Source organism: Rhinopithecus roxellana, chromosome 4 (assembly GCF_007565055.1).
Source record: "Rhinopithecus roxellana isolate Shanxi Qingling chromosome 4, ASM756505v1, whole genome shotgun sequence".
Classification (NCBI taxonomy): Eukaryota; Metazoa; Chordata; class Mammalia; order Primates; family Cercopithecidae; genus Rhinopithecus; species Rhinopithecus roxellana.
In genome coordinates this window covers 133,437,793-133,509,881 of record NC_044552.1, presented here as the reverse complement: position 1 = coordinate 133,509,881, position 72,089 = coordinate 133,437,793, and the positions used below count along the sequence as shown (strand labels likewise).

Below are 72,089 nucleotides of genomic sequence, written 5' to 3'. Positions count from 1 at the left end.
TTTTTTAAATCAGTAACTGTTCTTTAGTCATTCTTCATCCATCTATGACCTTGAAAATTTTAAAGACTACGGGACAGTTATTTTGTAGAATTTCCCCCTATTTATATGTGTCTGATGCTTCATTTTGGTTAATTTGAGGTTGTGCAAGTGATTTTGCTTTGTTCCATAACTAGAAATAACTCTTATTATTTGATCAAGTGAAGTCAGCAGATTTCTGCAGGGTAAAGTTCCCTTGTATTAATGAATATTTGGGGAGATATATTTTGAAATAACACAAATACCCTCTCCCTTCTTACCCACTAATTTACCCCCATTTATTGTCTGTATCAGAATCAATTATTCTGACAATGTTTTTCAAATGGTGATTTTCAAATTCCATCATTCCTTTTGCATTTAGTAATTGGCATTATACTGTATATAAAGAACTTTTCCTTGTGCCCTAAGCCCTTGTATACTTAGTAACTGACATCACTAGGGACACATAGATTTCATTTTCATTCAATGAGTTATAATCCATTGTCTTGATCCTTTTGGGATTGTCTAGACTGGGTAGCATATAAACAACAGAAATGTATTTCCTACAGTTCTGGAGGCTAGAAAGTCCAAGATCAAGGTGCCAGCAAATTTGAGGTCTAGAGGGCACCCACTTTCTAGTTCATAGATGACACCTTCTTCCTGTATCCTCACATGTTGCAAGAGGTGAGATCTCTAGATCCTCTATTATAGCACATTAATGCCATTCATTACCTAATCATTTTCCAAAAGCCCAACACTTAATACCATCCCCTTGGGGTATTTCAAGGTAAATTTGGGTGGTACGCAAACACTCAAATCATAGCATCCATTAATTTCATTACCTATTTTAAGGCTTACATTGTCTAAGATCTGCCCTGTAGAAGCACCTTCAGCCTGGTTCCTTTGTCTTTTGCTCCTGCCCTATCTTCCTTGAACATTTATTTTTTGATAAAAGAAGGTATTTACTTATTTGAAATACACATGTATTTTTTTATTTGAAATACAATTTGCTTAATTTGTTTATATTATATTTTAGGCTCTTATGCCCCCAATTTTTAATTTTTACTTATTTTTGTCTATGTCAAATATTAAAGTGGCTCCAAAAGTAAACCTGTACAAAACAGGTATATTCAGAGAATCATATTGCTCCCTAATTCCTTCCAGCATCTTCCTATTCCAAATCTCATGAGTTTATAACTTCTCTTTCCTATGTTTTTTCTTTCAAAAGTAGTTGATTCTTTTACATGTTTTCTCTTTTTTCTTATATAGAAATAACAGGTTGCCAATATTATTTACACTTAGCTTTTTTTCACTAAAAATTCTAAGAAATCATTTTACATTTTATATTAGTCAAAGAGCTCTTTTTAAAAAGCTATCCAATATTTCATTGTGTATGTACCACAGTTAACCAGTATCCTGCATATTTGCATTTACATATGTACCACAGTTAACCAGTATCCTGCTTATTTGCATTTATAATGTTTGCAATATTTTGCAATTAAAAAACTGTGCAATGAATAATCTGGTGCAGAAGTCTTTTCATACTTCATATTTTCATACTTTACTCATCAGAGTAAATTTCTAGTAGTGGAATTGTTGAGTCAAAGATAAAACATAAATGCAAATTTGCTAGATATTTCTGATTTCTACTTCACAAGACCTGTTCGTATTCCCATTTGCATTCCAATTTGTAAAATATGCCTGATTCTCCACAGCTTTTACCAACAGAATGTTTTGTCAAGCTTTTTAACTTTCGCCAAGTTGATATGTAGTTGTGTGTGTGTTGTGTTTTGTTTGTATGTTTGCTTTTTAGACAGGGTCTCACTCTATCACTCAGATTGGAGTGCAGTGGTACAATTATAGCTCCCTATAGCCTGGACCTCTGAGGGTCCTGCCTCAGTATCCCTGTTTACACTAATCATTTGTCTACACTAATTTGTATGGTGTTACCTAACTAAAGTATTTCATTCTTTGAGTTAGTTTTACCATTGATTGTTTATTCTCCAGTAGCTGGGACTACAGTGAGGTGCCATGCACCCAGATGATTCTTTAGTTTTCAAACTTTTTTTTTTTAGAGACCTGGTCTCACCATGTTGCCAAGGCTGGTCTCAAATTCCTGAGATCAAGTGATTCTCCCACCTCAGCCTCCCAAAGTGTTGGGATTGCAGGAGTGAGCCACTGCCCCCAAGCACACAGTAATTTTAATTTGTATTTCTCTCATATGAGTAGAGCTAATATCTCTTCTGGCATTGGAGAATCACTTTTATACTGATTTTCTTACAAATTGTCTATTAATTTCTTTCTGTCAGGTGTTTATACTTTTTACCCTAAAATTCTCCAATTTTTAGAACTTTATCTCTGCAATATTTTCTTCTTGTCATCAGTTGATTTTTATTGTTTATTTGCTAATTTTTTGGCTATGGAAAAGTTTTTATTTGAATTTATCAATATTTTCTTTCATTATATCTAGATTGTGTGTCTAATTTGAATGGAAGTTATCCTCTTAATAGTTCCTAAGTATATTTTAGAATTTGGGGTGCTATTTGGAGAGTTTTAGGTAATATTTCACTTCAATATCCAAGAGATGCCTAAATCTGTGCCTTATTACAAGTCACAAGCAAATGCCTCCCAATGTGTCTGAAAGATGGCTGAAAAAATATAGATATATACATATATATATATATGACAAAAGAGATAAATATTAAGATTTTTCTTAGCAAGGTTTAAGCCTAAGTTCCAAAGCTGAGGACTCTAGAAAATTGCATTAAACAAGAACAAGCGGGGCCAGGCACGGTGGCTTATGCCTGTAATCCTAGCACTTTAGGAGGCCAAGGTGGCCGGATCATGAGGTCAGGAGATCAAGACCATCCTGGCTAACACGGTGAAACTCCGTCTCTACCAAATACAAAAAAAAAAAAAAAAAAAAAAAGCCAGGCGTGGTGGCAGTCACCTGTAGTCCCAGCTACTTGGGAGGCTGAGGCAGGAGAATGGCTTGAACCTGGGAGGCGGGGCTTGCAGTGAGCCGAGATTGCGCCACTGCACTCCAGCCTGGGCGACAGAGCAAGACTCTGTATCAGAAAAAAAAAAAAAAGAAGAAAGAAAAGAAAGAAAGAAAGAAAGAAAGAAAGAAAGAAAGAAAGAAAGAAAGAAAGAAAGAAAGAAAGAAAGAAAGAAAGAAAGAAAGAAAGAAAGAAAGGAAGGAAGGAAGGAAGGAAGGAAGAAAGAAAGAAAGAAGAAAAAGCATCATCTATTTATCTCAAGCTAGTTATCTCAAAAGAGGTTCCATAAGAATCTATTTGTCATTCTATTCCCACCACCTCCACACCACCTCCATTCCTCATGAGAGGTGACAATGTGCTAGCAGCCCTCAATCTCAGCACCTCCTCGGCCTTGGCGTCCACCCCGGCAGCGCTTGAGGAGCCCTTCAGCCCGCCAAGGCTGGCTGGGAGCCCCTCTCTGGGGTGGCTGAGGCCGAAGCTGCCTCCCTCTGCTTGTAGGGAAGTGTGGAGAGAGAGGCGCGGGACAGAACCAGGGCTGCACATGGCGCTCGTGAACCTGTGCGAGTTCGGGCGCTGCGGGTGCGGGCGCAGACTCGCGGGCCCCGCACACAGAGCTGCTGGCAGGCACCGTAGGCCCAGGGCAGTGAGGGGCTTAGCACACCCAGTCCATCAGTTGCCGATGTTGCGCAGGGTCCCCAGCAATGCCGGCCAACCAGGGCTGCACTCACATTCTCACTGGGTTTAGCTGCCTCCTGGCGGGGCAGGGCTAGGGACCTGCAGCCTGCCATGTCTGAGCTCCTCCCACTGTGGTGGGCTCCCGTGCGGAATGAGCCTCCCCGACGAGTGCCACCCCCTGCTCTGTGGTGCCTGGTCCCATCCACAGCCCAAGGACTGAGGAGAGCAGTGCCACTCGGGACTGGCAGGCAGCTCCACCTGCAGTCCCGGTGCAGTATCCACTGGGTGAAGCCAGCTGGGCTCCTGAACCTGATGGGGACTTGGAGAACTTTTATATCTAGCCAGAGGATTGCATGTGCATCAATCAGCACTCTGTGTCCAGGTCAGGGTTTGTGAATACACCAGTTGGTACTCTGTATCTAGCTAACCTAGTGAAGACTTAGAGGAATAGCACTCTGTGACTCTGTGTCTAGCTCAAGGATTGTAAATGCACCAATCAGCACTCTGTGTCTAGCTCAGGATTTGTAAATACACCAATCAGCACTTTGTGTCTAGCTCAAGGTTTGTAAATACACCAGTTGGTACTCTGTATCTAGCCAACTCTGTATCTAGCTAACTAGCTCTCTGTGACTCTGTGTCTAGCTCAAGGATTGTAAACGCACCAATCAGCTCTCTGTAAAATGGACCAATCAGCAGAATGTGGGTGGGGCCAGATAAGGGAATAAAAGCAGGCTGCCTGAGCCAGGCGCAACCCCCTGGGGTCCCTTCCAGACTGTGAAAGCTTTGTTGTTTTGCTGTTTGCAATAAATCTTGCTGCTGCTGCTCACTCTTTGGGTCCATGCTGCCTTTATGAGCTGTAACACTTACCTCCAAGGTCTGCAGCTTCACTCCTGAAGCCAGTGAAACCATGAACCCACTGGAAAGAAGGAACAACTCCGTGCTGCCTTTAAAAGCTGTAACACGCACCACAAAGGTCTGCAGCTTCTCTCCTGACAGCAAGACCACGAACCCACAAGAAGGAAGAAGCTCCAGACACATCCAAATAAACAAATAAATTAATCTAAGACACCAGGAAATACAAAATTCAATTCAGGAATGAGAATGAGAGAGAGCATTACCAGCAATCTTACCATTGTTATCCTGCGTAGAGCAATGTCCTCCACTTGGTTACTACAAAGGGTGGAGAGAGATAGGCTTCTCTCACTTGCTATTGGGCTGTGTCCTCCACCAAATATAGGGTAAAGATAAATCATTAAGAAACTTGCTTTCACACAAACTAACCTCTTAACCCATATAGTGACTTTACACTCATATAGCTCAGGAAGGATCTTTGAATCTTTCAGATTACTTTAGATATTGACCACCTGTGTTACTTTGAGCAAATTACTTCAGTTTCCTATGCTTTGGTTCCACCATTTGAGAAGCCCATTACGTCCCTTGCATTCACATTAGGTATAATATTTATGTCTATCTCATAGTAAATTATGAGACTTGAATATTTTATAACACTGAAAGTTGCATTTGTCAAAAAGAAACGTTGTATCTGTGAGACGAAATTTTTTAAAATTAATTTACATATTATAATGCTATTCCAGAGTTTGAATGTTGGATTTACTTTTAATGAGGCTTATATTTAAAAAGAAAGGGAAGAGAACTATATGTAATGTTATCAGGAAGACTATGTAAATGATTTTTTCAAAAACAAAGTTTGACAATTTTCACATCCCATTTGACATTTTTTCTGTTATGATTTAAAAGCTTAAAAATGCATTCTCAAGCAGGACTTCCAACTCTTATTTTAAAATATAGACTGTCAATTGAAAATTGTATAAATTTTGTGTCTCTCCTGTATTCTTTTTGTATTTTTAATAGAAATTTGAATGACTGTCTTAAAAATACAGAATGTCTTTTACCTCTATCAGTGAAAAAATCCTCAATGGCAATGTTCACGTAGAGCAAATATCTTGAGGAAAATTACAACATTAGAATTTTTCTGACTCTAAAGCAAATATATCTAGATACTATTGAGGATCTTCTTCATTTCTTGTTTAAAAATGATGACATCTTATTTTTAAATTTTTCATTTTAAAGAGGAGAGAATAATATTAGCATAGCTTTATTTTAGCAAAAACAGGGGAAAGTTTAAAGCATTCCCCTTGAGAAGTGGAACAAGACAGGGATCTCCACTTTTTCAATTCTATTCAACATAGTATTGGAAGTCCTAGCCAGAGCAATCAGACAAGAAAGCATCCGAATCAGTGAAGAGGAAGTCAAACTGTCGCTGTTTGCTGATGATATAATCCAATTTTCTAGTGTCCACAGCTTTGGAACTTAGGCTCAAACTTTGCTAACCCTAAAAAATCCTAAAGACTCGTCCAAAAAGCTCCTAGAACTGGTAAATGTATTCAGCAATGTTTCAGGAGACAAAATTAAGGTACACAAGTCAGTAGCTCTGCTATACACCAACAGCAGCCAAGCTGAGAATCAAATCAAGAACGCAACCCCTTTCACAATAGCTGCAAAAAATAAAAATAAAGTAAAATACTTACAGATTAGAAAAACCTCTGCAAGGAAAACTAAAAAACACTGCTGAAAAAAAAAATCATAGATGACTTAAAAAATAAAAACACATCCCATGCTTATGGATGGGTAGAATCAATATTGTGAAAATTACCGTACTGCCAAAAGCAACCTACAAATTCAATGCAATTACCATGAAAATACCACCATCATTCTTTACAAAACTGGAAAAAACAATCCTAAAATTCATGTGGAACCAAAAAGAGCCCACATAGCCAAAGCAATACTAAGCAAAAGGAACAAATCTGGAGCCATCAAGTACCTTGACTGCAAACTATACTATAAGGTCATATTCACCAAAACAACATGGTACTGGTATAAAAATAGGCACATAGTCCAATGGAACAGAATAGAGAACCTAGAAATAAAGCCAAATACAGCCAACTGATCGTCAACAAAGCCAACAAAAATATAAAGTGAGGAAGGGACACGCTATTCAACAAATAGTTCTGGGACAATTGGCAAGCCACATGTAGAAGAGTGAATTTGGATTCTCATCTCTCACATTATAGAAAAATCAACTCAAGATGGTTTAAAGACCTAAATCTAAGACCTGAAACCATAAAGATTCCAGAAGATAATATCAGAAAAATCCTTCTAGACATTGTCTTAAGCAAAGACTTCATGATCAAAAACCCAAAAGCAAATGCAACGAAACAAAGATAAGTAGATGGGACTTAACAAAACTAAAAAGCTTCTGTGCAGCGAAAGAAATAATCAGCAGAGTTAACAGACAACCCAGAGAGTAGGAGAAAATCTTCACAATCTGTATATCTGACAAAGGACTAAGATCCGGAATCTACAAAGAATTCAAACAAATCAGCAAGGAAACAACATGCAATCCCATCGAAAAGTGGGCTAAGTGGGTGTGGTGGCATGCACCTCTAGTCCCAGCTACTAAGGAGACTAAAGCAGGAGAATGGCTTGAACCCTGGAGCAGAGGTTGCAGTAAGCTGAGATTGTGCCACTGCACTCCACCTTGGGTGGCAGAGCAAGGCTCTATTACGAAAAAAAAAGGGGGGGGAGGGGGAAGGGCTAAGGACATGCATAGACAATTCTCCAAAGAAGATAAACAAGTGGCCAATGAGCACATGGAAAAGTGTTCAATATCACCAATTATCAGGGAAATGCAAATTGAAACCGCAATGCGATACCATCTCACTCCTGCAAGAATGGCCGTAATCAAAAAATAATAGATGTTGGCGTGAATGTGGTGAAAAGGGAATGCTTTTACACTGTTGATGGGAATATAAACTAGCACAGCCACTATGGTAAACATTGTAGAGATTCCTTAAAGAACTAAAAGTGTATCTACAGTTTGATCCAGCAATCCTGCTACTAGGTATCTACTCAGAGGAAAAGAAGTCATTATACAAAAAAGATACTTGCATACGCATGTTTACAGCAGCACAATTTGCAATTCCAAAAATACGGAACCAGCCCAAATGTCCATCAATCAATGAGTGGGTAAGAAAATGTGTTTATTTATACATACATATATATATATATATATATATATATATATATATATATATATGTATGTATGTATGTATATACATCATGGAATACTACTCAGCTATAAAAAGGAACAAAATAATGACATTCGCAGCAACCTGGATGGAATTGGAGACTATTAGTCTAAATGAAGTAGCTCAGGAACAGAAAATCAAACATCGTATGTTCTTGCTCATATGTGGGAGCTAAGCTATGAGGTTGCAAAGGCATAAGAGTGATACACTGGACTTTGCGGACTCAAGGGAAAGGATGGGGGATGGCGAGAGATAAAAGGCTGCACATTGGGTACAGTGTACACTGCTCAGGTGATGGGTGCACAAAAATCTCAGAAATCGCCACCAAAGAACTTATGCATGTAACCAAACACCACCTGTTCCCCCAAAACCTACTGAAATAAAAAAATTAAAAATTTTAAAAGCATAGAAAAAATTCTAATGTTTTAGTTTTAGAAAATCCTTGGGTCAAAAAATAATAATAAAATTCTCATTGAAGCTTCATGTCTTGTCCAAGTGTTTTTAACTAAAATGAATATTTTTGAAAGAAGCAAGTGCATTATGTTTTTCATGTTTTTCCCAGTAGTAGATACACCTATGATTTTCAGAAATGAGGAAATAATTTACCATAATCTGAAATGACAGAGAAAAAGAGAAAACAGCTCATTTAAATCTGTGTCCATTGAGCCACTTGATAAATAAAACACAATGCTAAAACTGGAAGATCAGGCAAAGGTGTCAGAAGAGGAAGAAATAAGTGGTCACTTCATTTATAGGCTAACCCAGCTTCATGTGATTATATACTTTGTGCATGTGAATATGCACATGCATGTATGTAACATCCTTAATCTTTATATCATCTCTTCAACTGTATTATCTGTTCATTGTAAATAAGGTCTTATTTTTGGCAAGGTCAGCAATGGCCTCTAGTTTCTAAATCACATTCAATATTTATTAGCTTTTATCATACTTGATTTGGTCACTCTATGGTCCTTAAAACTTCCTCCTTTCATGATTTAGTCTCAATTTGTTTTCCCTCTAACCAGCTGGCCTGTCTTTTTCAATCTGTTTTATGGACTCTGTCTGTCCTTTAGATAATTAGTTTTCATCATATCCTTCTATTCATTTTTCATGACTTTTTTACTCTAACAGTGTTTCCTGGAATAGTTCATCTATTATCATGGCTTCTATCATCTGTATTTAGATAAATTTCAAATCTATATTTCTAATGCTGACTTTTACAAAGAACCTTAGACACTATAAATTTAATCGTCTACCAAACAACTCAACTTATAATTTTCTTAGCACCCTAATTTTAGACTAATAAAAACTAAACTTATCATCTTTACATCACAATATATTCTTTCCGTATTCTATATTTTCACAAATGGAACTCTTTTTATTTAACCAAATAAGTATGGAAAAACTTTTCATCAAGACTTTTAATCTTTATACTCAATTGCTCATGAAATACAGTTGTGCCTGTCTCACTGAAATACACCTTCTTCTCTCCATATTTGTTACCACTGCCTAAAATAATGTCAATCTCCTATGTGATCCACAACAATATTTATATTACCTGTATTCTAGGATGACTCACTGTCATACAACAATACCCATTTTCCTTAAAGGAAGACTTGATCATGTACTTCTCTGGTTGAATTGTTTCAATGCTTGCAGTGCCTTCTCCTTAACATATATAAAGCCCTCTACGATCTAGGACTTTGATTTCAGCTTCAGCTTCATTGATCACTACTCACCTCTCTACAGTGTATATGTCCATATCTAATTACTTTCTATTATCTTTAAGAAACCTACTTGTGACTTTGCCTTTGCTCATGTTGTTCTCTCTTAGTGAATCTCCTACCCAAGCCCACTCTTACCCTCCATAACTTACCTTAGATAGTCCCACCTTCTGATAGTATTCCTTTCATCATTCCATCTTTCAGAATGAGTTAGGTGTCTTCCATTATCATCACATGACTTCTAGTCCTAATTGTCTATAATTTAATTGTCAGCTTCTCTATCAGTCTCTTCCACTGAGATTCTTTAGGGCACTAATTCTATGTATTATCCATGTCTCTTTATAAGCAAGTCCATTGTCTGAAAAATCTTTGGTGTTTAGCAACTATAAATGAAATGAATAACTGATGTGTTGACTGAATCTGTGAATAAATGCCTGTGATATGTAGAATAATGGCCCTCTGAGATTGCTACACCCTGATTTCCGAAGCCAGTTAGTATGTTACCTTATACAGCAAAGAGACTTTGAAGATGTGATTAAGAGTTTTGAAATGGGAAAATTATCCTGGATTAGCCAGGTAGGCCTGATGTAATCACGGGGTCCCTCTATGAGAAAGGCAGGGACATTAGAGTCAGAGAAAGATTTGAAGACATCACCCAACCACATTTGATGATGAAGGGAGCAGTCATGAGTCAAGGGATGCAGGTAGCAACTAAAAGCCAAAAAAGGCAAGGGAATAGATTTTCCCCTGGAACCTCCGGAAGAAACTAAATTCTTCAGAATTCTTGATTTTAGCCCATTGAAATCCATTTCAAACTTCTGATTTCTGGAAGTGTAAGATAATAACGTGTGTTGCCTCAAGTCACTAAATTTGTGGTACAGTTGTCCCTTGGTATCCATGGGGGATTGATTCCAGGATCCCTGTGGATGCCAAAATCAATAAATGCTTATGTCTTTATGTAAAATGCTTAGTAGTTGTATATAACCTACTCACATTCTCTGGTATACTTTAAATCTTCTCTAGATTACTGGTAATATCTAATGCCATGTCAATGCTGTGTAAATAGTTGTTATACTGTATTACTTTTTCAATTGTAGTAGTTTTATTTTTGAATTGTTCTTTTTTTTTTTCCAAATATTTTTGATCCGTAGTTGGTTGGATCTGTGGATAGGAAACCTTCAGATACACAGGGCCCACTGTACTTTGTTATTACAGAAATGGAAAAAGAACACAATGGCTTATGTTATCAGTTCCATAGCATATAACAGAAAAAAATGTACAATAATTTTTTATTGTCGGATTTAAACAATTTGAGATGAGGCAACCAGCTTATGTTTTTCTGCCGTCTTTGAGGCCAAATGGAACAAAATATCTTTTGGGTGGATTTACTATAATTAAAAAATACTATTTTAAAATCAATAAAATATAAAAATGTTTTAAATTAACCTATTTTATTTTATTAATAAGAAAGATGGGTCTCAGAGAAGTTTATTGATTTGTCTAAGGATGCACAATAAATGATATGGTGGCATCAGAACTCATGATTCACCTCCCAGTATTCATTCTTCTGTATCTGCAGCAAACTAGGCTTCATTTTTGACATTGTCCCCACAAAGAAATTTTCTTGTTTGTTTTATTTTTATCTTCTCCAGTTGAGGAATTGTTAATAATCAGCTCATAATTAAGAAAATATGGCGAGTTAAGTAATCTAGAAACATATAAAATCCCAAAAATAAATGACTGATGCTAAATAATTAAGGAATAATGATGTTTCTCTTTAATTCTACGTGATGTTAACACTAAAAATTAGATAACCAACTTGAAAAAGGAAACATACTCTTTTTATTCTGGGTAAGGTTCCCAGATAAAGTATGGGGCACTAAATTAAATATGAATTTCAGATACAAAGTTGGTATATGTATGTCAAAATTTTTGCATGAAACACACTTATACTAAAAATTATTTGTACCTGAAATTCAAATGTAACTGAGTGATCTGTATTTATATTTGATAAATGTCAGCCCTAAATCTGAAGAACATAAGATGTAGCATGTCATTAATATGCAAGAACACAAAATTTCATCCCAGGGCTTCAAACACGCAAAGCTTTAGATAGGAGCTTGAATTTAACACAGGCAAACCAAGCCATTTCCTAAATTGATGTATTATCTAGAGTGTCTAAAATAGACCCATAAATCTGATTTGCTTAGGTATATGAGGAATGTTCGTTAATCGATATATTTTTGTAGAACCCTCTATCCTTTGGATATTTAGGATAAGGATATGATCCGGGTTTCATAACACCCCTCTCTGAATACTATGGAAATGATCCAATTATCTTGGCCTAATGACAGGGTAATTATGATATCTTGTCAGGAAAATATTTTAGACCTGTTTTAAAAAATTATAAGTGCATTATGAATAATTTCTAATGCTAACTGTACTTGATTATAACTATGGCTAAATTAAAGGATCAGTTAACTTCTAGCACATGCATTGAAGCATGCACAAAATGTCCCCACCTTGAGCAGAATGCTTTTAGTTACATTTTTGGCCTTCCTTCTCTTGTAAAATATACAGAATGAAAGGATCTTTCTGACATTTGTTCTTTAACAAACAAATGACATGTTTACTAAGATCTCTCCTCACTTACAGGCGATTAATTTAGAATACAGTACGACAATTCTGCCCATACTAGATGTCTTATTCTGCAGCATTCAGAAGCATTTGTTGCTTCCCAACCAGAACAGAGGCAGTTAATGATGTCCATAATGCTCCATCAACATGACTTAAATTCAAAGATGTTTGCATGTGTAATATTCACACTGGAAAAAAAAAGTGATAATTAAGAGTCTGAAGTACAAAAGGGTAATGCACTGTCCTCTTCCTCAGTAGGGAAGTTCATTAGCAGTGGAATCATGTCATTTGCCCATCTGTTCATAATTGCATTCACCCCAGGAACTAAGTGAAGGAAGTGACATCACATGGTCCTTATATACACAAGTTTGTAAATCACATGTATGTTCATATCTGCATGGATGACTGGAGGGAAAAAAAAGCAAAACAGTGACAACAAAACCCCACCAGCAACAATAACAACTAATTGAGCCCTTTTCAAGCTTAACATAGGCAGATGACCTCATTAGTTTTGTACTCTTGACAAGATATTCTATCTCTAGGAAATGTTGCAGAAAAATAAGACGGCGCTGCTACTTGTGTGTGCTATCAAGGCCATATTGTGGGGGTAATTATCTTTCAACTAGTTGGAGACACACCTCTTGTTTGTATGTCCTAAACATCGGGTGCTTAGCAGCTGCTGCAATATCAATGGGGGAATGAAACAGGCCCTCATTAGATTAGCACTGAGCTTATTGCTGGTGCCAGTCTCATTATTATTGGTGACTAAACTGGCAGATTGTCAGGATGCCTCATGGCGAGATGAGCTTTTGCAGCTCTTTGTTTGTAGTTATTATAAACAATGAAATGAAAGCAATCCCTTGGGCATAGTCATGTCTCAGAGGTTTTTTTTTGTGAGCAGCAATCAGCTTGCAGAGGCAGCATTGGTAAACAACCCCTTATTTTAAGAAATGATATGAATTAAAGCATGGTGTGCGGTTTGGAAAGAGAACTTGTTAATTATTTAATGTCACCTGCTCTGATCAGGCCCACCAGTTGAAAGTTATATACATAAATATATAAATATATACATACATATTTTTGTGTGTACATATATATACTTTTTCCTCAAATGTGCTTTGCTTGTCATGAATACCACTGAAAATACAAGCTTCCAAGTGGTGAAAACCTGTTTTTCATTTTAAATAATCTGCAAATGTGAGACATTACATCACAGTCTTAAACGCAAAGCAGATTTTCTTACTTCCCCTGAAAAATGGTATTGAATCTAAAGCCTGTACTCTGCTACACTGCAAAATAGTTAGAATTGCTTAGGTCACCAGAATAAAATTATCATGTATCTAGAATGTGATTCAAAATCATTTGGCACGTATTGCCATTGTATGTTTAAAACATAAAAACTGGAATTGAGATTATAATGTTCACTTGAGTAAATGAAAAATTTGTCTAATTAAATGAACTGAAGCTTAAAACAATATCTATAACCTTTTTAAATGATTATATAAGCAATGCTTCACCTTACTTTACCAGTGTTAATGTGTGCACAAAGGTAGAAGACAAATCCTAAGAACTGAAATTATATCTTGCACATTTAAGTGTTCTTATGCCTTCTGGATAACAATGACCATGGTATATGAATATTTACCCCAAATTTTAATATCTGCATAGCAAAAGTGGTTTCTGACGCCTCAACAATCGAATTGGTTTATTGTTGTTACCATTTTCTAAACGTAAGTTAATTCAAGAAGGCGGAATATTTTCTCTAGGAAAATAACTATAATTTTTGCCAGGGCCAAATATGATCTTCTTATGTGTGTGAGGACATTATGTGAGTTACTGTCGTCTAGTAAGACATAACTTTTCCAGGAGAATATCTCTGTGACAAAAGGAAGCCATTCAAAATAGAAGGCTGGGATTTCAACCATTTCCCTAGAGGACAGTAATGAATATGGATTATAATTTGCACAATTTGGCTTTGCTCTTAAATAAAAGAGATAATTGGCCGTTCAAATCATGAATCCATAGAGCTTTGATGACGTTGGAACTTTCCTTGATTTTCTCTGTATTCTCACCGTAGTCAGCGAATACCATATCTAAACTCATTAGTATTCATGTTAGAATTATCTTCACAAACTCCCAGAAGCTCATCTACCACAAGCCAATTCTTCCAGACTAGCTATTTCTTCTTAAGTAATGAAACTCTACGTCTTTCAGGAACATTCATAGTGCATGGGGGATTTGTTTGAGAGACAAAACAAAATCTTTTTTTCTTTTTTGTTGGGTGACACAAAATTTACTTTACTTGGAATATCAACATAGGAATTCAACCTCTACTTAATTTTTTACTAAAATTATTTTAAATTATCAAAATATCTTCAACCACTGTTTAAGTTCATTTTTATATTTTGTCTCAGTAAAAATAATCATTTTTAAAAATGCACTTTAGGCCTTACTTTAGTATCAATTTTTAAAATAATTACAGAGATACTTCAGTATATTTTTAAGAGTCTGTGTTGTTTGGGGAGGTTGAAAAAATACGTTAAACTTTCCATGACTCAGTTCCATGACAGACAATAAATATTTGTTTTAAAGGACTGAGACTAAAAATAATTTTTTAAATCTATAAAAATGTGACATTTTTACAAGAAAATTATAAAAGCTTGTAGACAAGCAAGAAATATTCTCTTCATGTAGGAAACTTTTGGTGTCTTTTGAACATACTGATTTTTGGTTACATTTTGGTTGAGTTTTTAGATAGATAAACATATCTATTCATGTATAATATTTATGATTTTCTTAAGCAATCTTTCACTAATTAGCAAAAGCTACCATTGGGAATATTTGAACACAAATGACTTTTTCTAAATACCACTAATGATGGAGATGTATAGATATTCAAATATTAGTATGATTCTATTTTTTCCTCCAATGTTGGAAAATTTGTATTCTTCAAACCTAATGGAGGAAATCATTTGTACAGAATATTCACACATGTTCTTTCAAAGGATGTATTAAGTGTTATGAATAATTTTCTCAGGTTTAGAGTATTTTCCATAAAAATATAGTAAGTACAGTAATGTCAATTTACTTATCACATAAACTCAACATAATTTATATTCATGAGCTAATGTTATTCTCACTTGAACTCACTATTAAAATATGTATTAGTTTGTCACTTCTTTGTGTATGTGTATGCAAGTGTGTATATGTGTGTCTGTGTGTATGTTTTAGAGGGAGAGTTTCCTGAATACTTTGAAATTGCATATTTTGTTAAACGTGTAAGTTATAATTGGTGTATTTACCTCTCTACCTTAATTCCACCAAATTAGAAGTAAAAAGGATTTTAGTCTCTTGACTATATCCCTTTCAATTGCTAAACAAATGAAAATTAAGTCTAGAAATATGGTTTGGCCCCGGTCTCTGACCAGAGATGATCTAGAAGAGGAGTCAACAGTTTTCTTCTGGAAAAGGCCACAAAGCAAATATTCGTAGTTTTGTGGGCCATCAGGTTTCTCAAAACTACTCAACACAGTGATTGTAGCAGGAAAACAGCCATACACAGTGGATAAACAAATTAAGTGTGACTGTGTTCCAATAAAATGTTATTTGTGGACACTGAAATTTGAATGCAATATAATTTTCCTGTCATAAAGTAATATTCTTTTTTATTACAAAAAAAACTATTTTAAATATTGGCCAGGTGCCTGACTCATGCCTGTAATTCCAGTACCTTGGGAGGTCAAAGATGGAGTATCACTTGAGCCCAGGAGTTCGAGACCAGCCAAGGCAATATCATGATCATGAAACCCCGTTTTTACAAAAAAAAAAAAAAAAAAAAAAAAAAAAATTAGCCAGGCATGCTGGTATGTGCCTGTAATTTCAGCTACTTGGGAGGCTGAGGTGGGAGGATTGCCTGAGCCAGGATGGTTGAGACTGCAGTAAGCCATGATCACGCCACTGCACTGTAGCCTGGTTGACGGAGTGTAATAGTTTATTTTCGCACTGCTATAAAGGACTACCTGGGATTGGGTAATTTATGAAGAAAAAAGATTTAATTGACTCACAGATCTGCATGGTTGGGGAAGCCTCAGGAAACTTAGAATAATGGTGGAAGGTGAAAGGGAAGTAAGACCTTTTTTACATTGCATCAGGAGAGAGAGAGAGCACCCGCAAGCGGGGAGGTGCCACACTTTAAAACCATCAGCTTTTGTGAGAACTCACTATCACAAGAACAGCAAGAGAGAAATCCACCACCATGATCCACTCATTTCCCACCAGGACTTCCCTCTGACAATTGTAATTGTGGGGATTACAATTTGAGATTAGATTTGGGTGGAGACACACATCCAAACCATATCACAGAGTCTCAGAAAAAAAAAAAAAAAAATAAGAAAACAAATTTAAAAATAGCCTTAACTCATGAGCCATCCAAAAACAGGTGTTGAGTGAGATTTGGTCCATGGATCATAGTTTATTATCTAGAGTACCTAAAGGATCTGTATGTAGGGTTGAGCATAGAGGGTGATTTTGAGCTGAGGGGTCCTACAAGTCTGCAACCTGCAAGTCCCTAAGTCTCAGTCAGGTATTTCCAAAATGAGAATTTACTCTGCATGACTTCCAGGCTAGCACTTGTCAGCCTACATAGCTTGGCAAGATGTTCAGGGGCCAGTAGATCCCAATCTGCCTGCTGAGTTTCTACTTTACTCGGACAGGTTCACCTTATTGGAACTAAGACATGGGCCTAGAAAATAACTACTAGCTAGTATCCATTGCTGTTTTACCTGATGTACATTCTCTGCACTTTGGAAGAGCCTGGATTTACTCCTACACAGTGTTGATCTCAACACAGATTAGAAAAGCCACTTATAGTTGCTTGCCTACCAGCAAGTTGATGACAGACATAGATGTTAATTTCTCATTATAATATATATTTGTCCTAATTTAAGTATATAAATACACACTTCATTGGCCTGTTGATACAGAAGCATAAAATTGTTAGAATTGTTAGGAAGGATATTAATGATTTTGGGAAATCTTCACCCATAAGTGTCTCATATTATATTGATCTTTTGGTCTCCTAATGGTCTTATATGAAAATGGGTCCTAGACTTAGGCACTTTTGGATCAAATATTACTAAATGTTACTTCTCCTACTTATTGGCTATATGACCATGGATGTAATATTTTATTTAAAAATTCTTTCTCCTCCACAGTAAAGTGTAGATATTAAATGTGTCTATGTTGTAGGAGTATTCAGTGTGATAACATATGTTGTTAGCTATACATGTTTGTATTCATTTTCTATGTTTGAATTTTTAAGCATATTTAATGGCTTAACACAATGCACATTTATCATGTCACAGTTTTTGCCATTCAAAAGTCAGGCATAGGTTATCTGGGCTTAACTACCCTCTGTTTTAGAATGTCACTAAGGTGCAATCTAGGTGTCAGCAGAAGCCTCATTAGATGTTGATGGGGTAAAGATCCACTTCCAAGCCCCATCAGTTTGTTGGTAGAATCCATTTACTGGTGGCTGCAGAACTGAAGGTTTTAGTTTCTTAAGTAGAGGCTACTCAGCTCTGAGAACTTGCTTATAGTCCCTTGCCATGTGGCTTCTCCAACATGACCACTTACATAACAGTTTACTTCTTCAAAGAAGTTTCTGACTTCAAGGAGCGTCAGTACCTTAAGGGGCTTTTACCAGATTATTTGCTGTAAGTTTTTGGGTACGTAATAATTCCTCCATGTCGTTTTAAAACTGCAGACTTGTGTTCTGCTCTGACTTATTCTAATTCAGTCAGTCTAGGACAGGAGCGAGAAGTGTCCATTTTTAACAAACCCTTTAGGTTTTCTGATGAAAGTTGTCCAAAAGTCATATTTTATAAAACCAGGAATCTGTCAAGTAAAATAAGACTCCTTGAATTATATCCAGGAGTTTGGTCATTTTTGTTATCAAGAAGAATGCGTAACATGAAGTTTGTGTCCATAAATATGTATAGCATAATGAATTCATGATAATCAGAAGATATAGAAATATGTAACTACTGTTAATATTTCTTAATCATAAACAATCTATGTCAATTTATTAAAAAAATTATTATACAATCTGTCTGAAAAGATTAAGAGAAATGACACATGGGAAAAGGGGTAAAGAACATTGAAAAAGGGAAACTGGGATGCCTCCAATAGAATATAATTAAAAATGTATTTCTTGTGCTGTGCAAACTATTAATAAATTGCCTACAGTCTTGCTATAAAGAAGCTTAATATTTAATCAAAGGAAATTAGAGTGTATTTAAAACCACTACTAAGAAACCAAGCAAAGAACTGTGTAATAAGGAAACTATTAGCACTAAATTAAAGATTCATAAACATATTAACTAAATATAGGAGTACATTCTACATCTAATTATTCAGAGACATATTCATAGTTATTATTATATGCTCTGCGATCTGAGTTATATAAATGGCTATGATCCAGTTAGAGTCAATTTTATAATTAAGCAAGCAGTCTGATATATTTTAAAGCAGTCAAACTTTAGAAAGACATAAATGCATTTTAAAATTGAACTGTATTTTTTGTTACCCATGTGATGAGATACTTAATATCTTCTTCAGGATACTCATATGTAATATGGTGGTAATGAGCACTGTGGCTTTTGTGAGAAACAGGTGCGATAACTGTGTTTTTATGGCTCATAAAAAGCATGTAATAAATATTGGACTCTTCACCAATTTTTCTCTTCCTTGAGCATTCCTTAGGAAAAAAAAGGAGTCCTGCCATACTCTCAGATATGATTTTCTTACCTAGAGTAGAAATATTCTAGCTTTGCTTCTGTCTTTTTCTTTTTATTATTTAGTTATTTTGTAAAATGTAGAGATTTTTCATGGATATTTCTATTCATGTGAACAATGCAATTCTTTCATATGTGACATTCTAGTAATTTCAAATATGGCACTGAGTATCTCAGTTGATAGAGCAGATTTTATACAAGATCAGAACCCTAGATCTGTATAGAGTTTCATTAATTCAACCTCAATCTGCAAATAATTGAGCATAGGGATACCAGAGATATGTTTTATCTTGGTTAGGACTATGCACATAATGGACAGATTAAACCCTAGTCTCTGCAGTATTTATGCTTCAAGATTGTCACAATTAATTTTTTCTTAAAAATTTAGAAATTTATTGGACCTGACTCCGAAGGATTGTCTCTCTTTTTAGCCAGAGAATATATGAGTTGGGGTCACTTAATCAACAGTGTATCAGTTGACTGCTAGCCCCACTTAGATCTTGAGTCCCCAAGTCTTTTGTCCTTGCCTTATTCCAAAATATTCTTGAAACTGAGTTTCTACCACATAACTTCGATTCATTGAAATGTCATCCATATATCCTGTGACACTTCTCCACTTTCTGGATCTTTTGTTGTGCATCCTCTTGTTCTCAGTGCCAGAGTTTCTGACTTCACTCCCATTCTCCAAACGGCCTCTCATTACTTCAGTCCAGTATCTAAGCCCTATTGTCAGATTTCTCTAATGTTCACCTTTCTTCCACTTTGATATCCAAGGATTGCTAATCCCTCATATTCTTAGATAGAAAGTCTGATCCTGGCCGGGCGCGGTGGCTCAAGCCTGTAATCCCAGCACTTTGGGAGGCCGAGACGGGCGGTAAACGAGGTCAGGAGATGGAGACCATCCTGGCTAACATGGTGAAACCCCGTCTCTACTAAAAAAATACAAAAAACTAGCCGGGCGAGGTAGCGGGCGCCTGTAGTCCCAGCTACTCGGGAGGCTGAGGCAGGAGAATGGCGGGAACCCGGAAGGCGGAGCTTGCAGTGAGCTGAGATCCGGCCACTGCACTCCAGCCCGGGCGACGGAGCGAGACTCCGTCTCAAAAAAAAAAAAAAAAAAAAAAAGAAAGTCTGATCCTTGGTTTGGAACACTTGCTTATGATACTTGATTTTAACAAAGCTTAATCTTAAGGAAATAATTCTGTTTTGTGCCTTTCTTTATATCCTTTTATCCATATCACATCCTTAGTTGTGACTAAAAGGTCTCTAGGGTTCTCTTCTTGACTTTTCTAAACAGGCTTGACCAATTTTACCCTAATGTGATGAAAGCTATCATTCTAAAAGGCAAATACACTATTCCAGATAGACAGCCATAACTCCATTTTGTGTACTTCCCAGGGAATAAAGTATCTGCAAACAATGTATAACAAAAAGTATAAGAATAAACTGTAAAACCAAACAAGACTCAGTGTGTGCATTCACACTTTTGTTATTCTTCCAATAATTGCATAATATTTCACACTTCTAAATAGGAAATCTATCTGAAATGTAACATATTGGTAGGAGAAATATATATGTGAAACACATCTATTATGGTCACATTAATATCTACAGCCTGAAATCACTAGAAATGTTTATATACAAATATGCAAAGTCTTAGTTTCTTCTAAGACTGCCTTTTGGCTTTGTTCATCTACTCTAACATAGTGACAATGTAAACTTCTTTTTATCATTTTTCTTTTATTCACCCTGAATATGTCATTATTGTTGAGCCTAAATGATGGTACTTCATGATATATTTATTTCGTACAGTTTCTTGCACTTTAAAATTTAATTTAAACCATAATGCTGACATATTTTGCATTCTATATTTAATAACTGGAATCTTGGGAGCTGTGAAAAATTAATCTGTCTCAGAAGTTAAGAATAACCATGGTTGAAATGATGTCCTTCTGTTCACAGCAGTATCATGACCTGACTAAACATTTCACATTATAAGTTACTTTTGATAATTTCTTTTCACTGATTCAATGAAGATAAATAGTAAAGGATGTTTCTTGAAGTTAAACAGACATGATTTTGAATCACTATTCATTCTTTATTAATTGAATAGTTTTGGTTAACCTATAGATGAAGAATTAACCTGTTACATATGTGACACTCAATTCCTCATCTATAAATTACAGGTATAAAAATAAAGAAACAGGCCCGTTGTGGTGGCTCACACCTGTAATCCCAGCACTTTGGGAGGCCGAGGTGGGTGGATAGCCTGAGGTCAGGAGCTCGAGAACAGCCTGGCCAACATGGTGAAACCCCGTCTCTACTAAAAATACAAAAATTAGTCGGGCGTGGGGGCAGGTGCCTGTAACCCGGGAGGTGGAGGTTGCAGTGAGCCAAGATCGCGTCATAGCACTCCAGCGCGGGCTACAACAGCGAGACTCCATCTCAAAATAATAATAATAATAATAAAATAAATAAATAAACAAAAAACCCTCATAGGGTAATTGTGTAAAACACTTATCCATAGAAACTTTATTCATAAAAGCTCCAAACTGGAGACAACACAAAATGACTATGAATTTAAGACAAAACCAAATCGAATTGTAGTATATCCTCATATTTAGGACACTACTCAGCAACAGAATTAAGTAACTGTTAATACAGGCTACAACATGGATGAATATCAGAATAATGATCCAGAATTGAAGTTAGATCCCCAAAAGAGTACCTACTGCATAATTCTATTGACTTAGATCCCATGAAATACAAACAAATCTGTATTGACAGAAAATAGATCAATGTTTGCAGAAGATCTAGGAACGAGATGCAAGGAAGAATTGCAAAATAACAGCAAAAACTTGTGGTGAGATGAATTTGCTCAATATCTTGATTATAGTGACTGTTTCAGGGTATAAACAAATGTCACAATTTATTAAATTGTTTGATTTAAATTGCTGTGGTTTATTGCATGTCACTTCAATAATGTTGTTAAAAATGATACGAGGGAAATTCTCTTTTTCTGTTCTCTGAAGTATCTTGTGTACAATTCAGAAGAAATATCTTAAAGGTCTAGTAATGCTAACCTGAAACATATCTATATTGTTCAGAAATCTTTGAGGTAAGGAGAGGAAGGAAGTGAGCATTTGGATTAGTAATTCCTTTATTTTCAGGGATGTTGATTTATTATTCTATTTCAGCATTGGTTCAATTTTGCATGCAGCATTTTTATAGATAATTACTAATTTCCTATGTGTTGAAATTATTGCCTTAAATTTTTCAAACAGATGGTCTAATATTTTAAGTAACATATTTTTGAAAAAATTACTTATATAATATTACTTAGAAGACAGCTTTAACTCTGAGTCATTATTTTGTGGAAAGCATGGGACATCTTCCTTTCTTTTGGAGTTATGCGTCAAAAGGAAATAAAATATACAGAATTCAGTTAACTGGTCTGTAAATGTAAAGAAAAAAATGCTTTTCCTTGGTTTGAAGGAGAATTAAGCCTACAGCAATTCAGATCTTAGTCTTAATAAGGACTCTCGTGGGTGGAGGAGCTATTATAAGAAAGCTGTAGCGGAACAGCTCAAATTAATATATATGTATACTCTAAGGAGAAGAAATTTCTAGGGTTATGATTTTTATGTTGTACAAGTATTCTAGAAAATTTCAAGAGCTGAATTGAGTTATAACTGATTTTACTCTGTTTACTACATTCCTTCTTTCTCCAGTTAAAAGCTTAATGAATACAATCCATGATACAAAAAAAGACAGGAAAAAAAAAAACAAAAAAAAAAACTTGTGATCAAAATGTCATTCCAGCTAATGGAGAGATAAAACATCCTACTTTAAATAGATGTACTTCTGAACTTGAAAATAAGATAAATCTGGTATATAACATGTTAGGACATACCAAATAATAAGACTTGACATATACACTACAAAAATATATAGAGAGTACATTTCTCTTCAGTGAACATTTGAGCAATGTAAATTTTGATTAACATGCTTAAAATAAATTTATTTACTTTATCTACTGGTACTTAGATAAACGTTATACAATGAATCACCTTGACATTAAAGCTGCTCCACAGTATGATCCCACCCTACAATTTTAACTTTGTTTCCTACTCCTTTCCAACCAATGCTCCATCCAAAATGTAAATATTTCACAAATGTATTGTGTCTTCCTACTTCTGAATTTTTTCTTATCATATTCTTTACTTCGTTGTCTTTTCTCACATTAACACTCTGAAATATTTCTTTCTTTCAACATTCAGATACCATAGCATCTCCTTTATTCATCACTTTAAAAAATTTTATCATTTTTTATTGCATTTATCATTTTCTTCCTAATATTTATGATCACTATAGACTGTTTGTCTTTTAATTAGAAAGTAAGCTGGTTGGGATAAGGACTATTAATGCTATTTCTGTTCCTTATTTCCTGTCACAATGCCTTCTTTTGATAAAAATACATAGATTAAATATGTGTGGAACTAGAATTAGTACCCAGGAACTTGTGTAAGATAATGTATGTAAGCTGTAAAATGCCTCTTATGAATTAGAGTGGATATAATCAGCAATGTAATTGTATGTCATATAGTAAGATTAAAATTATATACTTATATATGTGTGTATATATATTTATATCAAATATATACTGTAATCCTTCAATTTTTTTTGAGGATTGATGCAAGTCCCATGCAAGTCCAAACTCCAGTGGCAAGTCCAAAATCCCATGGGGCAGTCAAATCTTAAAGCTCCAAAATGATCTCCTTTGACTCCATGTCTCACATCCATATCACAGTGATGTAAGAAGTGGTTTCTTAAGGTCTTGGGCAGCTCTGCCCCTGTGACTTTACAGGGTACAGCCTCCTTCCTGTTGCTTTCATAGGCTAATGTTGAGTGTCTATAGTTCTACCAGAGACACAGTTTGAGCTTTTGGTGGATTTACAGTTCTGGGGTGTGGAAGACAGTGGACCTCTTCTCACAGTTCCACTAAGCAGTGCCCCACTGGGGACTCTGTGTTAGAGCTCTGACCCCACATATCCCTTCTGCTCTGCCCTAGCAGAAGTATTCCATGAGGGCTCTGCCCCAGCAGCAAAATTTTGCCTGGACATCCAGACATTTCCATACAACTTCTGAAATTTAGGCTGAGCTTTCCAAACCTTGATTGTTGACTTCTGTTCACCCACAGGCCCAACATTATGTGTAAGTCACCAAGGCTTGGGGCCTGCACTTTCTGAACCAATGTTTAGATAAAAAAGAAAACAAAAATATTTTTATTATAAATAGTTTTTCATAATTTGAAAAAAGTCAATTATGATGTTGATTCAATCAAGACTTTTTACATAGCTTTTCTCCTGACAGTGGTGTAAAAACCTAAAGTGTAAAATGCACTTGCACTTAAAGTACATAAAATTGGAGGGCTTGGCACCGTGGCTTATGCTTGCAATCCTAGCACTTTGGGAGGCCGAGGGAGAAGGATCACTTGAGCCCAGGAATTCAAAACAAGTCAGGGCAACACAGTGAGATCCCATATGTACAAAAAATTAAAAATTAGCTGAGCCTGGTGGTGCACAACTGTAGTACCAAATTCTTGGGAGGGTGAGGTAGCAGGATCACTTGAGCCCAGGAGGTCGAGGCTGCAGTGAGCCATTATTGTTCCACTCGCACCCTAGCCTGGGCAACATAGAGAGACTCTGTCTCAAAGTATAAAATAAAATAAAATAAAATAAAATAAAATAAAATAAAATAAAATAAAATAAATAAAATTGGAAATATTTTACTAAAAATATAAGCAATATAAAAATTAAAAATCACCATAGCTTATAACATAGTGTTTTTCTAATATGTTTTAAGTTATTAATTTATTTAGAAAAACAAAATTTCTTCATCCTGCCTTTTCCATACACTGACCAATTATTCTGTAGTATCTTACAAGAAAAATTCCAGGGTCTTGTCTATACTTAACTATATCCTGTTCATCCTCCTTTGTCTATGCTCTCATAACTTTTCTCTATTGTGGTTTTCAAATCTACCCTACAACTGAAACTGTTTTTTTCAAAGTCACCTTTGAGTTCCATGTAGCTCAATACAGTGGCTCTTCCTTGGTCTATATATTATTCACTATGTTGATGACATTTGAAATGTTGACCCCATCTCACTCTTGATTTATTTTTCTCTTGGCTTCCAGGACACCCTACTATCTTATTTTGCTGTAAGCTTTTTGATGTTTCTTTTGGTGGAAAAACAAGTTTTAAATTATACTGCTAACTCAAGATGTGGAAATATTTTATACATTAATATAATTCATTTCTTAATTATATTTTATTTCAACATATGAACAACTCTTTCATAATGTTTTAAACACACATAAGAAATCTGTACAAAATTTTTTAAAAGGTTCATTAAAATAATTAGGAATAATTGTTCGCACTTTTATCTTAATACATATAAAATTAGTAAACTGAATTGATAATACTTATATTATGCATACTCATTAATGTTTATTTACTGAGAACTTGTAATATCTTAATTTAAATTGTGCAAAATGGATTTATATCACAGGTATTTAAAATGGTTTAAACACACTAATGAGATTATTTTATTTTTCAGGATTTTAGGAAATGCATCATAGCTTGTTTACCATGAATGATGCCAGGTAATATTTTCTCCATACTTTGCTAATCGGTTGATTAGAATTGATTGCATAAAACAACTTCCTTTACCATAAAAACTTTAGCATTTTATTGGAAAAGGAAAATTTCATTTGCGTGTTTAAGACTCTCCTATGAGACATGTAACTACTCATAGATGAAAAGGCATATATTCTGAAATAAGATGATTCTGGATTCAAACATGTGTTCCACCACTGATTAATTGAGGGTCTTTGACAGATTTCTAAATTTTACAAAACTTTCTTTTATCTGAAGGAAAGAGGGCTGTAACACCTGTTATACAATATTGAGCACCAAACCTAGCAGAATGAAAAGAGCACAGTACGTGACTTGTAGTGATCAACTGCGTGAAGAAAGACATGGAAACACACAATACACAGTGCAATTCCCTACTTCAATATACGTAGATAGGACTGAAGGATCTAAAATATTCAACAGATGATTTAACTTATCCAGTATTTTCTTTAAACCTCATCTAGAATAAAATGAGAAAGGATATGAAAAGAAAATTGTCTTAATCCATGATCTATGAATTATAGATTTCAGTTTAACACCTATTTTTTCCATGTATGTGTAAGGTTTTTTCAACACAATTCTGAAGAAAAATAGAATACAAATGGAGTGGATTATGTGTTGCATGTGTTTGTGAGGAGCAGAAAGAGCTAGATAAACAAACACATATCTTTGGAAATTCAGGAGGTATATACATTTTAGCCACATGTATTCTAAAATAGAACGATTTTGTCAATAGATTTAATATTTAGTTCTTCTAGATTCTCATTTCCCATTATTTTCAAATATCTTTTAACTAAAATATTTTCTTCTATCTGATATTCTTTGATTATAATATCTGTAAGTACTACTGATGGTATTGATATGGATTTATATCATTATAAGGCCTCTAGACATTAACCTCATAACTTGCTGAGTAAAATTAACTTATGGTTGTCTTTCTTTCCTTTTTATCTGTAACTGAGTTTCTTTATAAGAAATTTTTTATGGCAAATATTTCTGTTCTCATTTGTAGAAACAGAATCAATACAGAGTCATGGTGAAAAACTGTGTACCTTGGGTACCACAATCTGAAGAACAAGTTAATTTTTCTGGCTTTATTAAGTAATTGAGCATTTCACATAGTTTAAGTATCCACATCGTTGAAATGTGACCGTCTTTTGAAAAAATATAAATGTGTAACAGCTTATATTTGTTTTGCTGCTATGACAGATTACCAGACATTTAGTGACTAAGACAATCTATATTTATTTTTCTCATAGCTCTGTAGGTCAGAAGTTGAGGTGCATTCAGCTAGTTTTTCTGTTTTGGGTCTCACAAGTCCAAAATGAATGTCAGCTGTGCAGGGCTCTTATCTGAAGGCTCTGGGAGAGTCTGTTTCCAAGCTCCTTAGGTTGTTGGCAGAATTCATTTTTCTTGGAGTTGCAGGGTTGAGGTCCCACTGTCCAGCAGTAGCCTCTGTCAGCAAATTAATGCCACTTGCGTTCTTCATCATGCTGTCCCTGCATCTTCAAACCAGCACGTCTTTCTCATAGTTTGAATCTCTCTGAATTCTACTGCCATTCCTCTCTTATAACAGCCAGGGAATGTTCTCTCCTTTTTAGGACTTATGTGGTTATATGGTGTCCACAGAACAATCCAGGATAATCTCCCTATTTAAGGTTCATAAACTTAATTATATTTGCACATCCCATTTGTTATGTAACCTAATATATTCACAGATTCAAGGAATCATGGTGCGGAGAGTTTGGGGAAGGCATTCAGCTTACCACATGATTTGTTAAACTTCCTTCAAAATTAAGAGATGAATCCATATATTCCTGATATTTTAAATAATATCCCATAAAACACACATATATTTAATGACAAAATGTATTTTAATGAAAGTGAATAAATTATATAGTGAATGAGCCTAGATCATTCTCCAGCGTCATTCTTTCTGTCAAGTTTTGTTCTTTCTTCATGATCTTTAAATGCCAAAACAAAAGTAAAAAGCATTGAACATGAAACATATAGGAATCTTTCTTAGTTCCTATCATGAGAGACATAAGAACTGAATGCAAGTCAAAAACCACATCCCTGTATACTTAGATTATCATAGAACATTTGACTCAAAAAATACATGGTTCTGAAGAATTAGAAGACTATGTAAGTTATTTAATTCAAATTTGGAGACTTATATGTCATTTTCCTTGAAAATGTCAAATTTTTCTAAAATTTTCTACGTGACGAGTTAGAGTTATTAAGGTAATTTATTTCTGCTTGATTACAAGGTAAGATGTTAATGTGTGCTACTGCAGAGTGTGAAATTATTTCCTTAAATTTTAAATTACAAATGTTGCTGTGCATTTGTAATTCTGTATCAGTGCGTTTTCTTTGTTCTCATCCTTCATGTCTGTTTTTCAGTTATGGCTCTTCATTGCTGGCTGTTGTTAGAATGCATGCTTCTAGCAAAAAGCCAGCTACCTCTACTTTTCTAAGTTGTTTCATCTGCTGTAATTATAAACTCAATACTGAAAAAGAAAAAGAGTATGAGGTTGATGTTTTAAATGTAAGTCAGTGAAATTCATAAACTAAGGATTCTTCTAAAAGTCAAGATCTTTGTGCCAGCCATTTCAGTTCTGAGTTCATTGGTGTGTTAAAAACTGAGGCTTCTAGAATATTTGTAATATGGAGAATTCTTTCAGTATAATTTTCACTAAAACGTCAGCAGAGAAAGCTTATGATAACTCATTTTCATTTTATATTTCTGTTATTTCAGAAACTGAATACCAACATTACTACATGATAAAAAATATTGTCTATTTTCCATAATTTTTAGCATTATTCAAAAATACCGATAGGTTCTATGCGCCAAATACTCTGTTTTCTGTTAATATTTTGGCAGCAGTACCAAGTTTGACACTAGAACATTTTAACTTGGAATCATAATTGTGTTTATGTATTCATGGGCTTAAAATTATGCGGAATACTTTAGATAAACCATATCTTTAGCACAATTTCATTAAATTTTGTTCTAAAAGCATAATTCACATGATTTTCTCTAAATTACTAGCAGGAACCACTTTCCCTGTCTACTCTTTTTTTACATATAAACTTCTTCATGAACCTGTACTCAATTACTTCTTAAATCTTTGCCGAATGTAAATTATATAAAGTGCATGAAAACATGTGTCTTTTTTTCCAAAAAGCTGCAGGCAGTGTCTGAAACAGACTGAATTCACTGAGTTTAATAAAAGACATGAAAAAAATAGTGCAACAATTCTATCCGTGATGCCAACTTACTGTTTCTGACAAGTTTTTTTTGTAACGTTATATGAATATCGAGTGGGTCTTGCTTTATTTAAATAAAATTAGGAGAAGACAAATGAATATGTAACACCTTTGAAAAAAAATAAAATATTTATTAGAAGACCAAATAGAAGACCATGATTCAGCAAAATAAACATAATTCTAAGTACCCACACATAATTCTAGGTGCACTATACTCAAGTGTGCAAGAAGTGATAAATTTTCTCTTTCTTTCTGTCTCTCTCTCTCTTTATTTCTTTCGAGACAGAGTCTCACTCTATCCCCAGGAATGAGCAGCTCACTTTAACCTCAAGCTCCTGGGTTCAAGGGATCCTCCTGTCTCAGTCTCTCAAGTAGCTGGGACTATAACTTGTGCTAGCATGCTTGGCTCATTTTAAAATTTTTTATAGAGACAGGGTCTTTCTTTGTTGTCCAGGCTGATTTCAACCCCTGGCCTCAAGTGATCCTCCCCACTCTGCCTCCCAAAGTGTTGAGATTACAAGAGTAAGCCACTGTACCTGGGCCATTATATTTCAAAAATAGTATTCAACTTGAATTAAATACTCTATTTTCCTATTAGTTTGGCAGGATTGTCGATTTTACTCCCACACTGCCCAAGAGTTTGATGTAAAGAGTGGGCAAGTTTCCAAATCAAAGGAGGGTATTCTGGGAGGCCCAGGTGGGTAACTGCAATAGGCATGTTAACTTAACTCAGCTTGGCCCAGGAAGGAAGGAAAAGCTTAGCCTTTGTAATCTTTTCCCTGATTGGAAGTCTTGGTGCCCAAGAGCCTGTCTTCCTATTTGATAGTGTTATCTAATCATTCTTGTCCGAAATCTTGTCTCCAATTCCAGTGATCAGGCAGAGGATGGAGCATGGATCACAGTCTTTATTTAATTTGAAACCAAAACTTCCTTGCTGGTTTTGTGGAAATCTCAAATACTGCTAAAACCCCAATACCAATGTCACTAATCTACCTGTATGTCTTTTTCTTAGCCAACTCTGCCCCATAATTCTCATGTATCTAAAACCAAAGCCAGAAGGGGGGTTGTCCTCTGGAAACTTCTACTTTCAACTAACTTAATGGGGAGGGGGGTGGTTAAATATTAAGAAAACAAAACACAAATTAATTGCTTGGAATATTATCATGACACAATTTTTTGATTTGGCTCTTTATATGCAGCCTGTATAAGTTTAGTTTCTATGATTTATGTACTTATATTTCCCTGTCTTCTGAAAGGAATTATGAAAGCATACATTGTTTCTAAAAGATATTCTTACACTAAAACATAGTTTGGAAAGCTTTCACATTTTCAAATGTGCAAACTAATAAAGAAGCACACAGGAGAATTTAAATTTATGAGAGTAAAATTGCATCTAAAATTTGAACACCAATCATAATTTTTGTTACATTACCTTATTCTTTTACTAAAATAGAAACAATAATTTGAGTAAAAGCTTTACCAAATGAAATAGAAATGTAATACAGGGGATAAAGAGATAAAGACTACTATGAGGGAGCAAAAAGCATTGTGTTTCCGTCTGGCTTTTACATAACGCAGAATCAAAAGAAAAGTTCACAAACAAGAAGCTTATGAATAAACATTTTTCATAATCTAATTCAAATTGTATTACTCACTTTTTAGATATCTCTGATTAGAGATAAGATTTCTCGGTGTCAGACTCAGCTTTCCTTGGTGTCAAATTGTAACCTCATCTTGGAAAATGAGTATTCCCGTCTCACACTCCTAGAACTTGAGATAACTAGTTGTCCCTTTCTCTGTGGTAGTAATAAATGATCATACTAAACATGTTTATTCTGTTAGAAATGATAGCTAAAATGATGTGCAGCTTTCATTCAAAATATCATTTCCACTGTAGTATATAGAAAAAAATATAAAATCACAAATGTTATTATGGAGTCCAAATTGTAACTTCAATTTTACTCCCCAAAATCCCTGGTTACTTCCTTATAAGCTTTTTACGCTTTGTAACAAAACAACTTGCTTCATTCTTAAAAAAAAGTTTTGTTCTAAAATATTTAATACCATACATAATACTCATGTATTCTTCTAATAATCATAATCATTTTCATCATCATTATACATCAGTGGAACTACCAGTGAGCTTGTGAAATGTAATTTCGAAGACTTGTGTGTCCGTTTCTTCAGGGGTAGCCATCTGCCTTGCTCTGATGAGTAACAACTATCTCAGGTGTTGTGTTTGTAATCCCTTTGCATTATCTTTCTTGTATTAATTGTGAAGCATAAAACATACATATAACAATATAAAGACAAATGCAAATTTTATCGATGTTAGAAAAGAAGCATCCATGTGCCCCAATTAGACTCCAGCGTGCTCTTGCCTGATAGCATTCTCCTCCCCAACTCCCATAGATAGCCACTATAAAGTCAGTTTGGGGACTACACCATGTAAGGGTGTGCAGTAGGAGCAAACCTCCAACCAACATATGGTTCAGATTTTGAGACTGATGATCCCACATGGCAGGCAAAAAGAGGGGTTTATTACTCATATAATGAGGCTTTCCTGGGAGAGAAGAGGAGGCTCTCAAATAGGTCTGTAAAGTTAGAGAGAGAAAGGACAAGTGACTGCTTTGTCTTTTATTGTAGGTAGGTTCTAGGGCTAGGATGAGGGTCCTCACACTGTACAGAGTTTCAGCCTTGTATGGTTGGAACTTCCCTGGCACTAAGAGAGTGAGCATGTGGACTTTATTATTGCCTTGCTCAGATACAGGGCAAGATGGAAAGACAGAGAGGTGGGAGTTTCAATGCTCTCAGTAATCAAACCTGAAAAATTGAATCAGGTTTTATTACAAAGGTTTGGGTTATCATTACTTTCTTGTATTTCTTTATAGTTTTATTAAATGATTATCCTTTCTTAAAAATACAATGTGCACATTTTTGTAGATTGGCTTATTTTGTTCAATATTATCATTGAAAAATATATCAGACATCTTTGCCTGTTCTTTCATTTGGTGACTGTATGATCATCTATATGTGAATATGCCATGATTTTTTTCACTTTTTTCAGTTTTGACTCTCAAACAATGCAACCATTTAAAAATATTGTAAATTTTATCCTCTATACAATATATGATTTTTTCCTGTGTGTATGTACATACATACAAGGTAGACACACATATGTATCCTGTGTGTATATACATATTCACAGAGTAGACACTACGTACATAGCTTTCTTTTTGTGTGTTGTTTAATAAATCCTTACTATGTGTTCATTAGCGTTTGTCTTATTTTAATGTGTATACTGTATTAGGGTTCTTTAGAGGGGCAAAACTAATAGGGTAGATGCATATATGAAAGGGAGTTTATTAAGGAGTATTGATTCACATGATTACAAAGTGAAGTCCCACAATAAGCTGTCTGCAAGTTGTGGAGCAAGAAAGCCACTTCGAGTCACAAAACCTCAAAAGTAAGGAAGCTGACAGTGCAGTCTTCAGCCTGTGGTTGAAGGCCCGAGAGCCCTGGCAAATCACTGGTGTAAGTCCAAGAGTCCAGAAGCTGAAGAACTTGGAGTTCCATATTCAATGGCAGGAAGTATCCAGCACAAGAGAAAGATGATGATCGGAAGACTCAGCAAGTCAGCTTTAACCCAGCCGCACTGGCAGTTGATTCGAGGGTGCCCAGCCACACTGAGGGTGGGTCTGCCTGCCCCAGTCCACCGACCCAAATGTTTATCTCCTTTGGCAACACCCTCATAGACACACCCAGGAACAACACTTTGCATCGTTCAATCCAATCAGGTTGACACTTAATATTAACCATCACATACACCATTGATTGCTTTGCCTTTTACATTTGAATCTGTACTTCATATGTGATTTTGTGTGTGATGCATGGTAAAGGACTTGGTCTTTTTTTTTTTCCCAATATGTAGCCATTTTTTCCCACATTAGTAGCCATTTTCTTCCCAGCAACATTTATTGAAAGCAGTGTCTTTCTCTCCATGCATATTCAGTCTCATTTTGTGTTCTTATATCTCTTTTTATATTCTATTCATGTATTTGTCTATTCCTGTACCTGTATAAACCATCTTAATTATTATAGATATTTAGTAAATATTGTCATCCAGTCGAGTAAATTTTTCCATTTTCTTCTACTTTGAGTCTGTCGGCAATTCTTGGAGGTTTGCATTTCTTAACTTTCAAAGCAGATTTATAAAAATGACATCAGACATGTTTATTTGTTAGAATTTTAACTGGATTTATATTGAATCTACAAAGGCCTTGGAGAGAATTCACATACATAAACACACGCATACACTCATACACACAAAACTGGTTCTTCAATAGACACACACACACATACATATATATATACACACACACACATATACATATACACACATACACACACACACACACACATATATATATATATATGCACTATGGTATAAATGTTTTTGTTACCTCAAAATTCATATGTTGAAATTTTAATCCCCAAAGTGATGGTAGTAGAATGTAGGGCTTTGGGGCAGTGATTAGACTGTGAGGTCAGAACACTCTTGAGTGAGATTAACATTTTTATGAAAGAAGACCCAGAGAGGTCCTCATCCCTACCACCATAAGAGGACATGCGCACAAAGTCACCATGTATGAGGAACTAGGCCCTCAGCAGACACTGAATCCACTATTGAGCATGGACTTCGTAGACTCCAGATACGTTAAGAAGTAAATTTCTGCCAGGCGTAGTGGCTCACGCCTGTAATCCCAGCACTTTGGGAGGTCGAGGTGGGCAGATCCCCTGAGGTCAAGAGTTTGACACTAGCCTGGCCAACATGGTGAAATCCCATCTCTACTAAAAATACACACACACACACACTCACACAAAACATACACACACACAAAATTAGCCAGGCGTGGTGGTGCATGTCTGTAATCCAAGCTACTCAGGAGGCTGAGGGAGGAGAATTGCTTGGACCCGGGAGGTGGAGGTTGCACTGAGCCAAGATGGCACCCACTGCACTCCACTGAGTGACAGAGCCAGACCCCATCTGGCAAAAAAAAAGTACATTTCTGTTGTTTACAAACCACCTAGTTTTATGGTGTTTTGTTAGACACACTACATTTATTTTAATATTTTTTATTCCCTATATTTATTGCTGTTAATTTGTTAGAATGTCTAATACTCTCAGTGCAATACTGAACAAGCATAGTTTGTCTGTCTTCTGCTCAGTTCAATGTTCATGATATCTGTCCATATCATTGCATATATCACTAGGTAATAGGCATCTTTGTTTTGTTTCTGTTTTAAGAATTTATCAATGGGGATAAATTAGTAACACTACTAATTGTTGCTTTTAACATTCTATAACCTTTCTGATTTTTGATGTTTTTCAGTTCCCGTGGTATTTTTCTTAATTTTTCCATTATTGTAGCAAACTTGTTCTCTTTTTAGGTCTTTCAGCTTGTACTTTATCTAGTTGAGGTTACGTTATTAAGAATATATGGGCCAGGAACAGTGGCTAATGGCTGTAATCCCAGCACTTTGGGAGGTCAAGCTGGGAGGATCACTTGAGCCCAGGAGTTCGTGACCAAGTCTGGCAACATAGTAAGACCCCATCTCTACAAAAAGTCAAAAAAATTAGCCAGGCACGACTGCACATGCCTGTAGTTCCAGCTACTTGGGAGGCTAAGGTGGGCCTGGAAGATCAAAGCCGCAGTCACCCGTGGTCATGCCACTGACTTCAGCCTGGGCAACAGAGAAAGACCCCATCTTGAATACAAAAAGGAGTTTATAAGTCTATATTTCTCCCTGGTAAACTGAAAAAATCTTATTACAAAGGGGTTTTTAAATTAATAATGATTTGTGATTTTAAGTGTAATTACAATAGATTTATTTAGATTAGTATTTACTTACATATCTTCCTCCATCATCTACTTTAATGTCATTGCTAATCTTATATTTTATAGTATCTCTTGCTGAAAGAATATCATTGGCATTTGTTCTGCTTTCTTTTGCCTTTTAATTGGAATAGTTAATAACTTCATATTTGTTGAATTCATTGATAATCTTTGAATTTATGTTTCAAAAATTATTCTGCTTTTTCTACTTGCTTCTGTACTCTTTTTTCCTTTTAGTTTTTTTGTTGTAATATTTTGAATTAAATGTTTGTTATGTAATCATTCTTCTTTTTTCTATCAGTTATATACTCTATTTTAGTTATTTTATTGGTTAGCCTAGAACTTATAATTTCTGACATCAAGTGATGAAAAAGCTGTTGTTCAGTCACTGTACCAAAGAAGGCATATGGATAAATAAGCACGTGAAGATGCTCAACATCATTGTCATTAGAAAACTTAAAATTAAAACAATGAGATATCACCAACTACCTATTAGAATGGCCAAAATTCAAAACGCTCAAAAGATCAAATGCTGCTGAAGATGTGAAGCAACAGGATTTCTCCTTCATTGCTGGTGGGATTGGAAAATGGTACAGCTCCTTTGGAAAACAGTTTGCAGTTTCTTACAAAACTAAACATAATTTTATTATATAATCAAGCAATCGTTCTCCACAGTATTAACCAAAATGAATTGAATATTATGTCTTCACAAAAACCCACACATAACAGGGAATAGCAGTTTCATTCATAATTGTCAAAATTTGAAGTCATCAAGATACCTTTCAACAGGTGAGTGAATAAAAAAAAGTGGCACACCACTGCAATGGAATATAGTTTAGCACTAAAAAGAAATGAGTTAATAAGGTATAAAGTCATGAAGATACATGGAGGAACTTCGAATGCGTATTTTTAAATAGAAGAAGCTAATCTGAAAAGTACCTGCTGTATAATTCCAACTTTGTACATTCTGGAGAAGGCAAAATTTTAGGGTTCTGTGGTTGCCAGGGATTTGCAGGAAGGGACAGAGGAATACATTAGTGGAGTACAGATATATTTTAGGTCAGTGAAACTATCTGGTATAATACAGTAAACATAGACACATGACATTTTATGTTTGTCAAAACCCATTGAACTGTACAACACAAAGAGTGAACTCTCATGCAAACTATGACCTTTAGTTAATATAATGGATCAATATTTGTTCATTGATTATACAAATGCACACTAATGCAAGATATTAATAGTTAGGAAAATTGTGGGGAAGGTATAAGGAGAACTCCATACCTTCTATTCAATATTTCTGTAAATTTAAAACTGCTGTAAAAATAAAATCTATTAATCAAAATGAAATAAAAGCTACTGTTAAGCAGTAACTTTCTTCCAGAATAGTAAGGACCTTAGCACACTTCTATCCTATGACAACCCTTACAGAATTTGAAAGTCAACTATATTGAGGTAGAATTTACATGCAATACATGTTTCCATTTTACATGTACACTTCAATGAATTTTGCCCAATGTATATGTCCATGTAACCACCATAAGAGTAAAAATATCAAAACTTCCTTCACCCTATATGTTTTCTTGTTCCTCTTCCCAGTAGATCCTCACCTTCCACTCCTAGTTCCAGGTAATTGCTGATCTGTTTCTTACTGCAGATTAGATTTAAAAAAAAAAAAAAAAAAAAGCTTTACATAAAAGTAATTACCCAGAATGTACTCTATAGTATCTATCTTCTGCTCAGCTCAATGTTCATGATACGCATCCATACCATTGTGCATATCACTAATTTATTCCTTTTTATTTCTGGGTATTCCATCATATAGATACACCATAATTTACTTATACATTCACCTGTTTTAGGGCATTTGTTTTGTTGGAAGTTTTTGGCCACTTTGAATATAGCTGCTCTGAACATTTATTCAGAAGTCCTTGTAGAACATAAGTTTTCATTTATTTTGGAAAAACAGCTATGAATAGAATTCTTGAGTTATATGATTATTGGGTTTTTAATACTCATCTTTATTAATTTCATCCTCAATGGGCCCACAAAGTGTTCTGAATCAGAAAAATATCTCTTATTATTTTCTTCACAGTGATGAAAAAGTACATTGTCTTTCTTTGCCTTTTGGTAAGTTTATCCCTGAGGCAACACAATGAGAGCCCATGGAAATTTTTCCTACACAAGTGGCTAGATGCTTCATGGATGTGGAATAAGAAAAAAAATGACTTTTCTCTGTTTACACAGAAGAAGGTTATCACTCTGGTCTCTGCAAAAGTCTTCTCATTACTCCCATGCTTTAGTAAGTAAATGCAATCTCTCTTAGGGCCAGATAGACCAAAATGTCTTAACTTTTAAGACTAGAAATATGTTCAATGTCTGAAGCCAAATTTCTTCTTGAAATACCAATATCGAGGAAGATTACTTACCAGTCTCTCTGGTGTCCTACCAGTTAAGCTAGGGGCCTATCCCTGGATGTAAACATTTGACTTTAAAGGAAGATATGTCTTTATCTTTTTGAATCAGACAAATTATCTCTGTCACAAATAAATCTAATCCTTACAGTGTGTAAAAAATGTTTCTAGGGGATGCCAAAGCAAACAATCTTAACTTTCTACCGTGTAAGTTTCTGTTTCTGTGTCTTGGGAGGCTAGGGTTCTTTTCAGAAACACTGAGAAATCCAAGTAAGCTTTATTTACAAGAAATTATATATATGTTTAACTTTACAAGAAACTGTTAAACTGTTTTCAAAGTACCATTTTATATTCCCATGAACTGTGTGTGAGAGTTCTAGTTGCTTTATATCCTCACCGATACTTGATTCCTTCCATCTCTTAAAATTTAATTACGTAATAAATAGGTAGTGATATCTCATTATATTTTTTGATTATTCTCTACCCCAGTTGGAAACATTATTTCCCAGTCTTTGACTTCCATTGTTGCTGTTGATAAATCAACTAACTATTGGACTAACTACTCTTTACATAAATACGTTTTTCTTTCGCTATAGCTACATTAAGATTTTTTCTGTGTGTCTGCTATGCAGTGTAGTAGTGTACAATAATTTTTGTCCTGTTTCAGATTTGACAGCTTCCTTGAATCTGATGTCCTATTAGTTTTAGAAAATTCTTAGCTACTATTCCTTATACAGTGTTTTCGGTTTTCTCTCTCCTTTCACTCGTACTGTGATTTGTGTTAAATTGTATGCCAGTCTTTCTCCCTGTATCTTACAGATATTATACACTTTCTTCTGTATTTTCATCTTTTTTTCATTTAATATTTCATTATAGATAATTCTTTCTGTCTGACCTTCCATGTACCAATTACTTATTTAATTTTGTTTAATTTAGTCTTTAATATGTTCATTGTGCTCTTAATTATTTTTCAGTTCTAACATGTCTTAGTTTGTACAAATATATTGTCTCCCTTTTCATTATAAAATTTTTACATTGGACTTTTGTGTGTTTAAATATAGTAAGCATAGCTGTTCTCAGGCATCCCTGTAGATATGCTTCTGCAATCTTTTTATTTTTCATACTAGTTCTCATTTATCTCCTACTGCACCTTGTCTTTGTATTTACAAAGTTATTTGTTGCAGTAGTGTTAGATATATAATTACGTTTTATTCTACCAGAGAGAATGTTGTGTGTCTCTACTTGGTTCCTGGGTTGTAGTGGTTTGTGGCATCCAGGGGATGCAACCCAGGTGGTAGTGCTCGCAGGGACATTTTATTCTTGTTTACCTTATGGGAGGGCACCCTTTGTGAGTCTCAACCCAAAGCAGAGGATGATTTCCAAAATCTCCATCCCCAGTGGATCCCTAGCTCTAGGAAGCTGTTGAAAGCACTCAGTATTTTGTCCCAAAAAAATAGACAACTTCTTCAGTAAAAAGATGCCCCCAAATAATAGTCTATCTCTCTGGAATTTCTCTTTGCCCTACATTTCAAACCAAAGAAAATTCACCATTGGTATGTCTTAGATGCTAAGGCAATAACTATTTAAAACAATAATATCTAGCTTTATAATTATATTTATCAAGAAGTCTTGTACCAGGTATTGGGTAAGCAATTAACAAATATGAAATTCACCTCAATTATAGTAAAAATAACATACATATTTTCTTTATATACTACATATTTTTATAAAGATTAAAAATAGGAAGAAAACACACATATTACCTGTCCATCTATATTATGTCTAAATAATACATGAATAACATTTTTTTAATTACACATATAAAATCATAGCATGAATACTTCTCTAGACATGTTTTTTTACCCATTCTTTTGTTGAAGTGTATCTATGGTGATATATGTATCTGAAGTTCATTTATTTTCATATATAATATACCATTGTATATATATCAACATATATTTGTCTATTATACTGTGGATATTCAGATTGTCTTAAGTACACAGTTAAAAATAAAATTATTTTGTCTTACTATATACATGTATTCAACTTTATTATATATTGTCAAATGGTTTTACAGAGTATTTATAATAATTTTAAAAACCACCAGCAATTTATTGGAGTTCCTGCTATTTTGTATCCATGACAATTGTATTATTAGTTTATTTTAACTTTTGCCAACCCAGTCCTTTACAATGATATCTCATTATGGGTTTAATTTATATTTTCCGATGAAGAAATAAGATAAAAATATAACTATGTTGGCCGGGCACAGTGTCTCATGCCTGTGGTCCCAGCACTTTGGGAGGCCGAGGTGGGCAGATCACAAGGTCAGGAGATCAAGACCATCCTGGCTAACACGGTGAAACCCTGTGTCTACTAAAAGTACAAAAAATTAGCCAGGCATGGTGGCCGGTACCTGTAGTCCCAGCTACTTGGGAGACTGAGGCAGGAGAATGGAGTGAACCCGGGAGGCAGAGCTTGAAGTGAGCCGAGATCGCGCCACTGCACTCCAGCCTGGGAGACAACGAGACTCCGTCGCAAAACAAAACAACAACAACAACAAAATATATATATATATATATATATATATATATATATATATATATATATATGTTTCCTTTTTCCATTTACATATTTGCCAATTGTTTTTTCTATGTAGTTTCTATATGATTTTCCTTATTGGCATGAAGGAATTATTTATTTTATTTATTTAGTTTGAGTAATAATCCTTTTCCCGTGCTATATGTTGCAAACATCTTCTGCTAGGGTGTAGCTTGTCTTTTACTTTATAGTTGTTTTGATGACTATGTCTTATTTTTGTGATAGTTGAAAAATTCATTAATCTTTGAGAAATTAATTTCTATCTTAGAGAAAAAGAATTTTGTTCTAAAATTCTTCTGGGTTTGATTTTAGGTCTAGTTACAATATTTCATTTTTTTCATGTGGATAACTAATATTCAGTGCTTATTTGTTGAGATGTTCCAAATATTCTGACTAATAAACATTATCACATTGGTAATCTATCAGAACTCCGTATGAGGGTGAGTAGACAACCTACAGAATGGGTGACAATATTTGCAAAGTATGCATCTGACAAAGATCTAATATCCAGCAATTATAAATAACTTAAACACATTTGTAAGAAAAAAAAATAAACAAACCACCCCCTTAAAAAGTGATCAAAGTAACTGGACAGACATTTTCCTAAAGAAGACATATATGCAACCAGCAAACATATAACAAAAAGCTCAATATAACTGATAATTAGAGAAATGCAAATCAAAACCACAGTGACATACCATCTTACATCAGTCAGAATAACTATTAACAAGAAGTCAAAAAATGACATATTCTGGCGATGTTGGGGAGAAAAGGAAGCACTTATGCACTGTTGGTAGGAGTGTAAATTAGATCAACCATTGTGGAAAGCAGTGTGACAATTCTCAAAGAGCTAAAAACAGAAATATCATTTAACCCAGCAATCCCATTACTGGGTATATACTCAAAGGAATATAAATCATTCTACCATGAAGACACATGCACAAACATGTTTATTGCAGCACTATTCTCAATAACAAAGACATGGAATCAACCTAAACAACCATCAATGGTAGCTTGAATAATGAAAATGTATATATACACCATGGAATACTATGCAGCCATTAGAAAGAATGAGATCATGTCTTTTACAGAAACATGGATGGAGCTGGACTTCATTTTCCTTAACAAACTAATGCAGGAACAGAAAACGGATTACCACATGTTCTCACCTCTAAGTGGGAGCTAAGTGATGAGAAAATATGGACACATAGAGGGGAACAACACACATTGGGGTTGATCAGAGGTTGGAGGGTGGGAGGACAGAGAGAATCAAAAAAAAAAAAAGAACTATTAGGTGCTACACTAAGTACCTACTTGCTGAAATAATTGGTACAACAAACCCCTGTAACACAAGTTTACCTATATGACAAAACCGCACGTGTACCCTTGAATCTAAAAGTTTTGGTTTTTAATCTGTATGATTAGGTCTGTTTCTCCTCTCTCTATCCTTTTCATTGCTGTGTTTGTTTATTGCTGAGGCAAAACAGATACTCTTAGCTATTAAGATTTTTTAATATATCTTTCCACATAGAAAATGCTCCCCTCCCCTGCCAATCTTATTCTTTTTTAGTATGCCTTAACTATTCTTGTAACTTCTCTCCTCCATTTTGCAATGTGTGTCCTTGGTTGTACATGTTTTTTGCTTTTCTTTTATTGGAATTCTGTTGACTCTGTAAAGTAGTTTAGGACAATATATATCTTTATGGGAGAAGACTGTCTATGAGCATAGCATTTTCTTTCACATATTTGGAACTTTCTAAGTATCTTTCAACATTTTTAAATACTTTTTCGTAAAACTTATATGTATCATTTTTTCTTGTTTTCTTTCTTTCTTACTTTTACTCACAACTACCCCATAATATTATTTATATCATAAATGCAACTTCCAAAAATAGATGTTCTTGTTGTTGAACAGAAATCCTGGTGACTATTGGTATTGGACTAAATAATCATATTACATATTATTTGTGAATAATAATAGCTGTTTTGCTTCCTTTCTAACCATTGCACCTCTTTTTTCTTGTTCTTTATTCCCTTCTTCTTTTTGTACAGATGGGGTCTCACTATATGCCCAGGCTGGTCTCGAACTCTCGGCCTCAAGTGATCCTCCCACCTCACCCTCCCAAACTGCTAGGAGTATAGGCATGAGCCATTGTGCCCTGCCTGTGCCCCTCTTTTTTCTTTGTGAAAATATAAATGCTAAGACCTTTCATAATAAGTAGAATAAATGCTATAACACTGAACATTAGGGCCTGGCATGGTGGCTCATGCCTGTAATCTCAATACTTTCAATACTTTGGGAGGCCAAGGCAGGAGGATCACAAAGTTAGGAGATTGAGACCATCCTGGCTAACATGGTGAAAACCCATATCTACTAAAATACAAAAAATTAGCCAGGCATGGTGGTGGGCGCCTTCAGTATCAGCTACTCAGGAGGCTGAGGCAGGAGAATGGCGTGAACCCAGGAGGCGGAGCTTGCAGTGAGTCAAGATTGTGCCACTGCATTCCAGCCTGGGTGACAGAGTGAGACTTCATCTCAAAAAGGAAAAAAAAAAAAAAAAAAAAAAACCCTGAGTATTAATGTATTGTTTCTGATTTAACATCAATAAGTTATTTACTGAGAGATTTTTGTGGCTACTTTATCTGATTGAAGAAGTTCCTTTTTATTCAAAGTTTGATATGACTTTCTATCACTAATAGTTCTAAATTTCTCTCATCAATATATTTTTGCTCTTTTTAATATTCAATGTAGCAATATATGTTAATTTTTTTTATTCAGTGGCACAGTGGTAAGCCTTTCCACTTCATTAACATTTCACCTAAAATACATTTAAATGGTAATACAACATGATTATAACTTAGAAATATGTATGCACGAGTAACAATTATTTCACTAAAATTTGAGTGCAGATATAGATCTTTTTGATGAACCAAAGACAGACGATGATAACTAAAAAGCAATCAAAATCCAATTAGCCAGAGGCAGAAGTTTGATATATTTTGTTCAGTAATATTTAACTAAATTAAAATTCTATCTTCTTGAAATAAATATTTTATGAATTATGTTTTGCTTGAACATCAACTTTGAATCCAAATATGGCAAAAGTTTAGGCTTAAATATTATTTGATATGTTACTATAACATTTTTTCTTACAATAAATATTCATTAATCTAAACATGATTAATATTCATTCATCATCCAGAGCTCTTTCATAGCATCTGTAAACATTTTGTGTAATTCCAACCACAGCAGAAGTAGCAAAGATTATCATTAATATATTACCTTTTCTTTCTTGTAAAGGGATTTAAAAAAGAAAAATGAAGAAATTCTAAACTGTGCCCTTAATGAATGCTGAACAACAACAAATTCACCTTCTTCTTTCAACTAAGGAAAATTAATCATCTCTTGAGAATTATGATATTTATGAGGCACATAAGGAGATCTATATAATGCTCTAAAAAGACACTCAGAAATATTTTTGTTCCTCTTGAATTTCAAATTATTGTGAGCACCTATCCTTATCTTGCATTACCTTTCTAGTCCAACCAATAGAACTTTCTGTGATTATGGGAAGTTTCTGTAATCCATACTGTGCAATATAGTAGACTTCTGGACTCTCAAAAGTTGTCTAGTGTGCCTGGGGAACTGAAGCTTTTAAATAGAATTTATAGCTAAATTTCATTTAAATTTAAAAAGCTATATGTGGCCAGTGACTACCATAAAGGAGCAAACAGCCAGACATATCACTTACATATTTGTTGTTTGTTTATATGTACATTTCCTCTTTCTCACCACTAAAAGTAAAATTTGTTACCGTTTTTGCTCACTATTATAACTCAACTGTTTAGAAAACTAGTTGGGACACGGTGATTTTTTGTGTCTTGTAATACTCTGAAAACAATAGAAATATAAAAAGCTTATTTTTCAAAATTTAAATATGCTATGTAGTGTACTCTTTAAAGCAAGGATTAAATAAATGCTAAAAGTGCTAACTTTTTTTTTTTTAATGGCCCCTTAGGTCAGGTTGCCATAATAAAAATCAAAATTTTCTATCCCAAATGCATCAGTGGTTGTCTCTACTTAACTCACAGTTAGACTTCTGGGATCAAGAGGTCAGTTTACATGTACAAGAGTCAGCCTTTGGCATATACAGAAAGTGTAAAACAAAATCCAAATTTAAATCTGGGTTTAACCTGGAATCAGTAATTAAGCAGATATTCTAAACAAAGTATTAATTGAAAGAGATCAGCCAGGCATTACAAGCCATATATGAGCCAACTGAAGGAACTCCAAAATTTGAACAGAAAAGAGTCAATAGGGAGATTCCCCCAATTTGTTTAAGAATGAAGGTGTACACTTTGAATATGCAGTTATTAATGACTGCTGTAAAATATAACACACCAAAATCTAAATTTTGCCTAGAACAGCCATCATTTTTTTATTTTTTCGGTTTTTGGCTCAGAAATTTGAGTGGGCTCAACAAAAATAGTTCATCTCTGATCCACAAAAACATCCCAACTGGGATACTGCAATGACTTGCATGTCTGGAATAAACAGAGAGCTGAGAGCTAGCAAGGCATCTCTCTCTGTCTCTCTCTGTCTCTCTCTTTCTATCCCTCTCTCTCCCCCAATCCCCTCCCTCTCTCTGTCTCTCTCCCTCTCTCTTGCCCTTGTTCTATATGACCTTAACATTAGCTAGGGCTTCCTCACAGCACAGAGGACTCAGGTCAGTCAGACCTTGACATGGTTGGTCAATGCACAAAGAGGAATGAAGCTGTTCATCCTCCTGAAATCTACAGTCAAAACCTTTATAGCATCATTTTCACTATACTACATTATTTAAACAGTCAGAGTCTAGCCCCAACTCAAAGGAGGACTCACAGATCTCACCTCTCATTAGAAGAAGTGTCAAAATATTTGTGGCTATTTGTATGCCATCACAGATTAAAGCAGTCTTCAGCTATGGATGAATAAATATCTAACCATGAAAGGTGCTGAATTATTTTTATCTAAAATGTACGTGGACATAATGGAGTTATTAAAAATGTCCTTGGCAACGTGCTAGAAATCAACTATTAGTTTTAAAAGTTATATATTCCATTTTACTGTATTACTTGTTTGTCCACTCTCACTGTCTACACTGCCACTTCTACAGGCAACTCTTCCTCTGTTTAGTCACTCCAAAGAAATTCATCAAGCTGTCTTTAAGCAATGATTCTATGAAGTTGTCTAATTCATTAGGATGTCACAGAATTAGTAAGGCAGAAAGCCAATAAAGTGATATTGAGACCTTAAAACTCTCAAGAAATTCTGTTTGGAAATTTTATGATTTTGCCACATAAATTCACTTGCTTTGGCTTAGGTTCATATTGCAATGTTAGGAGAGGCGAGTGTAGCTAATCAGCACAGTCATAAATTTATGCTATTTGCCTTCTCTTCTTACAGCATTTTATCACCAAAAGTTATCACACATTATTATAATTTATCTTTCTACATCTGAACAGCAGATGAATGATAAGAATGCATGGAAGGGTAATGAGTTACATTTAAATGTATTGTCAGAGTTAAGCCTTGTACCCAAAACCCACATGCTTCATAGCCCAAAATTGATTTCTTTAACTTTTTACTTGTTTTTTTTGTTACTACAGTGTATGGTAATCAAAATAATGATACTCCAAAGATCTCCACACTCTAATCCCTCAAACCTGTACATATGTTACCTTGCATGAGTGCCACAGCCAATAGAAGCTGGAAAAGGCAAGCGAGTGGGTTCTCCACAGAGTCTCCTGATGTCCTGCATATATCGGGATTTCAGCTTGTTAAACCTGACTTTTACCTTCTGATCTCCAAATTGTACAATACAAAAATTGTGTTCTGTCATTGTATTTGTGACAATTTGTTATTTGTAACAAACAACATTTTCAGGTTAAGATCAGAGGCTACTAAAAATGACAATGGGACAACCGCTAGAATTTGAAAATGTCCCTGTCAAATTAAGTTAAATCTTACCAGTAAAGTCAATTTATCTTTGTAGGGTGTTGGGTTAACTTTCTTGGTGATTGTCCTTCCATATACATAGTATTAAATAGCCTCCTAGGAACAAGGAACAAATACAATGTTTACGTGGGTCTAGAAACTTCCTGAAAATGTACATGTTCTAAAGCACACTTGAGCACTTAGAAACTCTGAACTTCCTGATCACCTTTTGCTAGGAATATTCTACTTGAGGACCATCGCTTGGTAAAATTGGCCATGAGCCAGGAACTCTATGCTTAGGCTAAATAAAACTCTATAGTACTGCCCAGAACATATACTGCATTCTAACCACAAGGGAGACTTCAGACAAATCTCTACTAAGGGATATTCTACCAAATATCCACATATCTGAGCAGTAACCGTGAAAGCTGTCAGTCATCAAAAACAAGGAACATCTGAGAAACTACCACAAACAAGACATAGGACACAGGACAACTAACTGTAACGTGTTATGCTGGATGGGATTTTAGGACAGAAAAAGGACGTTAAAGAAAATTGAGCTCTTCCACAGGCAGCCTCCACACCTCCACTTGTGTTGCTGCCATATCCATAATGATCCCTGAGAAGTTCCAGCATATTTTGCGAGTACTCAACACCAACATCAATGGGTGGCGGAAAATAGCCTTTGCCATCACCGCCATTAAGGGTGTGGGTTGAAGATATGCTCATAGGGTGTTGAGGAAAGCAGACATTGACATCACCAAGAGGGCAGGAGAACTCACTGAGGATGAGGTAGAACGTGTGATCACCATTATACAAAATCTACACCAGTGCAAGATCCCAGACTGGTTCTTAAACAGACAGGAATATGTAAAGGATGGAAAATATAGGACAATGTTCTGGAAAACAAGGTCCATGAAGATCTGGAGTGACTGAAGAAGATTCAGGCCTACAGAGGGCTGTGCCACTTCTGGGGCCTTCATGTCTGAGGCAACACACCAAGACCACTGGTTGAGGTGGCCCTGCTGTGGGTATGTCCAAAAAGAAATCGGCATGTGGGCCTTGTCTGTTAATAAATAGTTTATATGAAAAACAAAACAAAACTAAAAAACAGGAAAACCAAGGGAATCTAAAAAAGTAATCTAAATGAATTTTAGTTAATAATATTGTCCTTGCCCATGCCTATGTCCTGAATGGTACTACCTAGATTTTCTTCTAGGGTTTTTATGGTATTAGGTCTAACATTTAAGTCTCTAATCCATCTTGAATTAATCTTCGTATAAGGGGTAAGGAAAGGATCCAGTTTCAGCTTTCTACTTATGGCTAGCCAATTTTCCCAGCACCATTTATTAAATAGGGAATCCTTTCCCCATTTCTTGTTTCTCTCAGGTTTGTCAAAGATCAGATGGCTGTAGATGTGCGGTATTATTTCTGAGGACTCTGTTCTGTTCCATTGGTCTATAGCTCTGTTTTGGTACCAGTACCATGCTGTTTTGGTTACTGTAGCCTTGTAGTATAGTTTGAAGTCAGGTAGCGTGACGCCTCCAGCTTTGTCCTTTTGACTTAGGATTGTCTTGGCAATGCGGGCTCTTTTTTGGTTCCATATGAACTTTAAAGCAGTTTTTTCCAATTCTGTGAAGAAACTCATTGGTAGCTTGATGGGGATGGCATTGAATCTATAAATAACCTTGGGGAGTATGGCCATTTTCACGATATTGATTCTTCCTATCCATGAGCATGGTATGTTCTTCCATTTGTTTGTGTCCTCTTTTATTTCACTGAGCAGTGGTTTGTAGTTCTCCTTGAAGAGGTCCTTTACATCCCTTGTAAGCTGGATTCCTAGGTATTTTATTCTCTTTGAAGCAATTGTGAATGGAAGTTCATTCCTGATTTGGCTCTCTGCTTGTCTGTTGCTGGTGTATAAGAATGCTTGTGATTTTTGCAAAGGACTTCATGTCTAAAACACCAAAAGCAACGGCAGCAAAAGCCATAATTGACAAATGGGATCTAATTAAACTAAAGAGCTTTTGCACAGCAAAAGAAACTACCATCAGAGTGAACAGGCAACCTACAGAATGGGAGAAAATTTTTGCAACCTACTCATCTGACAAAGGGCTAATATCCAGAATCTACAAAGAACTCAAACAAATATACGAGAAAAAAACAAACAACCCCATCAAAAAGTGGGGAAAGGATATGAACAGACATTTCTCAAAAGAAGATATTCATACAGCCAACAGACACATGAAAAAATGCTCATCATCACTGGCCATCAGAGAAATGCAAATCAAAACCACAATGAGATACCATCTCACACCAGTTAGAATGGCAATCATTAAGAAGTCAGGAAACAACAGGTGTTGGAGAGGATGTGGAGAAATAGGAACACTTTTACACTGTTGGTGGGATTGTAAACTAGTTCAACCATTATGGAAAAGAGTATGGCAATTCCTCAAGGATCTAGAACTAGATGTACCATATGACCCAGCCATCCCACTACTGGGTATATACCCAAAGGATTATAAATTAGTCTACTACAAAGACACATGTACACGTATGTTTATTGCGGCACTATTCACAATAGCAAAGACTTGGAATCAACCCAAATGTCCATCTGTGACAGACTGGATTAAGAAAATGTGGCACATATACACCATGGAATACTATGCAGCCATAAAAAAGGATGAGTTTGCGTCCTTTGTAGGGACATGGATGCAGCTGGAAACCATCATTCTTAGCAAACTATCACAAGAAGAGAAAACCAAACACCGCATGTTCTCACTCATAGGTGGGAACTGAACAATGAGATCACTTGGACTCGGGAAGGGGAACATCACACACTGGGGTCTATCATGGGGAGGGGGGAGGGGGTAGGGGGGAGGAGGGAGGGATTGCATTGGGGAGTTATACATGATATAAATGATGAATTGATGGGTGCTGACGAGTTGATGGGTGCAGCACACCAACATGGCATAAGTATACATATGTAACAAACCTGCACGTTATGCACATGTACCCTAGAACTTAAAGTATAATAAAAAAAAAAAAAAAAAAAAAAAAAAAAAATAATAATATTGTCAATATTGGTTCAATAACTATGACAAATGTACTATTTTAATTTCAGTTGTTAATAGAGGACACTGAGCATAGGATATACTAGAACTCTCTATACTATCTTTGTAATGATTCTGTAAATCTAAATTTATTTATTAAATATATCTGTCGTAAGTTCCAGTTAAGAAACTTCAATTTTAAATTTTTGACCACTGAAAATGCAAAGGTGGAACATTGTGTTTGGGAGATATGTGTCCAAGATTTCAAAAATTCTGATTGCCAATAGATTTTAAATGACTGTTATTATTTTTCTTACTTATCAAGATGACTTTTATTTACTGTGACTTTCTTACAGACACCAAATGTTTGAAGACACAACTTCTGAAGACAAAATTTTTACACATGTAGAAAAAAATTTTGTCTTCCTATATATACACCTACACTAACAGAGCATATGTACACTTGACATTTTATTTAGTTTCTTAAAACAATTATAACTTCACACACTAGGAGATGCATTCCCTAACCTCTAGGAGGAGCTCCTTGCCAGCAATCTCCCTTTAAAACACACACACAAACACTCACTCACTCACTTACTCATTCTCTCTAGCCTTCACTCAAAGGTAGAAGGTCACAGAGTTAACAGGAGTCAAAGCTAAGGAAACAAATCACCTTTTTTTTACTATGGGAAGAAGCTTCCAGTGAGGGAGTAGATAGGTTCATAGTTGTTAGGTACTCTTCAAAAAGAAGTGGCAAGTTTTGCAAGTGAAACACATGTAAAGGAGCCAGAACCATCTAATTTATGAATGTATGTCTGAGGAGAGGCCACAAAGAGTTTGCAACAAAGGTCCTGTTGTAATGCATAGTGTGTATGTGCTTGTGATGGGACAACTTTATATTTCTCTCAGAACGTTTTGATGCTAATAGGTAGTTCATCAAATATTTGGAGTCTTAGTCATCTCTATTTTCTTTCTTTCCATAATAGTCAAGGCTAATATTTTCTATCCAGGAACAATTGTAATACAGAATACACCTTTTCATTAAAAAAAGAAAAGTTAATGTAGGCATATGAACAGAAAAGGAGTTGTTATTCATCTGTTATTTTTATAAAACTTTCCATAGCCACATTCAACACCTACGTATAGCATATAGTCTTATATGCATTAATTTCCTTAATATTTTTTGAAATTTAGTATTTTTACATATAATATATGTGTAGTATGTTTACATGTAAAACATTTATTATTTCTGTTTTAAATGTGAACAAGTATTTTCAAACTTTCTTAGTTTTCACATCTAACATGATAAATATTCAGAGACATTGCCCACAAAAATAAAAGTATATTGGTCCCGAATAATAAGAATATAAAGGGATTTGAACCAAATGTTTGAGAATCACTGTTTGAGAAATACAAGATCTTGGTAACCTGGAGGCTTTAGGGGACAATCTGGAAAGCCTTGGAGCAGAGTCTGAATTGAGTCTGCTAATTGTTTACTCTTCAGAGATCCGAGGGTTAATGGACACCTTGGAGAAAGATTTATATTGGCCCCATAAATGTGTTCCATCTTGGTATGGCCCCAAGGATCTGAGGAGGAGCTGTATATTTGAACTGAGTCTTTTCAATCATCATTCGAAGCCTTACTGTTGATTTTTTTAAAAGGTAATGTGCAGAAAAGAGTGCTTGGAGTTATCAATTGCTCTCTTTTATACACTCATGCAGATGTGTGTGAGCGAAAGAGGGAAAAATGTTTGGAAGATTATGTGAAAAAGAAAATATTTATATACCTGAGGTATTTTTTTTTTTTCTTTTTGTTTTTGTTTTTGGCACAGGCTGCCTGAAAGAAGAGAGGGAAGGAAACGGGTGCACCTACGAAAAAAATGAAAAACTAATTTGAATAAAATTTTATTTGTCTATATGTATCTGTATTTATAGACAATTGGTTTTGAAAGCTATTAAATCTTTCTCTTCCAACTGATGGGGAGTCACTTTTACAGGGGAAAAGAAAGTTGCAAAGGTGTATGTATATCATATGATTCTACTTTAGTAACAAGAAAATAGTGGATATAATATATGTAAATATATATCCTTGAATATATATTCATGAACAACAAAAAGGATTGAAAGTGAGGATTTTAGGCTATTAGTATTGGTTATCTCAATGAGATGAGAAGGAGAAGCAGAGAAAGATAACTAGCATGGCTTTTATGCATTTTGCAATACAGATGGTCCCTGACTTACTATGGTTTGACATACAATTCGTTAACTTTATGATGATGTGAAAGCAATACATATTTAGTAGAAACCATACTTTGAATGTTGATCTCTTCTCTGGCTAGCTGCAGGGTACAGTCCCAGGATGCCGGGCAGCAGCAGTGAGCTACAGCTCCCAGTCAGCTGTGCAATCACGAGGGTAAACAACCGAAATGACCATTCTGTTTATCACTTCCAGTGCAGTATTCAATAATTACAGGAGATATTATAAAGGGGATTTTCTGTTAGATGACTTTGCCCACCTGTAGGCTAATGTAAGTGTTCTGGGCACGTTTAAGGTAGGTTGGGCTCACCTATGAAGTTTTAAGGTTAGGTGCATTAAATGCATTTTTGACTTAACAGTATTTTCAACATACAATTGGTTTATCTAGATATAACCTCATTGTAAATCAAGGAATATTTGCATATCATTTCAATTGTTAAAAGAAGTATGTGTTATCATTGTAATGTAGAAAAGATGAAAGTTTTATGAATGATGCTCAATATAGAACAATGTTATGATATAATGCATGTTAAAAATAATTACAAAGAATTTGTTTAGTCCCATTTTTATAAAAAATTAAGGCTATGTTTCTGTATGTACAGCTTTGCAAAACTTGTCCTATTGTTTCAGAATTGTGCCTGAAGCACACAGCTAAGTTCAAAAGTTGCTAAGTACCACGTATTCTAAATCCACATAGCCAACAATGAACTGACAATTGGGACCTAACACCTTTATCATTCAATGGTGACAAACCCTGAGGAAAAAATAGAAAAGGAAAAATTAAGAAGCTTTTCAGTACAAGACTGACCTTTCCCTACACTAAGGGACTGGAGTCATTGATCTGCCTATGTTGAAAGACAAATACCAAAGCTTTGGATCAATATTGAGTTCAAATGATAATTTCTCAGTTATAACAGTCTAGTAACTAAAAGTAACTGAAAAGTGTAAAATCAGTCAAAAATGCTAATGATGGAAGCACTATTCAGCAAGAAAAAAGTATGTGAGTTGTATGTAAGTAGAGATGAGAGTGGGGTTTGTTTAAATTATCTACTTATTGTATTATTGGGGGAAAATATGAAATGTTGTGGATCCCAATAATTTGAGATTCCAGTGACATATGTTCAGAAAAAAGACTGGAAGGATACAGGCTGCTGTGATAAGAAGGGTTATATCTGGTTGGTAGAATCATGGAAGGTTCTTATCATTCTTATTTTGTATGATTATGTTAAATTAGCTATTAGAATAAATTTTTAATGTGAAAACATTTTTAAACATTTCTGCATGCAACATAAACATCACTTCTAAAAACATACAGTATCTGTTATCAATTTGCTGCCTAATGTATCTAATTCTGAGCTTCATCTTTCCACAGCATTTCTGGAAGTCTGAAAACAATATAAACATTGACTTCACATGCTAATTATTGGCTTAACAGAGAGAGATGTAATTTTTTATTTTCTGAAAATGTGGTACATAGTTTCTTCATTCTTGTGTTCACTTAAGAGATTCACTGGGGACTACTCTGTGCTAAGTCATTAAAAAATGTTTCTCCCTACAGTACATAACTGCCATCTATTATCTCCACCTACTTGGGCTCATCTTGTTAGGACAGAAAAGTGTTCAATATTGGAAACACTTTCCTCATGACACCTTGTGTTGTCTTCCAGGAAGGATATAATAAATAAGTCAATAGCTTTCCAGCACAAACCACACTGTCCACTCTGGTAATCGGTAGTCCTTCACAATGAATAATTTGTTTCTTTGCTTTACTGGGCTTGTCAATCCTTTCTCAAACTATTTATTGCCACAGGCATTTAATTTCTCCTAACAGTAGCAAGAATTGAACTTATCTCTTTCACCTCAAAACTGTAAGTTTCTTCATAATCCAGATATAGTTTATTGTCTGTGAAGTAACATATACAAGCTATAATTCCTCAATGTGTTTAAAGTCCAGCTTCTTCTATAACCCACATAAATGACACAACTATTTTTGCCGTTACAAAAAAGGTGAACTGATAAACATTAACAAAGTAGAGATTAGAACTATTGATTCCTTACTGTATTCTTTTATGACATTTAAAGGAAATGTGAATGGAAAAGAAAATCTCAGGGCCCCGATTCCTTATGCCGAAAGAAAATAATTAAGTTGAAAGCTGAGCCATGCAAGAAACTGCATTTTCTTTTGTTCCTAGGCAGATAGGTAGAAATAAAAGATGAAACATCTCCAAAGGTAGCTACTCTATGTTCACCTTATCTTATCTAAAATGCATGAGATGAATGCATATCTGACTATTCCCCTTCCTGCTCTTTTTCCCTTGAAACATATGGGTAACCATATCCTCCCTCTGTAACTTCCCAACTGGTTTTCCTTGCCAGCGGCCTAAACAGAGCAGATTTATCAACACAGGGAGATTGCAATAGAGAAAGAGTTTAATTCATGCAGAGCTGGCTGTACAAGAGATTATAATTTTATTATTACTCAAATCAGTTGCCCCAAAAACTCAGGGATGGAGATCTCTAAGGATAATTTGGTGAGGGGGGTGTTGGAAAGTGGTGAGTGCTGATAGGTTGGGTCCAAGATGAACTTCTAGAATGTCAAAGCTGTCTTGCACTGAGTCAGTTCCCGGGGTGGAGAAGGGGGCACAATAACAGCTGACCCAGTTTATCCATCTGGGTGGTGCCAGCTGATTCATCAAATACAGGGTCTACAAAACATCTCAAGCTCTGATCTCAGGTTTTACAATAATGAGTTTATCCCCAGGAACAATTTGGGGAGATTGAGAATGTTGTAACCTCCAGTTGTGTGACTTCTAAACCATAATTTCTCAACTTGTGGCTAATTTGTTACTCCTGCAAAGGCAGTCTAGTCCCCAGGCAGGAAGGGAGTTCATTTTGGGAAAGGGTTGTTATTGTCTTTGTTTCAAAGTTAAACTATAAACTATTAGGTTGGTGCAAAGGTAACTGCAGTTTTTGCCAATACTTTCAATGGCAAAATAAGTTCCTCCCAAAGTTAGTTTGGCCTACGCCCAGGAATGAACAAGGACAGCTTGGAAGTTAGAATCAACAGGGAGTCAGTTAGGTCAGGTCTCTTTTCCTGTCATAATTTTCTCTTATAATTTTTGCAAAGATAGTTTCACCTCTTTCCCTCCAGTCCACTTTTCATCTTTAAATATGAAAACCCTGAAGTTCTTCTTTGGAGAAAAGCACAGACCACAGACTGTTTCTGTGATTCTGTGTTCTTTTCTTCCAGGCATATCCTAAACCTTGGCAAAACAAACTTCTAATTGATAGAGACCTCTCTTAGATACTTTCTGCTTTACAATAACTAAGTAATGAACGTATGTAGAAAGGAAAATACTGTTTCGTGTACATCAACATGATTTTATTTATGTATAAATATACATAAAATATGTACAATATATGGGGCCATGGGCTCTTGGCCACTTAAGGGTTTTCTGAAAAATCACTGACACGAGGCAACTTGATTAATAAGAAAAAAAAAGGCAAACAAATTTATTTAACAAGCATACACAGGAGCCATCAGAATGAAAACTCAACTTCCCAATGAATTACAGGAACTTATGTATTATCCTGAGGCCACAGTAAAAAATGCACACTCAGAGTATGGCCAGAAAAAGGTAAATCGGGTTTAGAGGCAAGACAGGTTGAGAGAGGAAGAGAGAAGCTTGGCTAGCAAAGGTGATTTTGTTACTCAGATGAGACCTCCCTTAGGGAGACTAGATGGTAAATGTTTCTTTTCAGACTTTAAAAAGTGTGATACTCTCAATCTCTCCTGGGTCAGAGGAAAGGGATAGAAAGGGAAGGGGGTATGGATGGATTAATGGAGATTCTGTATAGATGCACAATTTTCCCACTTAAGACACCTTTGCAAAGCTACTTCTGTCAAGATGACCAAGAGGCAGACATTTATAAATCTTTCAAAAAATATATTTTGGTGTAAAATATTTTTATTTCCTTCAAAGATAATGAAAAATATGCTGAATATTCTATGTCAGATAATTTAAATTATCTATCAAAGAATGGTAAATATTATGGTATAACCTGCTCTTTTATAGACTCTCTCCTCTAAAGTAAACTACTGGATAGCCCAACTGGTACTGTGGTTTTTTTTTTTTTTTTTTTTTTTTTTTTTACATCATTTCCTACTCTATCTTCACTAGAAAACAAATATGAAATATGCCTTTTTCATTTTAAAATTGAATGTCAGCCAAAAGTCCTTTTTATTGACTATTAAATAGGTTTCTGTTTGGGACCAAAAATGTTTTGAGCCATTGTAGCTCTAATGAAAATGTTTGTTATGGTGTTGCTTAGTAAAGCATATAACCAAATCATCAGCTAAATATAGCCTCATAAGCTCAGAAATTATCTTAAGTATAATACAAGTGTTTGTCTTTCTACCAGGGAAGAAGTAGGATAGCAGTAGGACCACACAAACTAATTATGTTTCTCTTAGTGTTGATTCTAAAGAAGGCAAAGTAGTACTCCTATTTAAATTATTGAAATCTTTGTTTGCATTTTACTTTCTTCTTCAAATGCCATTAATAATTTGATTGTATTGCCTTTAGTCATTAATTCTCTAAAACATATAATATGGTTTCACTAAATACAATGTGATAAATTCATTTAAATTTTCTTTTTCATAATGGTTCTGCCCTTTCCTCTGCTCAGAGGGCATGTTTTCTGCAAGATAGGGAATGATGTCATTTTATACAGAGAATAATCTACCACCTGCTGAAACGAGGAGGCATATTGTGGCAGCTGCATCACTGATTTGAAAAAGCAGCAAAATATAAATGTATAGATGAATATGTCAGTGTAATGGGTGGGGAAGTGTAACATGCTTTCCTCAACAACAGCTGGAAAATTATACTAAGCCTAAAATAGTATCTTTTGGCTTCAAACCAAATGTTTCTATCACTAGTACTACACAGAACAAAAACACTACTCACAAATGAATTCCATATTCTGTTTACAGAAGTAGCATCTTCACTGCAAGGCATATTAGATATCGAGGGAGAAATGCTAAAACGTGAGGACAAAGATATGGTTTATGACTCCATTCATTTTCAAAAACGACCTGGAGTCTTTACACAAACAAGAGAGAAATAATAACTCTTGAATCCTTACTGTTTTCCTCTAAAGACTGACCTGGCATAAAGAAGTATAGATTTTTTTTAAAGAAATCTGAAAGCTCATATAGAGCTTTATGAAATGGCAGTAATAACTTCAGAAATAATCTGTCTCTCAATAACAAATTTAATCAATTGTGAAAGGAAAGAAAGCTCTGTGTGTTCATAAAGCATTTAATAAATAGATGAACCTGTATGGCAAATACGATGCAATTACATGAATCTATAAACAAGTTTTTTTCTTTCATAGTTTGTAAACAAGGACTAATAGAAATTGTCACCTAGAATCGATTCCAAGGTGTTTTTTTGTTTTTTTTGTTTTTTTTTTTTTCCCCAGAATGGAGGAAGTAACAGCATTAAAGAGCATGCTGTCCTCTTTTGCAATGCATTGGGTAGCAGGAAGGTATCCCTCAGCATTTCCTTTGGGATGGCAGACACAATACATCAGCTTCTATTATTTGACTAATAACATTCTAAATGTCTCATTTAAAAAGTAACACATATTGAATTTTTGTTTAATATATAGTATTTCTTCCATTGTTTTTCATTGCCTTTAGATACAAAAACTTTCCATAATGACTACTATAATTGAAGATATTTTCATACGGATAATTGATTTTTACACACTGACTAATTACATTTATTTCCTATTGGGGTATGTTGACCGTTTAAGCAAAAATTAACAATCATTTAAAGCTGAGTCTACAAAGCAGGTAATTACATGATTAATTTTCTATAAATGTTTAAACTTCATATTTTAGGTAGGAAAACATGAAACTGTAATATACACATCTTTTCTGGTGTTCTCTGAATCAAATACAAAATTTCTCTTGATTTCATGCCTATTTGATAGTGTGGCAAAAAGTATAAATTAAAAGCAAATGTGGTCTTTGCTCATTAGACATTTCCATGTTAATAGTGGAATATTCACTCATTTGACATCTCCATATTTCATTTTAAGAACTAAGTCTGTAGACATTTCATTTAGAATAATCTTTATTGTCAAATAAGGTATTAGTCATGTTGAAAGTTTTAAAACATATCTACAAATTAAATATCTACACATCTCCCACCATTAAGAAGTAGGGTTTTTTTTTTTGTTTGTTTTCCTCCTTGAATCTGGTGGACTTGTGACTGCTTTGACCCATAAATGATGAAAGTGACACTATGTGACTTCTGCAAGTAGGTTATAAAGGGTAATGCAGCATTCTCCTGGTTCTCTGGGACACCTATTTTTGGTGAAGCCCCACCATGTAACAATTCTTATTGTTCTGATGCTACCACCCTGGAAAAGCCAAATGTAGAAACATCAGCCAACACACCTAGCCAATAACCAGCATCAAGTGCCAACCCTGAGAATAGGCCCAATTGGATATGTAACCAAATCACCCTTTAGATAATTTGATCATAACCAGCATCAGACTGAAACTCCATGAAAGAATTCAAGTGAGAACTACTTAGCTGAATGTTTCAAAATCTCTGACCCAGAAAATTGTGAGCAAAATAAAATTGTTGTCTTGAACTGCTAACTTTTGGGTTACGTTGTTATGTGGCTATAAAAATTGGCACAGTTATTACTTCTTTACTCATTACCTCTCTAGGAAAAATGGTCTTATTTCTTTAATAAATATTCAGTGAATACTATGTTTTATTTTGCATGGTATGATGTAGATACTCTTACTGAAAATTCTTATTTCCTTTATCCTTTAATGCTGGAGCCACTGATTGAAAAGTGAAAAAGGTACTTTTGGCTGATGCCAGTGGAGATCTAAGAACAAGAGTATCTCCACACATATGCTGCAGGACTGCTGCACCTTTGGCCTGCACTAAATCAAGAAGGAATCATTTCATTGATTGCCATGAAACTTGAAAGCACAGCAAAATGGTAGGACAAATTAATAATAGATAAAAATGTTCGTTGAATTTAGTGTTCTCCTTTTTTCTCTTTGCTAATCTTTATAAAGAAGAGTGAATATGCCTCAGTAAGCACTGATTCTTTCTTCTTGTGTAAATCTACCTTTGTGACTGCAGGATAGACATGGCATCATTGATGTAGCCTTGGCCTTTGCTTTTCCTCATTTGTCACATGTGAGTCTACTGATGGTTTTGCACTATGAGGAATACTCTGATTCCCAGATCAATTCAGAGAAGGACACATTTTCACTCTTTGAAATTTGATACCTGTTGACTTCTGTTCTCTAGCAAGTATCTACAAGTGATTTTGCAGCTAATGAGACCCAGGATTCAGAGCCTCCCAAGAAGAGAAGGCTCTGGACTACTGAGATTACCATGTGGCTATTATCCCCAGAACCCACTTTCTTATGTGGGAACCAGTGTGCAAGGTTTATTCTATGTCTAGATTCCCTGACATGATTTTTGATCATTTCTTGTATTTCCTTCACCCAGGACAGAGATTTTGCCCTAAACAGAAGCCCATTTACGATCGACTGGTATTCTGCTTATAATTTGCCATTGTCCAAAAATGGAGTCTGATTCTCATTGCTCTCTTCCATGGGTTAAGACCTCTTTTACCTATTTCTCATATATTCAGTGTTATGTTTTGTAGTTTTTCGATAGGGTTTTTAGTAGCAGTTTATTAATTTCCGAACTCCCACATGTGATTAGAAAACATGAAACTGATTCTTGGAACTTATTGATGATTCTCTTGGAAGCTAGAATATGATGTGTTTTAGGGGGTACATATTACACATATGCTTAAAAATAATGTGTATTCTATGATGTATAAAGTTGTATATATCAAGATTGTTAATTACTTTGTTCACATCTCATAATTGGTTTTCTGCAAATTTAATCTATCAATTTTTTAATGACAGTAAAATTTATAACTTCAGTTGTTGATTTATCCATTTCTTCCTCTTTTTACTTCTTGTCTTTGTCTGTTCCAAGGCTGTATTTTTTCTTATAATGTCGTTATAATAAGAATTGATCTACTGTTACATTTGCAGTATGCAAATTCAATTTATATTGCTAGTTTTTACTTTAAATTGATTTTATCTCCTGTTATTTTGCTATTCTAGGACTTGCCAGTTAATACATACATGGTTTAACTTTTTCCATTATTTTATTTTCAATATTTCTGCCTCATTATTTGTAAGTATGCCATATAGAAAATATATTACTGAGTTTTTTCAGGGAGGGGCTGCCAATTTGCACATATCTGTCTTTTGACTAGTGAGGCTAACCAGTTTAAAATAACTGCAATCTACTTGATATTAAGACATAGTTCTCCTAATTTAAAATTGTTAGGTCTTGAACTGGGTGCGGTGGCTCACGCCTGTAATCCCGGATCACGAGGTCAGGAGATTGAGACTACCCTGGCCAACACGGTGAAACCCCGTCTCTATTAAAAACACAAAAACATTGCCGGGCGTGGTGGCCGGCGCCTGCAGTCCCAGCTACTTGGGAGGCTGAGGCAGGAGAATGGCGTGAATGAACGTGGGAGGCAGAGCTTGCAGTGAGCCGAGATCGCGCCACTGCACTCCAGCCTGCACGACAGTGCCAGACCCCGTCTCAAACAAAAAACAAAAAACACACAAAAAACTATTAGGTCTTTCATTTTTTTTCTTGACTTTCTCCTTTCCTAATTTTCAGTGGCAGATCAATTTTTTTTTCCTGTTGATTTAAAAGTTATTCTGTACTTAAAAAAAAAAAAAATTGTGATCTCTACTTATCCTTAATATTCTTATTGTTTTCTAAAACTGAACAATAACTTATTTTATGACCAGACAAGTGTGTACCGTCACAAAATTTCAAATGAAAGTTTATTTTTCTTCATCCTCTTTCATTCTAATTTATATTGATGTAATCTAGAATTTCGTTTCCAAATTGGGTGTCTGTGGATTGGGGATGATAATAATGCGGATCTCCTAGGATTTTGGTGAGGTTTAAATATATAATATATATGAAAGTGTTCCATCTGTCCTTTGCACATAATAAATAATAAATGTTAGCAAAATATCATTATTGATGTTTATGTACTATTTATTGCATAATTATTTGAGAAATTTCACTGCTTTAATGCTCCATTTAATAGAGTCAAACATTCAGACCTTTTCATAAAATTTTCCATATGTGATATCATAACTAAAAATATTTTTATTTTACACTTAAATGCCGTTCTTTCTGGATACAAAAATTATAATTTACTCCATGAAATATAAAATTGGTAAGTCTATGCCTTCTTGCAGTTATTGTTGCAATTGAGAATTCTGATTTTTAAATCACATTTCCCATTGAAGGTATTCTGTTTTGATCTTTCTAGAAATTTAAAAATTTCTCTTTGTCTTTGATGTTATTACATTTCACTATGCTATCTATATGTGTCAACCCTTGCACAATCTTTCTATTTAGTATGTTATGGGTCTTTACAATTTGAAGATTAATAGCTTTCTTCAATTTTTAGAAATTCTCTGTCACTATTTCTTTGAGTATTCCCTACTTTCCATTTCTCCTCTTCTCTTCTTGAACTTTACATATATATAAACTTAATATTATGTGTGTGTGTGTGTGCAGTAATCATAGCAAATGTATTAACAGAACAACAAAAGATGTTCAGGGAGTAATGTTGAGTCACTGACAATATTTGGAATTGTCAGTGCATGAGGTTAATATAATGCAGAGCAATTTTAGTCAGTTTTATTACTGTTTTAAATTTTGTTCCTAAAACACACTCCCTTATCTTCCATAAGCAGAGTAAAACTGTTCTCTTGGTCCTGCCCCTCCACCCTTGGTTTGACACTGCTTAGGACAATTTGTTTCTGAAAATCTGTGGTGTAATTTTTAGTTAGTTTATCAAGCCTCTTCATTATATGTAGAATAAAATTTCATAAATAATATTCACAATAACATTTGAATTTAAAATAAAATAGAATTTAGGATTGTTTAAGAATAGTGAATGTAACTTGCAAATGGGTGTTTTAATTTCTTGAAATTTTAAAGATAACAGCATCCCCTTGTTAAAAAGGAGATTGTTCATATTATAAATGCATATTATTTTTAATAAGCAACAGCTCATCAAAATGAATGAGACCTTTGCACCATTTTACCCAAAGCAATTTTGTGTAATAAGACTAATTCCTTTGAGGTCATCTGTTATGGAATTTAACTTCAGCTCAGTAAATTGTTTCCCTATTCTTTGAAATTAGAATTTAAAGAAAGTGAACAAATGAAGGGATAATAAGTAAAAAATGTGAGCCTATTATTAATGATCAGTCATTTTTTAAAGAGCAAGAAAAATGTAGTTATATGTTCACATTGAGTCATTTGCAAAAATACACCAAACTCTCTGACTCAATTATTTTAAAGCTATGACTAATGTTTATTTTTCAACAATACCAATTGTAACAATTAAAAGATAAAACATATATTTGTAGGAAGTCACAATCTACGTTTGCAACGTCATCTCTCATTACTGCTGTTACTGCTCCCTGCCTCCAAACTTTCATTCCATCTACTCCAGATTCCTTGATATTTCTGAAAGGTGCCATCTGTCTCATATCTCTTGGTATTGATTCATCATTTTCCCTATGATATTTTCTTCTCACTCACTATATAGGCCATTTAATTTCTAACTTTTTTCAATGCCTAGATGGAATTTTTGAAACATGTCTCTTAGGTAGCATTCATTATTCTCTCCTCTGTGATGGAAAGAACATTTCTCTTTGCTTTAACAGCACTACATTATATAATTAATATATGTAAATTATATGGCCTAAGAATAAAGATAAGCTTGACTTTTAATTTTTCTGTTGCTCCAAGTTATGAAGTAATCATCCAGGTATGTGTGGCTTTCCAGTGGGTCCAAAATAGGATGAAGAACTAAATGTGAATCATAAGAGGTCATCCATGAATAGCTCTGCTGTGCATAATGACGTAATGTTCTCTCCTCCCTGGCCAGGACAACAGTTCTGATTTTGAGATTTTGATTAAATTAGACCAAATTTCTCTTCCACACAATAGATTTAGATTTCATTAGTTTTGGGTTTTGTTTTGTTTTGTCAATGTTCTCAGAGGGCCTGTGTGTAAGTGAATGTGTGTGCGTATTTGTGTCTGCTTGTATACGGATAGTTGTTGGTATTGTTATTGTCACTGTTGCGTTAGAAATAAATGTTGCTTCTCAGCCAACCAACAATAACACATAAATTTATCTTCTCACTACTTACAGAAAATATTGGAAGGAACCAGAACTTAGAGCAGCAAAGTACACTTTGGATTAGGCCATGCTATCACTGCAGACTAAATAACACAGAGATAAACTCTCATACAAGAAGGTCTGTTGTCCAAAATAATGCAAAAGTGATGATATATCTCTCCCTTGAAGAAAGCTGAGAGATAATATGAAGAGTAATTGTGATATTGAGGGCAGCGGCGACCCAACTGGAGCAACTGCTGCAAAGACACCAGTTGCAGCAGGGAAGGGGTGGCCAGGGCTCCAGGGAGTCCAGGGGACCCAGGAACAGGCAGGAGTCCCACCCCCTTTCAAGTTGGCAGGGCAGGAGCCTCACACTCCCAGGCACAGCTGGACCCACCCAGCCATGACTATGGACCAGGGCAACCCACACTCTTGGGGACCCAGGAGGCCCCCTGCCCCTTCAGTCTCAGAAGTGCTTGCTCCTGCTGCTTGGCCTCTCCCTGTTCCCAGCACCTACACTGATTATGGAGCAAAGCTGAGGCTAAACCCATTCCTGTCACTACCTGGCTGGGTATGTGAGCACTCAGTGCAGTACTGACAAGCCAGCCCCCTGCCACTTCTTCCCCCCTCTCCAGACTTTGGGCACCGAGCACAGGAAGGAGGCTGAGAGGGGGCTGATGGCAGCTTGGCATGGGTCTGCAGAAGTCCCTCAACATGAATAGCCTGGGCACCATGAACTATCTGTTGATGGGCAGGAGGCAGACAGACTCCTGAGCAGGAAGGGACAGGTGCCTGATGAAGCCTCACCTTCAAGCCAGGGTTGGCGTGAAGCCTGGGGCCTGAGCTATCAGTTTCCAGTGGAGTCCACAGCAGTAGTGAGAAATTATGATGCTTTTTCCGGTCACACTTATGGCCACCCATGGACCAATGAGCATGTAGTTCCTCCCCTGTGAGCCCATAAAAACCCCATACCTAGCCAGACTAACACAGATGTAGGGATGATCTGCCTGGAGAAAGAAGTTACCCACTGTGAATCTCCTCTCCACTGAGAGTTGGCCACTCCTTGGAATGATCTGCCTGTGGAAAGGAGCTGCCCTTTGCGGGTCTCCTCTCCACTGAGAACTTGACAGATGTCAGAACGACCTGCCTGTGGTAGGAAGTTAGTTACTCTGAGTATCCTCTCTGCTGAGAGCTGAACTCTTGTCAGGATGACCTGCCTGAGGAAAGGAACCACCCACTTTGGGTCTCCTGAGAGCTGTTCTGTCACTCAATGAAGCTCCTTTCCACCTTGCTCACCCTGCAGTTGTCTGCATACATCATTCTTCTTGGATATGCGACAAGAACTTGGAACCTGCCAAATGGCAGGACTGAAAGAACTTTAACACAAACAGGGCTGAACATGTCATCCCCACACTTCTACTCAGTTGTTATGGGTGATGAGAAGGAAAGAAGAGCTGCAGTCCTTCAGGGATCCCAGACCTAGGGGATCCTTGAGCCAGAAATGTGACGCCCTCTTTGGGACTCTGTGGTTTCTGTCATCTCCAAGCTTCCCGGTGCCACCATGGTCCTTGGTGCCTGCAGTGGAAGCCACTTGTGTTATGCCAGACCCAGCCACAGCCTCACATGGAGGCAGCTCCTATGCTGGTGCCTGGAACAGTCTGCCATGCTGCAGTTCGCACACCTAGTTGAGCACTGTGGTCGGGCCCTGCAGTCACTCACACACCACTCACTGCTCTGTGCCTGGCTTGCCCTTGGCAGGCATGGGATTCGGGCTGGTAGTGCTCCTGACCACAATGCCGGGCCAAGTGGGCAGAAGAAGCCCAGCAGACCCGAGCAAAACTAGGGTAAATGTGCCATCAGTCACAGAGGTTTCCAACTAACTGTAAAAGTGACACCCTACAGACCCTGTGACAATACAGATGACTGAAGAGCACACAGACGACACCTCCCTCTTTCCAAAGTACATTAAAGGAAGTTGACTCTTAGATTTCAAAGTATGTAAAAGTTCAGGCTTAGAATAAATGAAGAAGAATGGACATAGTAAATTATCTATTTTTTCGGCTCTTTAGGAGTTCCAAACCAACCTAGGAAACATAAGGAGGCCCCATCTCTACAATAGATTTTTTTTTTTTTGAATCAGCCAGGCACAGTGATACACCTCTGTAGTCCCACCTCTGAGTGGGAGGGTCACTAGAGCCTGGGAAGTCTAGGCTGTGGTGGCCTTGATTGTACCATTGCCCTCCAGCCTGGCAGAGTGAAACTGTTCAGAAAACAAAAATGGTATTGATACAGTTTATTCCCAGCACTCTGAAGGACAAGTAGGCTTGTGTTTTTGTTTGTTTTGCATGGAAATGATGTTTCACTACTTTAGATTTCCCAAATGCCTTTGTTTACAACAGTTACAAGTGATTGTTATTATTTCTCCTTGAAACCTAGTTAACTAATATCCTGTTTGTAGCATTGTCAATCCTATTAAAGATGACTAATATTTTCCCTGCTATTTTAAGCAGATGTAACTATTATATATTGCAGTGAAAACAATAATAAACATTAATAACAGCGCTGCATTTCTTCAACTCCCACTGTTTAGTTGTCAGGGTAGTTTGCTGTAGACCAACAGAACTGACTCAATCTATATCTTAATTGCTGATCAATGAGTTGGATGATATGTTGGAATCTGTTATTCTAGTCCTGGAAGTTCGGAGGGGGGAAACCATGTCCCATATCTGAAGGCATATCTGCTCAGCACTCCCTGGAGGCTTTCTAATCAGCACTACATATTTTAGGAAATCATAACTTTTGGGAAACGGCCATAGTAGCTTCTTGTCACAGACATGAATGCTAAAGAGACACCCATGCATTGCTTACATGCATTTGTTTCAACGTTTACTATTGAAAAATCTACTGAAATAATTTGTATAAATTTGTAAAACTTTATAATTATTTGTACCAAAATAAATGCTTTACATGTGGTATTATATTGAGACTTTTTTAAAGAACTAAGATTTTCCTTGTATTCCATTTGCATAATCGAGACAACTCCTCTCTTTCTCTCTTTCAGACTTAGCTGTCTGTATTTTCTTTTTATCCAGAGATAGATTTTCAATAATTCTCTGTGTTTTCTCAATTACCCAAACTCCAGTCATGATATTGCCACCCACATATTTTACTCATCTGAAAACTCTACTATCATCTCTATGGAAAATGCCATTGAAATTACATCCCCTCACTATATGTAGGCTAGAAATAGCAGTTAATATTTTTCCTGTCACTTAGTGAATTATATCCTGCAGATGCCTGTTCACTCTCTATGAAGTAAGAAACCTGACTGGATTCAAGAGAAGAAAACGATTCTTTGTGCCTCTTTCTCAATTTTATTCAACACTCATTTACCTTTATCTCCATTTAGTAGTTTCAAGAAAAAATCAGCACTGTGTTGGCAAGAAAAATAATTAATATTGAATTTTTTAACTGAAAAATACAATGAGTGCCTGAAGCACCAACGTATCACCATTAACAAATCCAGAAATGTTGGGAACTAGCAGTAATGGAGGAGGAATATGCAGGAACATGGTAACGTACAAGGATTATTTTGTAAATTGAAACTATGCCTTCACTTCAGAGAGAGATGTTTTATGCAGGAATTTTTACATTCCTCCTTGAAAGTTATTGTTTTGTACGTTTTGTGTTTTCTTTTTTAAAGCAAGAGTGTAGGTTAAAAAAATAATTTCCTTGGAGACAAAATGTTATATACATACATTTATTACAACTATAATAGTATTAATGTACCAATAGTTAAGATAAAGTGCTGAATGTATTCTCGAAGTAGAGGAAAAGATGAAGAAATTTAATGTTAAATATTATTTACTTTTTGTTTTTGAGACGGAGTGTCTCTCTGTCACCCAGGTTGGAGTGCAGTGGCACAGTCATAACTCACTGAAGCCTCAAACTTCTGGGCTCAACCGATCCCCCAAGCTCAGCCTCCGCAGTATTAACAGTTGAGATTGTAAGGGGCTATATGTTTCTCAGGCTGGCCTCAAATTACTGGGCTCAAGAGATCCTCCTGCCTTGGCCTACTAAAGTGCTAAATACAGGTGTTAGCTACCACGCCCAGCTCTAATTTGCTTTTATAATATAGAAAAATCTTGTTCCCCTTTCCTTATTTTTTTCTCTAATATCAGTTATACTTTCTTTACTTTTTCTTTTTTTTTTTTTGAGACGGAGTCTTGCTCTATCACCAGGCTGGAGTACAGTGCCGTGATCTCGGCTCACTGCAACCTCAGCCTCCTGGCTTCAAGCGATTCTCCTGCCTCAGCCTCCTGAGTAGCTGGAACTGCAGGCACGTGCCTCCATACCCAGCTAATTTTTGTATTTTTAGTAGAGAAGGGGTTTCACCATGTTGGCCAGGATGGTCTCCATGTCTTGACCTCGTGATCCAGCCACCCTGGCCTCCCAAAGTGCTGGGATTACAGGCATAAGCCAGCACCAAGCCAGTTATACTTTCAGTGGCCCATAAATGCTCATTAATATCCAGAGCACTCATGCAACTAACTGATCTGAGTTTTCCCTGGAGAATTCTCAATCTCTGATGAGAAATAAGGTCAGAAATAGATTACTTTATTATATTAAAAATGGTCATGTAGTAATTTTTTTACATAATATGCTAATATTGTATAATACAATGTGGTAATTTAATATGATTTTCTCATAATTAGAAATTACATATTATCAAAATAAATATTTTTCTAATTGCCTGCAAGTTAACCTTCTACATCTACATATTTTTGTCAATGGCTAATTAAAATGCACTATTTTAAGAAGTAATTGTAATAACTTTATTCTCTTCTGAACAATTCTCTAATAATTAAAAATAAAAACTTAAAGTTTAAAAAAAATCATTGAAATTTAACCTTTTCACAGAGTTTATTGTTTTGAATTTTGTACAAAACATTTCACCTCAGAAAGATAGTCAATTCTTATCTCATTTTTGGGTATATATTATATATACTATGTAACTCAGATATTAATTTAAGTCAGTTGACATAGCGTAAAAAGAATTACCAAATGCAAATTTGGATTTAAAATGCTCTGCCATTAAACAAAAACAATTGAGCATAATTAACATTTTTGTTTACATAAGCTACATCTCATGACATTATTTTTATAGGATCATGTTAAAACAAAAATGCCACTTTTCCTACTTTGTGATTTATTTATATGCTTTTTCAGTGTCCAAATACCAAAAAATGTATATACAAAGAATATTTTATCCTAAGACTTTAAAACTTTCTCTTATTTCTGATATTATATTGTGTGTGTGTGTTTTCACTGTAAGACTAATGTCTACTTTAGAATGACTTAAAAGTTATTATGATAGAAAACAATGTGAAAAATTTAGAAAATTGTTGTAATTGTAAAGTTTTATCAGTTATTTTTTAGAACCCTTTGTTCTAAAAGGGTTTGGGATATACTCTTTGAGATATTTTGTTACATCTATAATGAATGATGTGATTGAAATCCAGTTTGTTTTATGTATGAGAAATGGTTCTCTGGAATTTAACTTGCTGTAGCTTTTATCCTATATCTGTTATATTATTATTTTGCAAGTGTTTTATTCTTAAATGTTTTATTTGAAAGCTCTTGCATCAAATAATATTTGCTATATATATATATATATATATATATATATATATATATTTCAGATAATTGTAATGAAATGAAGACTCACTTGGACACCACTTCACTGGAGAACTAGAACATTACCAACTCTCTGTGCTTGCCTTCAGTTACATTCCTTTCCCTCTCACCAAAGATATCAATATTCTGAATTTTATCTTACTCTATCCATTGCTTTTCCTGATGGTTTTATCTACTAGGTGTCTACTCCTAAACAATATATTACTTAGTGTTACCTGCTTTAACATTCATATAAATGGCCTTATACTATAGGTATTCTTTTGAAAAAAAAATTGTTCAAAATTGTTTCTTTATTCGTATATGTTGATATCTGTACCTATGATTTATTTATTTCCATTGCTTTTCAGTTTTGCATTATCACACAATTAATTTATGCAACACAATTCATTTGTCCATTTTACAATTGATGTATATTTGAGTCACTTTCCATTCCCTCTTTTGTTTTCTGTTTGTTTTTGTTTTTTGAGATGGAGTCTCACTCTGTTGCCCAGGCTGGAGTGCAGTGGTGCTATCTCAGCTCACTGCAAGCTCTGCCTCCCAGGTTCACTCCATTCTCCTGCCTCAGCCTCCCGAGTAGCTGGGACTACAGGCGCCTGTCACCATGCCTGGCTAATTTTGTGTATTTTTAGTAGAGACAGGGTTTCGCCGTGTTAGCCAGTATGGTCTCAATCATCTGACCTCGTGATCTGCCCACTCTGGCCTCCCAAAGTCCTGGGATCACAGGCATGAGCCACCATGCTTGGCCTGTTTTGGTTTTTATTTTTACTTTCTGCCATGAACATTCTTCTAATTTCTCTAAAAAAATAACACAATGTGAGACTGACAAGTCTTAGGATGGTATACATTCATTTAACAGTACTAAACAATGGCATGTATTTTCCAATATGGGTTAACTAATTTGTAGTGGTATGCGTAGCTTATAAAAAGTTCTTAATTATTCCCAGTACTTAGTATTGTCAGACTTTTTATTTGTGCAAATCACATAATTTAAATATCTTTAGTTACTAATGAGAACCAGAGTTTTTCTTAACCCAATATTGTTTCCTCTTTTTTATATAGTATTATTTTCCTTTTATTTTAGCAACAACATTTTATATTCATGCATTCTTCACATTATTTTTTTTATTTGTTTTACAAGGGAAAATATCTTCTTCATGACTGTAATTTCTCTTTTCACTTTCCTCAAAACATAATTTGATAGAGTTATTCTTAATTTTAATTTAGTGACATTTAACCACATTTACTATGTGCAATGGCTTTTGAATTTGCTTTAGAGGAGTTTAATCTATACATTTGGCTGAGATCTCTACCCGGTTAATTCTCACCCTTCACCTATTTTGCATGTACCTACCCTTCCCTAATTGGTTTTTTACACTGTTGTGCCCACCTTTGAGTGTTGCCTTTGTTTTAACCTTTTTTGCATACTCACAAACTGTCAGCACACACTCCTTATGAACTCATAAAAGCCCTGGACTCAGCCATATTGGGAGAGAAACCACCTTACTCTGGGTGGCTGATCATTCTCATGTCGCTTCTCTGCTGAGAAGTGTTCTGTTACTTAATAAATTTATTCTCTGTCCTCCTCACCCTTCAATTGGCAATGTATCCTCATTCTTCTTGGATGTGGGACAAGAACTTGGGAACCACCGAATATAGGTATGACCTAGAATAACATGAGCAGGCTGGGGTCCACCTGGCAAGCCAAGGGCTGAGCCAGTGTGCAAGCCAGGTGCAGCCAAAATGGGTTGAGTTGGTGGGCCATCTCTTGAGGCAGGTAGCATGGCTGAGTGAGGCCTGGGCATGGGCATCTCTGGCCAGAGGTTCCTGACTTGTAAAGTGACCGAGAAAAATCCTGTGTCAAACTTACCCATTTTTTTTTTTCCTATTCTAAATTGTATTTTAGAATACAATTTATTGTATTCTAAAAAAAAAACAGTATAAAACTGTTTTTTTTAAATCAGTAGATATGTAATGAAATGTGAATTTTAGGATTGATGTTTTTTTTTTTTTTTATGAGGATTATAATTGTGTGGACTTGATAAGAGAAAGTATGTTTAGAAATGAAGGAAACCAAAATATTTTACACAATTGTGTCTCTTTATGTAGATCTTTTTTAGCTAAAGGCAATTAAGAAGCAATAAATAAAGAAAGAAAACACAACCTCTCCCTATCCTATTTCCTTTCTGCTCTAAAGCCAGGATGTAAATTTTGATTTTATTGAAGAGGGTGCAGGGATTTTATCAGCTCAGAAATGGCACCAACCAAGCCAGAGTAATAATGAAGCAAACTTTAGTACTCTTTCATAATTTTCTTGTCTTTGGGAGCTTGAAACTGATCTCCTCTTTCTCTTTTCTTGCTATAAAATGTACTGCTGTTTGTTAAAATATTTAAACAGAGCTCCTAAACCACTGCTTTGAGAGAATTACTTTTAGAGAGAGTTACTTTTCTCCTGTGTGATGGGAAGCACACATATTAATATCCTTCTGCTTGCTTTTCTCTTATTGATCTTTCTTTTGTTTCAGGCAGAGTGGTACACCTATGAACTTGTAAATGCTAATGAAAAATTATATTTCTCTCTTCTAAATGCGGAAAATATTTCTGCAAGAAATAGGCAATGAGTAGCATAAAGTCTGGAAACCCATGAGTTAATATTTACTGTTCTTTTTTTTTTTTTTTCCAGCTAAGTCTTCTAATTTCTTCAAGTAATTTTTTATGTGTCATAATTGAAATAGCACCACATCTGCATAGTAACCAGATTGACCCACAGAAGGCTCAGGTAGAAACATAGAAGACCATCCACTAGCCACAATGACAGGAAGGCAAGATATCCCAAAGCTCAAAAAAGTCTAGACAATTTTGTTAAAGGTAACATAGAAAAATAATGATAGAAGAAACCAAGGTTCTTTAACTCTTATTTTTATGCCATTTTATGGTGACACTACATATACTGAATTCTTGTCAACCACTAAAATGTATAATATGGATCTTACATCTCACAAGAAAACAGAGAGTGAGCAACCTGCTAGAATGAAAAGGGCTTCATGTGCAAGGCTCTTGAACGCCTATAGAAAGAAATGACATAGTTATTACTATAATTAACAGATACATTAGATCCAGGAAAGCCTTAAAACTAGTCAGGTATTGATATTAATAAATAAGTCAAGATTGTGTCCTTAGATGTCATCAAGAACTGCAGGATACTTCTTCAATTCTTAAGATCTGGAAATTACAGTGAATCATTTATCCGAATATCAAGAAGAAGTTAATTCCGCTTTATCTTAGTGGTCAATAATTTTAGTCAGAATTTTAGACAGGAAAACTATAATTACAAGGAGGGAAGATGTCAAAAGATGAAGTCCAAACCTCCAAAATGCTCTTAATAATGATTATTCTTTCACTTATGGTATAATCACTTACAGCAGATATAAGCTTGAAAGTAAAATACTAATGTAAAATAATGGTATTAAAATCTTGTCTGAAATGAGTAGAATTATCCCAGTGGCAAAGCCAAAGTTCACCTATTTCATGTATATAACTGTATCAACATAATCAATAAAAGTGAGTGGTCACTAACAAGAGTTCTGAAGGAGTTTCAGGACAGAGGATCAGAACTCACTGAAAGAAAATGGGTCTTTGTAAATACTTAAGCACTTTCAATTGTATTGACACAAACTAATAAGGTTAAATTTTTTTCTTTACACTCTGATTCTTTTAATAAACTCAATGAATAGCCAAGAAAATTGGGTTAAAATGAATTTTACTCGACTATTCTAGGTACTTTTCTATTCTATTTTCATTTATATTGAAATATTTCATATGTCAGTTAAGAAACTCTGTTTCTACTTATTAATCATTTTCCACAAAAATTATGTGTTCAAAATTTGAATTTATAATATTTGTAGAATTGTGTGTTTAATACAATGATTTCGACATCCTAAAACTTAAATTTCTTGATAACTCAGAAGAAAAAATTC

General features: G+C 35.2%; 1 pseudogene; it reads left to right on the top strand.

Moving 5' to 3' along the window:
* The first annotated feature begins 25,582 nt into the window (after positions 1-25,582).
* LOC104661222 lies at positions 25,583-46,948 on the top strand (annotated as a pseudogene).
* Positions 46,949-72,089: the final 25,141 nt, after the last annotated feature.